Source organism: Protomyctophum bolini (assembly GCF_963924005.1).
Source record: "Protomyctophum bolini genome assembly, chromosome: 1".
NCBI lineage: Eukaryota > Metazoa > Chordata > Actinopteri > Myctophiformes > Myctophidae > Protomyctophum > Protomyctophum bolini.
This window is the reverse complement of record NC_137862.1, coordinates 38,903,338-38,975,426: the sequence shown is the minus strand read 5'-3', so window position 1 is coordinate 38,975,426 and position 72,089 is coordinate 38,903,338. Positions and strand designations below refer to the sequence as shown.

At 42.3% G+C, this 72,089-nt stretch overlaps 3 protein-coding genes across 4 annotated transcripts in view; 1 reads left to right on the top strand and 2 right to left on the bottom strand.

Annotated features, from left to right (window-relative positions):
- The window catches only part of tacr2 (tachykinin receptor 2), a gene marked incomplete at its 3' end in the record, with an annotated part of 9,611 nt that extends 2,566 nt beyond the window's left edge, over positions 1–7,045 (top strand). The window contains exons 3-7 of the mRNA XM_080770631.1: positions 3,576–3,770; positions 4,575–4,725; positions 5,285–5,404; positions 6,512–6,588; positions 6,700–7,045. Coding sequence (XP_080626757.1) covers positions 3,576–3,770; positions 4,575–4,725; positions 5,285–5,404; positions 6,512–6,588; positions 6,700–7,045 — 889 coding nt within the window. The remainder of the gene's footprint in view (positions 1–3,575; positions 3,771–4,574; positions 4,726–5,284; positions 5,405–6,511; positions 6,589–6,699) is intronic.
- Positions 7,046–11,623: 4,578 nt separating this feature from the next.
- LOC308319078 (hexokinase-1-like) lies at positions 11,624–47,213 on the bottom strand. 2 transcript variants are annotated; one of them, XM_080768919.1, is made up of 21 exons: positions 46,863–47,213; positions 35,442–35,604; positions 30,127–30,275; positions 28,797–28,916; positions 28,291–28,386; positions 27,590–27,689; positions 27,016–27,199; positions 26,616–26,771; positions 25,995–26,082; positions 25,686–25,831; positions 24,207–24,399; positions 23,952–24,063; positions 21,796–21,944; positions 20,505–20,624; positions 19,461–19,556; positions 19,185–19,284; positions 18,026–18,209; positions 17,279–17,434; positions 17,009–17,096; positions 14,473–14,618; positions 11,624–13,926 (listed from the first exon to the last, which is right to left on the bottom strand). In XM_080768919.1, exons 1-21 carry the CDS (start codon positions 46,923–46,925, stop codon positions 13,764–13,766), a joined length of 2,772 nt encoding a protein of 923 aa, XP_080625045.1. In that variant the 5' UTR covers positions 46,926–47,213; the 3' UTR covers positions 11,624–13,763. The 2 variants fall into 2 exon arrangements, with proteins under 2 accessions (XP_080625045.1, XP_080625044.1); XM_080768918.1 differs by lacking the exon at positions 46,863–47,213 and adding an exon at positions 37,700–37,794.
- Positions 47,214–55,033: 7,820 nt separating this feature from the next.
- hkdc1 (hexokinase domain containing 1) overlaps positions 55,034–72,089 on the bottom strand; it is a gene marked incomplete at both ends in the record, with an annotated part of 20,046 nt that continues 2,990 nt past the window's right edge. Inside the window, 18 exons of the mRNA XM_080770621.1 lie at positions 55,034–55,172; positions 56,552–56,697; positions 57,424–57,511; positions 57,953–58,108; positions 59,109–59,260; positions 59,660–59,760; positions 60,489–60,588; positions 60,884–60,979; positions 61,690–61,809; positions 62,253–62,392; positions 63,612–63,774; positions 65,405–65,546; positions 65,851–66,084; positions 66,895–67,050; positions 68,368–68,551; positions 68,922–69,021; positions 69,444–69,539; positions 69,814–69,936. Coding sequence (XP_080626747.1) covers positions 55,034–55,172; positions 56,552–56,697; positions 57,424–57,511; positions 57,953–58,108; positions 59,109–59,260; positions 59,660–59,760; positions 60,489–60,588; positions 60,884–60,979; positions 61,690–61,809; positions 62,253–62,392; positions 63,612–63,774; positions 65,405–65,546; positions 65,851–66,084; positions 66,895–67,050; positions 68,368–68,551; positions 68,922–69,021; positions 69,444–69,539; positions 69,814–69,936 — 2,436 coding nt within the window. The remainder of the gene's footprint in view (positions 55,173–56,551; positions 56,698–57,423; positions 57,512–57,952; positions 58,109–59,108; positions 59,261–59,659; positions 59,761–60,488; positions 60,589–60,883; positions 60,980–61,689; positions 61,810–62,252; positions 62,393–63,611; positions 63,775–65,404; positions 65,547–65,850; positions 66,085–66,894; positions 67,051–68,367; positions 68,552–68,921; positions 69,022–69,443; positions 69,540–69,813; positions 69,937–72,089) is intronic.

The window sequence follows — 72,089 nt, the reverse complement described above, 5'->3', positions numbered from 1 at the left end:
AAGTAAATGTACTTAGTTACTTTCCACCACTGCATCCTGATGTACACATTGTACGCAATCTATTTGTTCTGTAAAACCTACATTGTGCTCATAGTTCTGAATGCTCATCAGTTCATCATGCAACATTGATTTTCTATCCCATATTTATATATAATTGTAGTAAAAAGAAAATCACACCCGTGTGAAGTGAGGGGCGCAAATAACTAAAGAACATCGCATGGATGCACCTGGGACACATATCCTCAGTGATGTATCCTGAGGTCAACGGGGTTTCGGGTCTCTCAACATCATACCCCTCACTCAGGCGACCCAGCCGGGAGTGATCAAGTCCCGACTTGACCTCAATCAGTCCCACTAGGGAAAAACCAGGGGCACACAATCCGTTGGAACTACTCCAGAACTACTCTGCCAGGGCTGGGAGGTACACTTCTGGCACATGGAGGGACTAAGCTCTGTGGGTTGTCCGGGCCCCTCCTACGTCTCACCAGGTCCACTCTTGCTCTCACCAGGAGTAGAGCGAGGACCTGTGCGCTAATATATTAAAGTCTAAAACTCATGTTGATTAGGTGATGTAATGGTTATGTAAAACAAACGGTGCCAACACAAACATTAAATACTCTTGTTAATGGCATTTAATGTTTGTGTTAGGGACAAGATGACGTAAGTATTCCCTTCATTGTCAATGGCGTTTTTAAAACAAACATTTAACTAAAAACAAACATTAAACCTGTATATAGGAGGGCCTCAAAAAAGAAAAAGAAATCCCACTCAGCAGTAAACCGAAATGAATCAATAATGATAGGCTAAGGCGTGAACTGCCCACTGAGGAGCCATGTATAACATGCAGAGCCATCTGTCTTGAAGCAGCCTGCTCAGCAGTTAAAATCCAAGAATTAATCTATCGATTTTGTCATTAGAATTGTACCCGGAGCTGTGGGTGGTGTGTGGCACTGTGTTACCTGGATACCATAATGATAGGGAACACATTTTATTCATGTTCCTTGCAGGCTGCGTTGTTGTGAGTGACAGACGACATGTGAGCTTGTAGATCTGCTATTTTTTTGCTGAATGTTCGGCAGCAAAATAGGGACACTAGGGTTCAAGTGGACATTTGAACGGATGAATGTCAGAGGTGTGTCATTTCTTGTGGGTTTATTATTTAAGGTGCACAGACAGCACCCTCTTGTGAACAGATGACATGAGTAATGACCTCAACAGAAGCACCACCTGGTCAACAAACCCCTGATGGGAGAAGGTCAGAATCAAAGTGGTAGTCAACAGATTGTCAGGGGTGTGTTTGGACCCATACTTCAAAGTACACTCAGGAAACCAAGGTGGACAATTAACAAAGACTTTACTTACACTTAAATGCGGTTATAAAACAGGTCTTTTCGAGGAAGAAATCTGATTGGTTGATACAGCCTTCTAGCCGTGCTTCAAACCAGCATCATGGAACACCTAATTAAAACAAAGAATTCAGCCTTGTTCTCCCAGAGTGCAGCAGACTCGGTGGCTAGGCTAGCTACTTTCTTGGGATTTGTGGTCGTAGTGGCTTCATCATTTAACCCCCTAGTTTGACACGTCACATGCTACTTAAAGTACCAGTAAGATGTTTTCTAAATTTTCTAAACCAGAAAATCCTTTCCCTCAAAGGAAGATTAATAACTTCCCAATAAAAGCCTTGATGCGGCGTAGTGCGAGTCACACTGTTATTGGGAAGGTATTATTCTTCCAGTTTGAGGGAAAGGAAGTTCTGGTTTAACGTAACGATATCATCCGCTCCTGACCGACCCGAAAAGGAATGTTGCCCAGGCTAGGAAACCTCCCTGATGTTTTCCCCCCCGAAACATCTGGGAGGTGACCCAGGTGTGGCACACTCCTGTCACATGTTCACATATGGCATCATAATATGATAATATTAATATCAAACCAGCAGCAATATATTATATTGCTGCTGGTTGGGTCTTTCAAAGCTCTGATTAGTCCAATGCTCATACCAGTATGATGAATGGCTCAGTCTGACAGCATGTTGTTATATTGGGTGGAGGATAGTAATTGTCACAGGAGGGACCATCTTCCCCTGCACTGTTACATCTGTGCAGACTCTGTGTGGATGCTAATGAATCATGAACGTTTGCTTAGTCTTACTCTTCAAGTCAAGTGTGAAACCTGCCTGCATTGCAGCAATTCCTCCTCATTAATTTTCAATTTGTGGCATCACTGGGTTATATGACTTGGGATTTCTAATGTCCATACTTTCCAAACATAAATAAATAAATAAAAGAACATCATATCAGAGGAAGGTTTTTGGATTTGCACGGTCTACTCTAGTGTGCTGCTGCATAGGCCTGTCACAACAGAAATGTAATGTTCCAATGTTCAAAAAATACAATTAAATCCTTAATCGCAATTAATCGGCACGTAAATTCTCATGATTGTGACATCCCTACGTCAGCATGACGACACATGGCCATTTAGTATTTTAAAGATTTGTGATTTTGCTTTCACGTCTAGTTGCAACCACGTGAAGCCTAACATCACTATTCTGGGGAAAACATTGGTCGAAAATAGCAGATCTTCAAGTTCACAGTCACAATACACCGCAATTGAGAGCTTGTAGATCTATTTTCTCTGAAGATGTATGGTGTGAAGATGTATGGTGTAGAAATAAATGTTGCTGGAGTGAAAAATAGAGGGGATGTATAGACCAATGGTGTCAACAAAGTATATCGAGTTTAAGTTGTTGAACATCAGAACATTGCATGAGGTGCATACCGTACATACTGTAATAGATTGACATTGTGAATGTGTTCCAACTATCTGAGTCTCATGCATTGTCCAAATAACGGATCATTTCCACAATATGTAAGTTCTTTGGAAGGCATCTTTAGCAGTAGGTTAATCATTAAGTAAGCCATAGGGCAGGAGCCTACCGGTATCTCCCGTTTCTGTAGCGTGACGTCTTGCATAAAATTTGCATTTGCATAAAAACAAATAATCACAATCGTAAATTTAATTCAGTTGGTGTACGTGACACATTTGCTGACCCTCTCACTCTCACCTACACACAATATGTAGGGAGGGACAAAAGTAAGGTCATAGAATGATGTTCTCAGATAGGCTGGACTAATCTAGACAGACGGAGGGAAGGAGAGTGGGGTCGTCGGGGAAGGAGACTGAAGACTGATTTATACTTTTTCAAACAATCCCTTTTATTGGCCCACACAGTCGTTGGCCCGAAGCATAAATTATCCTTGAGAAAGAAAGTGGCGAGAGAAAGAAGAAGGGTGCTGTGCTCTTAACCACTTGAACCCCAGCTAGTGTCCCTATTCTGGACATGAAAATAGCAGATCTAAAAGCTCAAGCACAAGGTGTTGCTTAGTGCCGGCCCTGAGCAATTTGGTGCCCTAGGCAGGATTTTTTGTGATGCCCCCTTGAAAAATGACCATGGCCATACATGAAAAAGCCATACATGAAAAATCTGCTTTCTTACGAAGTTTACAAGAACAGATCTGTGTTGAAAAATTGCATCTTGTCTGTGACCGTTATAAACTGATTTTATTTTCTTCTTACAGGTACATGGCAATTATTCACCCTCTGAAACCTCGCCTCTCTTCCACCTCTACCAAGGTTGTTATTGGTCTAATTTGGGCTATAGCATTCGCGCTGGCTTTCCCTCAGTGCTACTACAGCGTAACCAGATTCTACTACCCCAGGACTGTGTGCATGGTCGACTGGCCTGATGATTATGGAGGAAAACATCAATTAACGTAAGTGAGATAGTATAATATATATATATATATATATATATATATATATACACACACACAGACAGACACACAGACAGACAGACAGACAGACAGACAGACAGACAGACAGACAGATTTTTATGATTATAATTATGATTAGGACTGGCATGTACTTGCTTGACCAGTAGGTCTATACATATATTTGTTGATTCACTCTCATCTGCATATCTTTTCTGTCTGGAAGAAACCGGCTAAGATAGAAATGGAAATGGAAAAAACTCAAGTGGAGTTAGGAGGTTTTTGTTGAAGCGCTTTTTAATACTTTTCATTGGTTGGTTTGACACTAATAGCCGAATATAGGAGGGGCTAGCCCTCCTATATTCAGCTATTAGTGTAGAGAATTTACGTCACATGTGGATGAGCAAATCGTCTATTTTGGTCATACACAAAGAAAATCGACATGTTACGTCATGATGATATACGATGATAAGAGTGCCCCTCACTTCACACAGGTGTGATTTTATTTAACCAACACAGTGTTCAATAGCACTGATTTATATAAAAAGGATGGCTAACGGGTGGAGTTAGCTGGTTTGGCAGATAGTTTGGTTTGGCAGATAGTTTGAGGATCCAATGGAGTTAGGCACTTTTAAATACTTTCCATTAGTTACATTAAACAAATCACATCTGTTGTTTTACTACTCATCCTGCTTCTGTTTTCCATTTCTCATATCTTGTGGTCCTTTTTCCTGTTTTAACTCTGAGAGTGTCAATTTAAATCAATGAAGGGCTGTGATCTATAGCAACTTTTCTGTTTCTTTATAGTTACCAGTTGGCAGTGATATTGTTGATCTACCTGCTCCCTCTACTGGTGATGATGGTGACCTACAGTTTGGTTGGACAAACACTGTGGGGGGCCCACATTCCTGGGGAGGCAACAGAACATTATCACAACCAGATTACTTCTAAGAGAAAGGTTACACTCTGCACTGTTTTTCGAGAGTTTTAAGATGTTTTCTGTTCTTCAATTTAAATAGAACTGAATTACACTCAAATAAGCTGAAACTTGCTCGATTCAACTTCCTATAATTTATATCATGTTCATGATAAAATGGCAAAGTCTGTGGACACTGGACACTTCAGAAATCCACTACCAGTGACATCATCGGTTTTTTTTACCTTTTTTTAAAAACAAGATTTCAGATTCTTTACTTTTTATTAACGCGGCTGCGAGAACAATGGATTCCATACCATGTTCCACTTAGGAATAGAAAGCCTGCTGTTTCTATTAGCTTGAAATTGGTAGGCGGGTTTCTGAACTGTCCACAGCCCACCTCTGACCTCTGACTGAGACACAGACCAAGTAGACAAAAATGGTACCATATTGTCATGAGAGCATTTCTAAGGACAGATTATATGAAGATAGATTGAAATTGGCTGGAGTCTTCCTTAAGCTGATCACTATGCTCTGAATGAAATGGAGCTGATCTGAATTTAAAAAAAATAAGTACAAATCTCAGACAACCTCTCTACAGGTGGTCAAGATGATGGTTGTCGTGGTGACGACCTTTGCCCTGTGCTGGTTGCCCTATCACATCTACTTCATACTTGGATCGTTCAAAAAAGACATTTATAAGCAACACTACATTCAACAGGTCAGTGTCGCAATGTTTTTCTGTCTGTAGTTCTGTCGTTAGTTGTGTAAACTGTAAAGTAACTAAGTACATTTACTTAAGTACCGTATTAAGTACAATTTTGAGGTATTTGTACTTTACTTGTACTTTACTTGAGTATTTCCAATATCCAATACTTTTACTTCTACTCCACTACTCCTACTCCACTACATCAAGATCCAAATATTGTAGTTACTAGTTACTTTGTAGATTTGTATTATTATTATTAAAAACTCACACTCGTGTGAGGGGCGCTAATATCGTCATACATCATCACATTCCGTGCTCAGCCAATTAAATCATTTCCACGATACACACAGACACACAAAGCTGGGCATAGGAGGGGATAGCGCCCCTCAAAAAAATATAATGCTCATGTCCCACATTGTTCAGTTTCTGCCTACAAACATGTGCGCCAATGGTTCCACAGTCTAGATGAGAACTGGTCCATTATGTCTTGATGTAATTTACTGACCCAGATGCCTTACACATGAACCTGTACATGAGGTTACATACAGTAGCACAGCAGAGCAGGTGGGTACCTCGTCACCAACAACTCTTTGTATTCTTTGAGTTCGGACATGGCTGCCAATTCCTACCTGATGATGATGACACTGCCAGTAGTGCCATGCCATTGCAAACAATGCCCCTCCTGTTGTGAAATACCAGTTGTACACACTACACTGTATGATTTCATTGGGGTATTTAAACAGCTGCATTTGTCGTTTCTGGATTTGGTTGATAGACAGTCTCGGAACTAATCATTTTAGTAATGGCCGAAATTACTATCAATGCCACAAAGCTGGGAATAGGAATATTTTAGTATTTAGTATTTAGAATTTAGTATTTCTAAAACAATGAAAACATACATTAATCACTTCAGCCGTACATTTCGGACAATGTGTTGCGATGTGATGCATTGTGAGCTTGTAGATCGGCTATTTTCAAAGATTTGTGACATGACAATGGGACATTCTGTATAATAAGTACTTTTACTTTAGGTACTTTAAGTACATTTTGATGCTATTTGAATACGTTTGCTCTTTTACTAAAGTACATTTTGAATTAACTATTATGTTTCCTCCTCAGGTCTACCTGGCTATATTCTGGCTTGCTATGAGTTCTACCATGTACAACCCTATCATATACTGTTGTCTAAATCAAAGGTATAAAATGGATCTTATTGTGAAATATTTTATTTTTTTGCCATGGACACAAAACGCTTGAGAACCGCTGACTGACCTAGTCTAAATATTCCTCTCTCTATCCTGCTTCAGGTTCCGCGCCGGGTTCCGTCGTGCATTCAGGTTTTGTCCCTTCATCAGAGTGTCAGAAGAGGACAAGATGGAACTGCAACACACACACACCTTCAGAGTCACCATGACACGCAGCACCCGGTCCCGAACTGACAGTACGAAAACACCCACCAACACGCATAACACAACCCTCGACACGCACACAAAGCTCACCGCTCAGCTGAGCACACAGAGTGACACATACGCACCGCTCAATATGTACACATCCTTAAACGCACAAAATGCACACAACAAGATACATGCTGTGGAGAAGCACGTGGACATCAAATCCCAGACGGCCAAACTTATTATTGAACACGACCGTTGACATCTAAAATGGATCACTATCGGTCCATATACCAAGCAGTATTTGCTCAATTGCTTGTACGCAGGTTGTGTGATTTCACTACAACCAAATCAAATGTCATCATGGTTTTGGTGTAGCCGATAAGACGATATATTATAGGTACATAACACTGGATCAGTACTGATAAAAGTACCAACCATGTATAAGACATCCAGAGTTCACCCAAACCAAACTGTCTGCTTCTATCCAGGACCTACAGTACAGTCAATGAAACAACACACGGTGTCCTACAGAGACATGACATTAATTGTTCATAGAAGCTGTGGAACTTTATACATTATTCACAGGTCAGTGTGGGGGAATTCAACTCTCAACCCAATTACCCTCGATCAAATCTGTGTCATTACTTACTAGACATTGTTGGTGTTTCACACCACTGTCCATTCGCTCTACTTCCTTCATTCCACTCCTCTCTTCCTCTGCCAATTTTTAGGAGGGCAGCTATGCATTGTGGGTATTGTAGTTAAGTAGAAGAATCATGAACTGTGGTACTGGGTACTGTTTTGACTGGAGGACAGTTCCATGGCATCAGCACCAAGCCTTATTACTGTACCATCTTTTTCTGTGTCTTCTTTCAGCAGTTAATTCATTCTATTTGGAGTTGCATTTAAAGGAGCCAAATGACACGCTCAATTTCATTGTAATGTTTTCTTTTGTTGGAATGTTAATTTCATTGGTTTCTCAGTTTACGTAACAATTGCTTGTACGCAGGAAAAAAACAACACATTTCTTTGTGAGAATAGTGGTCAAATATGAATTGCAACTTATCTTCGTTAAGTACTATCTAGGGTTCGCCAGCCCGAAGCCCCTTTCTCCTTTTTAGCGCCTTTATTGGAAGCAATTTTATGTATACAGTAGCTGACAACACAAACAGGTTATTTTGTCAGTATCCTTCAGATTATGGTTCCCTGTAAACAGAATGAGTGAATTTATTTATCTGTCATTTACCTGTACAGTTCAAGCTTTTGTGCAGAATAATTATTAGATCAAATACTTTTTTGCTCGGCTATAATTATGCTTCCATAGAAAGGAAATCATTCTGGAGTTGTGAAAGTCCTAGTTTTCCACCAAGTCTGTTTCATTGCTCTGCTGCTGTGAATGATGAGGAAGATGTCTCAGTAAAGTCTTGCTTTATAGAAACTCATACAACTGGTTCCATAGATTACACATAATCATAATCAGACATATACAATTGAACTTAATGTCACTCAGAGATTTCACTGGGTTCCATACTATTTTAATGAAATATCAATGTTAATCTTATCTGTTATTATCGACACAATGGTTGTTTGAATTGTAATATATACAGAAACATTTGTTCCATGGATATATATTACTCATATTGTGCTTTCATTTTTTCATACTGTATATTGTGTGACTTCACATCTTCCTATACAATGTTATTTTTTTATACTCAGTGTTGTACAGTAGATTAATGTTCAAGAAACACAGTTTAGTGGTATATTGTTGTAGACAAAGTTGTGACTTGTACGATGGTTAATGTGTAAAGTAGGATCACACAGCTGTAAATACATGTGACTACCACGTCACAACTATGCTTAATTTCTAGTCCATCATACAATGGTGTCGAAGGAGCATAGTATTAATGTTCAGAACAATGTGCCGCTGTCAGAAAATCTCACCTTGATCGGATAATTCAGATAAAAAATAATTCTAGTTGCGACCAAAGGTCACAACTAACAACTAACTGACCTGTCAGTCAGTCAGTCCGTCCATCACGCCTCCATTATGGTTGTCAGTCCGACACGCCTCATGATGTGTCACGCCACCATATACTGTATGGCCGTCAGTCCATCAAGTCTTGTGACACGCTCTATATATGGCCGTCTCCATAGGAAGCCTTCACTATGTTTCACCAGTTTCAATTGAAACGGGCCTCCACCCTCAGGGGGTCCTCCAAGCTCCGACTGACCATCAGACAGACGTTAGTCACCCATGGCCCTCTCCCTCGCTCGCTGCCTTACTCTCTTACACAATGTTACTGTAAGTTACACCTATTTGATGACCTGGGTAAAATGTGAGGCATTGGGAGGTAAAGGGGAGACACTATTGTGAAGGGACGACAGGATGAGGAGAGGTGTGGTTGCTGCATATTTGTCGAGAGTAATGGCTGTGTGCAATATTGAACAGTCAAAACTATTTGGATCAACATGCAAGTATCAACAGAATAATTATGTCATAGGTATGGGGGCCTCATATTTGATCTTAACACGAGCCTCCAGATTGCTAAGGCCACCATATATGAAGATCACGACACTGACCTCATCCAACCCTGGATAGCCATACATGGAGAAGACTGGATCATCACCTAGATCTGCATACAGTATATGGAGCCGGCCAGCAACTCTATATCTGACGTCAAACCCTTAGATCTCCATATATGGAGCTGACCAGTTCTGACATTGCAGATGTTGATCCTCCCCCACCTGTCCTTCCTCTTCGATGTCTCCCTTTTGACTGATACCTAGGGGTTCAAACTGATTCAAACTCTAGACGGGCCCGCCCCAAAGGTATTAGTGCATCCGTGCCCGGCAGCTGAGTTCTCAACAGGCCCGGAAATTAAGGCCTGGCCCTAACTGGGCTGGCCTTACTTATTGGCACACATTTTTCACCCTACCTGGCCCGAAAACGTCAATAAAAAAAGGGTCTATATGAGCATTCCCAGACCTGAACGAAAGAACATCACATTGATGCACCTGGACGTATCCTCAGTGATGTATCCCAATGTCATCAGGGTTTCGGGTCTCGCAACATCATACCCCTCACTCAGGTGACCCAGCCGGGGTGATCAAGTCCCGACTTACGTCCCAGTAGCTACCCACGATCAGTCCCACTAGGGAAAGACCAGGGCCACTCAGCGCTGCGCCCAAACTAATCTGCCAGGACTGGGAGGTAGACCAATTTGTCGCGTGGAAGGACTAGGCTCTGTGGATTGACTCCTGTCCGGGCCCCTCCTACGTCTCACTTGTAGTTTCAGCACAACCTTGCGCTTCTCTCAAGGCGTCTAAATGGCCTTTCAGGGGGTCACGGCGTCATCAGTGCCATACCCGAGGCCGGGTTGGCGAAAGGGCCTTTCTGTGTGGAGTTTGCATGTTCTCCCCGTGTCCCCTAGGGTAGGTACCTTCACAAAAAACATGCAGTAATCCTGGTCTCTAAACTACCTCCCACTGGCCAGCCGCGGCGCCTGATGCAGTGATAATTGACACTGGGTCGCCCGCGACTCACCAGACCTGTATTCAGTTTGGATTTTTTTTTCCGCTTGCGTTGTTGCACTCCTCTTGATTAGACCTGTAGCAGACCTGTCCTTGATCCATGCGACAACATGTGCGTTCATTGCTGCCCGTTTGAAAGGACCTTTACTGGTGTTTACTCCCTGAAACAAACACTTATTTCACCTTCCTCATTGCACTGCATTTACTGTATTATGTCGCTTGCTCTAAAAAAGTACATATACATTGGATTGGAATGGTGACATCTGTGAATGTTTTGATCATTTGTAACCTGAACTTCTTGAGTTGCAAATAAAACAAATCATATAACACCTCATTGTCACGGTTGGTGGCTCTGCCTGGCCCTATACCCAGTATACCACAAACAAACGAGCCGTACCTTTGCCAAACTCATCCTAGATCCAATCTTCAAGGTATGTTGACCAACCAAGGTTCATGTGTTAGGTTGTTATTAGAGAAAGTAAGTGTACTTTTTTTGCTGCTTTTGTTGAGTGGCTAAATATGCATTTTTTGACCAAATTTTACAGCGATTTCTTTATTATTATTTACTATAGTCCTACTAGACCACAGGAAATTACATCTGGCCAAAAAGATCACATGGTGAGGTGAGGTGACAAACTGACATTGAGCCTATGGCACACAGTATGGCAGCCCATAGTAGTCAGCTGTTCTTTCAGACACATGGAAAACAACTACTGTGGCCAGATGTAATTTCCTGGGGTCTAGTAGGACTATAGTAAATAATAAAAAATAAATGATTTATTATTACATATTTAGCCACTTTTTCTAATGCCCCCGTCCCTCTGTCAAAAATAGCTAAATATATATAAAATAGTACAAAAATCCAAAATCAAAGATATTATCCAGTCTAATATCATGATATGGATATAATATTGATATGGATGATTGGATCGGGACAACCCTAATTATTATTATCGAGTCATTATTGTGAGAGTCATTATTGTGTGGATAGTGAAGCTTTTAAATATTCTTTACCTTTTTTAATGTTTTTTTTTGTGGCTTTCGCCTTTATTTTATATATTTTATGGAGGCAAAGACAGTAGGCTGACAGGAAATGGGGAGAGAGATGGGGGGAAGACATGCAGTAATGGCCGTCGGGATCGGGAGTCAAACCCGCGGCACACTACCAGACTGGATTACCAGGCAAGGTGCCTGGACCACTGAGCCATGGCCCAATTCTTTACCTTTTTACTCCCAATGATTTTAGACAATGAATAATTGTACACTCTGATGTGGTCCAAACAAAATCCAAATAAGAATGTCAGAATTGAAACACAGCTGTTTTTATTAAGTGATTGATTGACAAGTTGTGAACAGAAACACAAGTTGGGGAAACTGACTACTGTGACTAGGATGGAAAAGAGACCATCGTTAGTAGCCTATAGAAGAAGTTTTAATCTTTGCTGTGCTAAAAGGTTTTATTCATAGCCAGAATTTGACCCAGTACAGTCAAACACCATCACCAAGGTAACAACAACTAAAATAATCTCTACACTGCATCAGTGGTTACCATAAACCATAAATAACCTCACAAAATGATAACGCTTCTCTTCTAATTGTATGCAGTACCTTCAAGTTTGACCAAATAGTGTCTGCTTCTAGAATAGATTCCAATAAACACAGGGTACAACATGATAAAATACATTTTATCTGAGGTACTGTTGCTACTTGATTACCATATTTTCATGAATTTGACCCCTGGTCGTTTCCGTTTTACGGGCATATATAAGCTTACTGTATGTATGAGGTTGCATGTTTTACAGTGTTTGTTATTATGACATTAAAACACAACATCTGAATGTGTTAAATGTCAGGTACAGCAAAAGGAGTGCATCTCACTGGGTAAGTATAGGAGGAGCTTTACATTTTTTGTCAAATTGTTATTATTCCCTTTAAGCTTTCCACTACTGAAGCTATACAGTATGTTTCGTCTCACTGGCATGTTATAGCTTCAATTTGTGAATTATTATCGCCAATAAATAACTGAATATATGCCGAATGATGTTAAGAATGCTACCACATAGTAATGCTATGGAAGGCATTGTTACATATTATGTGGCTATATGGTTCAACCAAACACTGTATACAAATGGCTCTGATTGCTAAGAATGATCAATTCTACAGAGTAAAATATAGGTGGTATTTGGATTTTGGACATATACTATAGTATTTTACAGTACACCAAAGTAGTGCAGTAAAAATGATTTAATGTAACACTGAATCTTAACATTCAGCAAGCAGGTCACTATGCATGGCTTTTCACATGCACAGATCTCGCTATCGAAGAAGTCCCTCTCGTCAACCTGCTGATAAATGATTGTTCGATATCCGAGAGGAATAGCTTTGTATATCCTCCAGTGCAGGACAGATACAGGGCGAGAGACATATGGCTACAACTGCATACTGTACATCAGTATTGCAGTAACAGTAACATTCACCCAGTACAAAAATAAAAATAAATAGCACAATTGTATAAATCATAATGTATTATGCCTGGGTGAGATATTATAAACTTTTCAGGAAAAGCATTCCCTTTTATTCTCATTGGTTATTTGCTTTCAAATGATCTGACACAGCAGAGCAGACTTTGTCAATGACTCTCGTCTAAAGCAGCTGATAAATACCCCTCCAGCAATTACACATTTTGCTAGGAACTAATTACTAATTTGATTGTTCCATGCCTTGTTGAGCAGAACTGCACAGCCAAATATGTTTCCACCTTTCATTTGCAATTAATATTATGATGACATTGGAGATACAGTGCATCTGTACAGATTAATAGTCTGATAAATACCACCAAGTTTGGTATGCAAGTGTTTTCAGTAACACTGAGGATTTTAATGTGTAGTGCTATAATGCTCCCCAGAAGTTGGATCAACATTTTGATCCTTGGGCTAGTGAAGATAAACTACGGTGGGGAGCATTATTACAGGAGTGTGTAAGCTCTTCATGATTATTACTTTTTTTTGGTTTGTTCTCTACCTGCTCAATGTGCAAGTTATATCTCTGTGTGCTTAAACTTAGTGAATGCAGACAAACCGTGCAAAAACTGCAAAATCTTAAAAGTTATAGCTGGTTTGTGTTAAAATGGCAAAATTACATCTAAAACATAGTGCTTGACTGCATTATGTCACACGGACAAGGACAAAGCAGTCTCTCTCCATCTCTGCCATGTGTACACAGACTGAAGCAGCTATTGGAGTGTGATCAGTTTCAAGCTGTGCTCGATTTCATTGTGGAAGAGGAGAGGAGGAGAGAGAAGAGAGAAGAGAGAAGAGAGGAGAAGAGAAGAGAAGAGAAGAGAAGAGAAGAGAAGAGAATGGTGGACCCAATGGAGGATAGCAGATTACAAAGAACAGGGAGGTGTATGCGGCCACAGCAGAGAAAGACAACAGAGACTGTGTAGTTTAACTACTGTTGAGCTGAGCAGCAGCAAGCTCCTCTCTCATCCGACAGCCAACAGCTGTAATGAGAGCAGCCCCTTTCCCACTCCCGTCCTCTGACAGCAGGAAGGTGACATTACAATGAGGGGCGAGCACCTTCACGGTCTCATTCATGACCTTGGAGAAACTATAGGGGAGAGAGAATAAAAGACAGGGTGAGAAAAGTGATGAGACTGTCTGGAACATCATCTTGAAACAACAACAGACAGAGACATTATAAACCAGTGGTTTTCAACTCATTTCATATCAAGGTCCATTATTTATTCAGCATTTAAGCCACGGACCACCACTTGATGACATTAAGCCTTGCAGACACAAGACTTTGAATATTTTGCAGCCGTGCTCGGGAATACATTTTAGTTGATCTAACCCTTTATGCTGAGTGCCAAGCAGGAAGGCATTGGGTTTAATTTTTACAGTCTTTGGTATGACCCGGCCGGGGATCGAAACCTGAAACCCTCCACTTTCAGGGTGGACACTCTAACCACAAAGCCACTGAGATGGTTATGTATGCACTGTTAATGTGGAATTTTACAACTGAGACTAGGCAAATAGGCTCAAATGGACCACTATAGATTTGTACACTCTCAGCGTTAAATTACCACTCCCTCCCACAGTGCAGTGCGAGGGATGGCACTGTGGGTGCAACTAATGGCTAATGAATGCTACTCACTGTGGGTGCAGCTTGTACAGTGTTCCATCAACGCCCACAGTGACGTCCAGATGGTCCAGCCCTCTGTTCTCTCTGATCTTATCGACCACAGCCGCCATTCCAGCCCCACATATCTGTGCTGCACGACGTGACACAGCTCCACATACCTGTAGTAAAAAAATTAATAATAACCTTAAAAATACCATATGATCCAAAGCTTTAATCTGTAACCTTAATGTCCTAAGTTTCTTCTCTGAGGTTTGGGTGGAGGACATATTGCATTTTGAGCTTCATGCAGTACCACTTGTCAACCAGTACAGCCTGATCATGGGATATAAACATCTCAATAGGGCATAGAGATTCCCCATAGAGATTTACAAAAATATACGGTAATAATATAAGCCATCCAGGATCCCGAAGAGCTGGTAGACAAACAGTGTACTACAATAACTGCAGTTGTGTTAGTTATATTGTATTAACGTACATTTCTCTAACACACACTTGTCACACTGGTCAAAAAAAAACTGTTACTTTTTATGGATTACAGATTTAGCAGTTAACTTCCACCACACAGTTTAATAATAGGACATGATTCTGCATTTACACAGTTTATCACATCGCTGTTATGTTATCTCACAAATAGCTCCACTCACACAAGCTCTCGTCACAAGACGAAGCTCACAAAAAGGCGTTGTATTTCTCAGTCACAATAGACTGAAAACCACAAAACTGCTGGTCTGTACGTGCCCTACTTAAGTAAAACATTTGAGTACTTTTTTCCACCCCTGAGCGGGTGTTTAGCTGTACCGGGGGAACACCCAGAGGTGCATTGTTTTTGCGAGGTGGAATTGGGTTCAGCAGATATAGTGCACGCTCCGCTCCCCAGGGGGAGTGCACGCTCCGCTCCCCAGGGGGAGTGCACGCTCCGCTCCCCAGGGGGAGTGCACGCTCCGCTCCCCAGGGGGAGTGCACGCTCCGCTCCCCAGGGGGAGTGCACGCTCCGCTCCCCAGGGGGAGTGCACGCTCCGCTCCCCAGGGGGAGTGCACGCTCCGCTCCCCAGGGGGAGTGCACGCTCCGTTCCCCAGGGGGAGTGCACGCTCCGCTCCCCAGGGGGAGTGCACGCTCCGCTCCCCAGGGGGAGTGCACGCTCCGCTCCCCAGGGGGAGTGCACGCTCCGCTCCCCAGGGGGAGTGCACGCTCCGCTCCCCAGGGGGAGTGCACGCTCCGCTCCCCAGGGGGAGTGCACGCTCCGCTCCCCAGGGGGAGTGCACGCTCCGCTCCCCAGGGGGTGTGCACACACGCTCCCCAGGGGGAGTGCACGCTCCGCTCCCCAGGGGGAGTGCACGCTCCGCTCCCCAGGGGGTGTGCACACACGCTCCCCAGGGGGAGTGCACGCTCCGCTCCCCAGGGGGAGTGCACGCTCCGCTCCCCAGGGGGAGTGCACGCTCCGCTCCCCAGGGGGAGTGCACGCTCCGCTCCCCAGGGGGAGTGCACGCTCCGCTCCCCAGGGGGAGTGCACGCTCCGCTCCCCAGGGGGTGTGCACACACGCTCCCCAGGGGGAGTGCACGCTCCGCTCCCCAGGGGGAGTGCACGCTCCGTTCCCCAGGGGGAGTGCACGCTCCGTTCCCCAGGGGGAGTGCACGCTCCGCTCCCCAGGGGGAGTGCACGCTCCGCTCACCAGGGGGAGTGCACGCTCCGCTCCCCAGGGGGAGTGCACGCTCCGTTCCCCAGGGGGAGTGCACGCTCCGCTCCCCAGGGGGAGTGCACGCTCCGCTCACCAGGGGGAGTGCACGCTCCGCTCCCCAGGGGGAGTGCACGCTCCCCAGAAAATTCCTGGGGGTCATTGACGTGAAAACGTTTGAGAACCACCGATCCACTCAGGATTTAGAAGGTCTTAAGTTAATACCAAGTACGTGTGGTTGGTTGGAGGTGGTCTCCCTACACTTACATTGAGATAACTATGTGTGGTGCTACTACATATATTTGTTCACAAATATTGGTTTTGTTGCTTAACAACTCCAAAATAAGGGTCAGCCAGATATGCTTATTGTCTGAGTCACTTGACATGTGTAGTTTAACTTGCCACTGATTAAATATGGAAAAGAAACCTCCATTTTAGGGATAGAAATAGCACACATTTAGCAGATTTAAACACTGTTCACTTTTAAACTGGTTTGCAATCATTTATGTCTACAGAGACAGATACACAGCAGCAGCAGCAGCATTGGTTTTGTCATGACAAGAAGGATAATTGATGGAAAGGATGGAGTTAATTTCCCCTGTGGCCCATATTAAAAAAAAGTATTCTGAAAAACCTATGTTTCTATATCAGTGGTGCTGCTCAAACCTTTTCACCCCCAAAAATATACAGCATGTATTTGGCCGCCAACCCGCATCTCAAAATATGTTATTCCAGGGACCCCCAGAACCAAAGATTTGAGTTTAAAAAAAAAGTTTGCTTTAAAAATATATATATATTCAAAGATTTGAACACATTTTCCAAAAATATTTGAGTCAAGGAAGCTGTCATCACAGGTATTTGTATTTTCTCTCACCTGTTTGACTATGATACTGTCATCAGCGGTGGTGTCCAATCCCAGGTGCTGCAGAATGGATCTGACCTGCAGTAGAGCCAGGCGGTCACTAGAGGGAGACAAACACATGCAGATAGTTAGTTACAGTAAGCCACACACCCAGGGCCCACTTTCTGTACTTGAGACCTATCTTTCTCATTGGCTGCCTCGTCTCTAGTCGACCTCTAAGCCAATGGGACAGCAGCACACACACACGTAAACAGGCACGCACGCACAATGACCTGGTCCTACCTCTCTATCTGCGAGAGGTACTTTGTCTCAAAGATGCCTCTGGTCTTCAGCGTTTCGGAGATCTGACCTCGGAACAGGAAACCTCTCTTGGTCAGATCAATCAGGATGTTCCTCACAATTTCACCAAGATACATCCCACTGCACATCTTCTCAAATCTGTCGCACACACGCACACACACACACACACACACACACACACACACACACACACACACACACACACACACACACACACACACACACACACACACACACACACACACACACACACACACACACACACACACAAACAGAAACAGAAACAGAAACATCAATCACATGTGGTCTAATCGATTCAATAACGATGACACGTTCAGTGAATGGACTTGCAGTACAACTTGATTGTTTTCCATTAAATGTTGTATATTGTTACTGTCTGTCTAGGGCAGGGGTTTTCAACTGATTGTGAACGAGGGACCACCACTCTGACTTAGAATCAACCTGGGGACCACTGAAAAATGTAAATATCTACAAATCTTCATTACTAAATGCATGGTCAGGGACCACATGCAATACCTTCACGGACCACCAGTGGTCCACGGACCACCTGTTGAAAATCCCTGGTCTAGGGCAAGCCTTGTGATGTAGGCCCGCCACCCTACTGCCATTTTACAAGATCAATGGAGACAAATTACAAAGCTTTTGCCCTACAATGCACTCACATATGTTCTATATTGTATCCAGTATGTGCGTGCGTGCGTGTCTAACCTCTGTTTGCCTGGGTTCAGGGAGAAGTCGTCGACAGCGTGGTCGTACTCTGTCCTGATGTCATCCAGACAGCCGTTGTCTCCGAACGCCCCCCACTCCATGTTGATGCACATCCTGCCCTCGTCTCCCTCCACCAGATCAATGTTCCTCATCTCCTCCATGTAGCATGCGTTGCTGCCAGTGCCTGCACCACACCACGGCACGGATACATAATATACTCAGTGGTGGAAACTCTGACAGCAATTTTCTATGAGGGCAATTCTGCAAATGTCTTTGCAGTTTTCAGAAAAATGTTTCTATGTCAGTCGTTCTCACGGACCTCCAGAAATATATGTATTTGGCCACCGACCACGATCTGAAAATATGTTGTTCCAGGGACATCACCCAGAAGCAAAGATTTGAGTTAAAAAATAATATATATTCCAAGATTTGTGCCACATTTTCATGATTTTTCTAAAATAGCAGATCTACAAGCTCGTAGTGCGGCACTCGGTGCCGCTCTATGAGCTTGTAGATCTGGTATTTTTCAATAGCTGAAGTATAACATAATGCTTAAAACACCAAAAGGGGTTCCCAACCTGAATCCCAAACATTGCATAAAACTGAATAAATAAAAGTACACAAATATAAATTTAACACATCGCCTGTCAAAGACGTATATTTATGTCCTATCAAATCCAATGCTTCCCCACCGAAGACGTATATTTACGTCTTTAATGGTTTATGATAGATCACGGTCGTAATGTGGCATACATTAGCATTGGGTTGCTATAGCTAGCGGTAAACAGGCCCATTTGTTTCCATTTTTACACTCTCAGAGTTACACACCCGTACGGGGCCATCTGGAATTGGAACCCAACCAAGGACACTTTGAGACCCACTGGTGTAGCAGAATGTTTCCAGGGAGCCAACATGCACAATAGCATAAACCTAAATTAATATCATTGGTAACACCAGGAAGTCGGAAGATTTATATCCAAAATGGCGTACAGTATGTGTGCATAGAGCCTATTGACAATACAATGATTTAAGTGAAAATAGAACAAAAACAGACAGATATCAATGACAACACAGGCATTATGTTGTCCAGTTGTGACTGAGATGCCTTTTCATGAACCAACATCAAACTGAGACAGTTTAAGAGGAAAGTAAAGCACACCTGCAATGAGTCCGACCTCACAGGTGGGCTCTTCGTAGGCACAGGTCATTAAGGTTCCCACGGTGTCATTTACGACAGCAACCACATCCAGATCAAACTCCTAAAGAGACAAAGTCATACTGCAGTCAGCATTACAGTACCCTTGAGTATCACACAGTATCAACCGTTTGACCGCCAGGATTAATTCATCTATTTATCACGCAATGCCAAGGTTTTATCGAACATAAGAATGTGAGAAAACGAGGGAACAAACTCCTGTCCTCTGGTGTATCGTACCTCTCTCCTCTTGATGGCCTCTCTCAGGAGTCCTACCACGTCTTCTCCCTCACAGTCTGTCGCCTTGAAGCCCTTAGTCCATGTCACCAGGATACCCTAAACACACGCGCGCACACACACACACACACACACACACACACACACACACACACACACACACACACACACACACACACACACGAAACCGGTTAACGTTGGCAAGGATGAGTTTTTTTTTTCATGAATGGAGCAGGAATTGTGGGGACAGATATGTAGAGTGGATATGTTGAAAAAACAACACGAGTGATTGACACTTCATTGCGTCATTGGAGCATAGAAAAAGGTTGAGGTTCATGAGCTCAACACACGGTGTCAGGGGTCAGTGTGTATAACCTCATGCTGGCTTCCATTGAAAATGACTTTCAGCCTGCTGTATGAATGCAGCATAAAGGTCCTTTCAAACGGGCAGCGATGAACGCAGCAACGCAAGCGAAAAAACTAAGAATCCAGGTCTGGTGAGTGCACGAAACAAGCAAGTGCGTGACAATGTCACAGGACCTCGCCCAGCTAAATACGCTTGCCCCTCGACTGCCGAAAAAAACCTGCAGTTCTCATTGAAAATGAACTATAGGCACGTTAAATCACTGCCCGTTTGAAAGGCCGAACTGTAATGCTGCGTTCACACGGGCAGATATACAACGATACAGACTACCATTTATTTTTAACGGAAGCCCGCGACGTGAAGCTACAAAGCAAATCCGACGTTAAAATATAAAGATACAAAGCTACACATACTGTTGAACTGGCTTCAACTTCAGATACAAAGCGACAAATATGCTGTGAATCTTTGCATCTTGGCATCTGCCCGGGTGAACGCAGCATAAGTCTTATTATGTTGTATTACTTAGGCACACTATATCCTGACACAGTTGTGTCAGGGCTTCACACACAGTATTGGATATTTTATCGGACAAGAAGCAGTGAGAATATATCACATAGGAAGTGAGCACTTGCTGTCAGATATACTGATAGGACACAGAGGCGTTGTGTACACAGTATACTCACAGCATCCAGGCTGGTCTGTCGGCAGGGGAAGGAGAAAGTAAAACCAAGAGGAAGACGAGCACTCTTCATCCCCATGTAGTCCAGGAAGTCACTGATGCACTGGACTATGTGGTCAAACAACTAAGAGCAAAAACAAACAAAACAAACAAAAAAAGGTTGTAAGACTGCAAAATTGCAGCGTGACACAGCTCTGTTTATTTAAATTGTATATGAATTTCTTATTCTTGATTGTTTTGTTTCTCAGATTAACACTTTGGCCATGTAAACCTATGACAATAAAGCCCCTTTAGAGTGGAGAGAGAGAGAGAGAAAGAGAGAGAGAGAGAGAGAGCAGAAAGAGTGAGAGTGAGAGAGAAATGTGATAATTCTGTACAAGGAAATATTTCTACCAGCAAGATTTCCCAGCTGATGAAGGGACTTGAATTACCAAGCTTTTTAGTAACAAATGTGGAACTAGTGTTCATGTGATAATGGAGTGAAAATCTGTTGGGGCTGCAACTTGCAAGGCAAACCTAAGATAAACCTTAGCAGGAATGTCTTGCTACATTATCCCATACTGTACTGTATGTCACAAGAGACAGAAACGGACGGGAGGTCACAGAGGGGACGAGAGGACTAAAGGTGATCAGACGGATCAGCCTCAGCCAGGCCAGGGGTTAAGTTCAAATCTATCTTTTAACTACTTAAACACATGCTAATACACACCATCAGCAAGTTTACAAATGTCAAATATCTCTGCTGTCGGGAAGAAACAACCTAACTCCAAAATGTTCATTTTTCAGGAAATTAAAAATTAAAATAAATTAGGAAATGAAAAATATTAGTTTTTCTGGAAATGACGAAAACCTTGTATTTAAAAAAAAAAGCAATACTGCCACCTCAAAGTTGGTGTTGTGACTTGACTGTACATACAGTGATAGTCAATGACTTGCATGAGAGGGGGAGAGGTGATAGTTAGGAGTTTTAGCAGACAGTTTGAGGGTCCAATGGAGTTCAGAGGTTTTGTCCGAAGAGCTTTTTACTACTTTTCATTGGTTCAATATAAGTTTTTGTATTTCTTTCTTTCTTTCTTTCAAATCTCACTTTTTTTTAACAGTAAATGGTGTTCAATAGCACTGATTTATGCAAATAAATATATAAATAATAATAATAATATTAATAATAAAATGGAGTTAGCTGATTTCCTCCCGACAGCAACAATATACAGCATCAGCAAGTTTACAAACGTCAAATAAAAAATATACTTTCTGTTCACTCAATTTCCGTCTCAAAATGTGGTCTCATATCTCACCTCCTCTCCTGTTCCTTGCATCACTTCCATAGGAATGGCGTAGATCTTGTTGTGCATCTCCACTGTTCTTTTCTTCCCAGAGCGGATCTTCACCAACAGAACTCTGAAGTTGGTCCCGCCAAGATCCAGCGCCAGGAAGTCACCGTTCTCTGGAAACGCACACACACACAACACAAGCGAGGACTATAAGAACAGAGCACACATCAACACATCGGTCCTAAGATCCCGGCACTTACCTGTTGTCACTTCTAGAATAGATTTTAAGATCATTTTAAATTTGTATGAATCACTTAATGCTATATGCACCAAAATACATATCAGTCACGATCAAAGGGCATGAACCTATAGTAGGCCACTGAGTTCCTCTGGCACTGAATGTTTGATGGCATTTCGCCATTTTGAAAGAACCTACTGCTCAAGTCCTACTGTTTCCACCCTCGCCTTTGGCTGAGTTTTTATTAGGGATGCACGATTAATCGGTAGCATAATTGGAATCGGCCATAAAAATATAATCGGTAATCGTGCAACTCTAGTTTTTATCTCTCTGTTGCTATCCATGTACTCACTGTGTTTCTGATTTCACTGCTATTTTACGCTATTATTGATTTTTGCTTGTATTTTAATGTTGTTTCAAGTTTTTGCTTGTCTTTATTTGTTCTGTAAAGCACTTCGCGCTGCATTTTTATGTCATGAAAGGTGCTCTATAAGAAAGTTTATTTGTATTATTATTACTATTATTATTACAATGATTATTATTACCATTATTATTGTTATAATGTATTGTTATTATTATTGTTATTGTTATTGTTATTATTATTATTAATGGTAAGAGACATGCAACTTTTAGTTTGTTTGGCCCACACTCTGGAAGTCCCTGCCAGTCAATCTGAGAATGGCTCCATCAGTAGATGTTTTAAACATTTATTTTTGCCTTGCTTAAAGTTATCGTTATCACAATGATTAATCTGACATTGGGGTTTCTTTTCTGTTCTCTGCACATTTGATTGCATCTTTATGTTCTTGTTTTTGGACAAAAGATTGTACATGTACTGTCACATGTCCCTAGATTTAACCCCAGGGGTTGGGGTGGCTGACAATTGTTCATCACAGGGAGATGAAACAATGAATCTGTAACCTGATTGGCTTATGCCCATAATCACCTGATGAGAGCTGCTAATCTGATGGGGAGTGGTCTGAGCCTCTCTCTCTCTCTCTCGCTCACTCGCACGCACGCACGCACACATGTCGCATGCATATACAGACAAGTATACACGCTCATGTGCAAACTATAAGCAGCATGATTAGGGTGAGTCACTACTTTCACTATTACTACAACGGAATTTGATAACCGGCATGTCAAACAGCCACAGCAGATGAATAACAAATATATCAAAAAAATACTATACAATACAATACTACCGGTACTTACATTTCATGTGAATGTGTGTAAAATAAAAAATATAAAAAGAATAGTAAAGTTTTGGAGAAACATCTAAATGTTCCAGTTACCAACCAAAACAGGCTGAGGCTACGCTCACTGTTAAACACCTTCAAAACATCATGCAGAAACATTTAGAAAAAGACATTGGAGTTTATCTGGATGTAATAAATAAATAAATTAATTAATTAATAAATCACACCCACTTTACTTGTATTGTGTGATAGTTACTGTACTGTAGTCTGTACTGTACCGTACGGTGTTCAGTACTACAGTAGTATTGTACTCCTGTACTGTACTATATTGTAATAGTTATAGTGCAGTGTGAAGCTCAACAGCGCCACTTGAAGGTAGGTCACCCAGCGGTCTTGCAGCTGATCCTACTCCAAACGGACATACATTAGGGACACACGGCCAAGTCGTTGGAGTGGTGTGCACCATTGAGTGGTATGCACCATTTACCAGACAGGGGTTCTGTTTTCACTTTGTGGAATACACTGCACACATGATAAAATCCTCAAAGTTAGCTTATCCATTTTGTACACTCTCCGAGTTGAATTAACACATGATTTTACTGCATGCCTCTGACACCACCCCTAGCTATATTCCTAGCTATTGTTTCCTTATGGTCTTCCAGTGTGTGTGTGTGTGTGTGTGTGTGTGTGTGTGTGTGTGTGTGTGTGTGTGTGTGTGTTATGTATAGTAAGTAGCATGTCACCTGAGCCATCTGGCGTCATTCGTACGTAGGTTGGCAACATCTTTACAGTCGCAATGTCCTGAGTGCTCTTAGACAGGCCATTCTGGATCTCTGTTCTCATACGCTTCTTTACCTAAAGAAGAAATATAGCATCTCTTCTGGTTATTACAAAACTCACACAGCATACAGACACAAAAGCACACACTCCATCTGTCTCTCTGTATTGCTGTGTGTGTGTGTGCACGCACGCATGTGCGTGTGTCTTTGAGCCCTCACCTCCAGCAGCTGATCGACGGTCAGTCGGAACTCCGACAGCGTCTCAGTGATTTGCCGTGATTGGTCAGCGAGTCGGTAGGCCACGGCCGTCACCATGGCGGCGCCTTTCCCACTGCCACTCTCCGACAGGAGGAATCTGACGTCCGAGTCCGGGACCAGACGACGCACCACTTTATGGAGACGACGAGCATATCTAAAAAGAGAAAAGAGAGAGATTTAAAGACTACTAGTCCACTTTCCTAGTTACTTTCTAACAACTTTTAATAGCTGAGCGGTTAGCGAGCCCGCCTAGGACTCCGGGCGTTCGTACGATTCCAGCTCTCAGCAATGTGTCGAGGTGTCCATGACTTGAGCAAGACACATAATAACCACCCTTTGGCTGCCAGAAATATGTTTCTGTCATTATTTTGTTTTATTTCACATTATATTGGGAAAGGTAATTTGGAATTGCGTCACGTCCGGTGCCATGTCCTTATTTGGTGTTGAGCGATGGCTCGCAACATTGTTTGTCAAGCCTCCGTGTAGACGGAAGGACATGAATTGTTTGAGAGAAGCGTGTCATTAACCAAGGTTTGTTTGTTTGTTTCTGAACCAATGTTTTACGTTCTTTGTCAACATTTAAGGTGTCTGTTTGATTTGTATATGAGTTTAATTGATGCGATTTGTTTTTGTTACAGTTTGACGTTTGTTGTTGTTCATATGGGTTTCCTGTCATTCCATTCCCTTCATTCCCCTTATGCAGCCAGTGAGGTAAATCCATGTTTTCATGTATGCATTATATTGTCATGTTCGTTATGTTTATGTGCTTAAGTTTGTTCATGTACTGATCGTTGTTTATTCATTGTGTACTGTGTTCATCAGTTTTGACGTTGGTCTATTGAGAGAGTGAGAGCTCAATAAAATCATCAGTAAACAGAAACGACTGACTCGTTCATGGAGGGAGTGACACACCCTAACTGCTCCCCATCTCCACGCTCCTCTGTAGGCAGGACTCAGCTGGGTAAAGCTGAAAACTCAAGTACCCGCCGTGGGATTGTAATACATTATATAAAAGAAATGTATTTTCCATTTAAAGTTTTTAGTTTACTATCCCATTTATTCAATGCTAGGGTTAGGGTCCTAAGTAAGCCTTGCCGAGCCATGAGGTCCATATAGGGCAGGAAGGAGCCCATCTCCTGTTTCTGTAGCGTGAGGCAGCTTTATGTACAAGTACACCCCCTAGACATGACACTAGTACAGTATGTCACAGGGCCTTACCCCAATGCTGAGTGCCAAGCAGGGAGGCACTGGGTCCCATTTTTCAAAGTCTTTGGTATGACCCGGCTGGGGATCTAACCCCGACCTCCCAGTCCTAGGGCAGACATTCTAACCACAAGGCCACTGAGCTAGGTTTAGGGGTCCTGGGAGGGTGTAAGACTACAGCCAGGAGAGTGTAACACTCACTGAGTTTTGTGTCTTATATTTGGAATTGCAACTCACTGTGGGTGCATCTTGTAGAGTGATCCATCGATGCCCACAGTAGTTCGGAGCCTCCCTGGTCCTTTATTGTCCTTCAGCCTCATCAGGATGGCACCCAGGGTGGCACCTATCAGGTTGGCAGAGCGGCAAGACACAACAGCACACACCTGGAACAGGAGGAGAGGAGAGACAAGTCTAAAACGTAATAATGACATGACTTAACACTCAACATCTACTTGTGTTTCTCTCTCACCAAATGTGTAAAGTGTGGCAACTTGTGATTTGCCACAAAATGAACATTGAATTAATTTGAAATGAATCGATGCATACATGTTGCACGGCTACGCAGTCGTCAGCCGAGGGCTCTACGCCAAGGTTCATCAGAATCTCTTTGGTCCTAGCCAAGCCCTCTTTACTCCTAAAGGACAGAGGGAGAGAGAAAGAGACAGAGATGGAGTGACGGAGGCAAAATGCTAGTACAGATACTGTAGATACATATTGAGACGGGTACATATGCAGACACGGTTGAGGAGGATAGATATGTAGTTTGTGTGACCTAAAGGAAATGTTGTTATTATTGACCATTCTACAACTCTATCAGGCAGAGACTTTTTAATAAGGCGGATCCAAATGATGAATTTGTGTGGTTGGATGACTCTGAGAAACTCTTTCAAAATGATTTTTTTTATTTTTTTTATTTGCCTCATTTCTTGAAAAGGCCTGGTCAATGACGACGAGGGCCATTTACAGACAGACAGACAGACAGACAGACAGACAGACAGACAGACAGACAGACAGACAGACAGACAGACAGACAGACAGACAGATCTCCATATACAGTATGGGTGTAAGAGACAGTTACAACAGTTACTCTATTAATAGTCTCCAGGGTCTTACTATTGTACATTAATGTGCAAATGAGCTCAACTTGAATGAAGAGGATGAACTTACTTCTCTATGGCTGAGACATGCTTGGTCTCAATTTTCCCTTTGGTGAGCAGCTCCGGCGTGATCCTTCCCTCGAACAACATGCCTTCTTTAGCCATTTTGACCAGGATGAGGCGAACCAGCTCTCCCATGTACATGCCACTGACCATCTTCTCAAAACTACAACAGACAAAGTGAGAGAGAGAGAGAGAGAGAGAGCCTCAGAAACCTTTGAGTTTATCATCCATGGTGAGCTTTTCATTAGTAGATATAGTTAATTTAGGCTTTGTCCTTTGGTTGTTCCTACACATGTGAGGAAGGATTTGAGAAAACCATGTCTATCTCTGCTTAGGATATATACCATTTTCCTTTTCCTTGCACTGAGAAGAAAGACAGACAGACAGACGTATATTACTGTACATACAGTTGTTTTCCTGGGTTGAGCGATCCCCGGTCTATCTCTCTGTCGTACTCTGTCCTGAGGTCTTCCAGCCTGCCGTCGTCTCCGAACGCCCCCCACTCTGTGTTCACACACATCCTGCCCTCGTCCCCCTCCACTGTGTGGATGTGACGGAGCTCCTCCATGTAGCACGCATTGGTACCCGTACCTGTAGAAAGAAAGAAAGAAAGAAAGAATGATGGGCTGACAAACAGTTGAGATTATTGAATGCGTACCTGTTAGCCATGTAACGGTATATGGTATATCGATTAAAATCTATTCAAACTGGTGACAATTTAAATCACGTGAAGTACTTTTTCCACCACTGATAGTATGTATGCTGGGTAAGAACAGCCACTGAAAGTGGATGTACAGGAAGTAGCACCCACGGAAAGGTGCATTCCCAGGGCAGGAGACTTGGTGATTGGTCAAAAAAAGTAATTGTCCTATAGACAATTTCAGCTATAACGTTCTTTAAGGTCTTATAATCACTTAAATACTTGTGGAATGAGATGTCTTGGTTGCTCAGAGAGTAAGTATGACTGGTATATTCAAGTACCGATGATGATGCCGACTTCACAGCGCTGGTCATCGAAGCCACAGGTCATCATGGTTCCCACTGTGTCGTTCACTACTGCCATGATATCAGCCTCGTAGTCCTGCAGGACACACGTGTACATGTAAACACACAAGCCCCACATACACCACAAAGTAAAACACAAATATGACATTTCTAATTCTGTTCACAAAATAGCCTCTGAACCCAGACTTTTATTTTCGTTCATATATTCGGCTCAAAAACGAAAAGCCTGAGGAAACCCATTGGAAAATCTGGCACAGAAAGTGGGAGTCAACTTGTATTTCGCTAACCAATAGCGCGTCACACCAAATTTGGTGAGGTCAGTGTTCTCAGCTGTTTTCTACAGGGACGGGAAGAGGGGGGCGGACACTCAGATCTCTGAACCAATAGGATCCACCGCTTTTTTGGTGCCGGCACCTCTAGACTATAAATCACACAGGATAGGCTACATCCAAAATAACTGTCACAGATACCTCTTTTCTCATTTTATTTTAGTTTTAATGAATTCAAAAGTCCTTTTATTGTAGTGTTTCCTTTGCGTAATTCTTTTGAACTACATTGAATTGCCTTGATATTGCCACTCCATAAGGTTATTCATTTAGATCTTTGAGGACCTGTCTGTGGGCAACAGAAAATGACAGGTGACCAAATGGTGTCATGTATGAAGATTGAAGACTCACTCCGCGTTTCTTAATGGCCTTGTTGAGCAGCGTCACCACGTCCAGTCCCTCCACTCCACTGGCCTTAAAACGCTTGGTCCATGTTAGCAGGGTTCCCTAAGGACAGAGGGGGGAGACAGAAGGGGTGTTGTTTGTTACAGTCTTACAGTCCAAAAAGCATAACCCATACATCAGAAAGCAGTATATTAAAGAACTGCACATAAGAAACTAATTTACTCCATGGCAAACAAAGTGCAAGCCAAGTTTACATTTTAGCTCGTCTGTCTTAGTGTCTTGTCTTGTTTGACCCAGAGTAATATAGTAAGAGAGTGGCGACACTGCTGCGTTGACTCCCATTGTAACAATGGAATGTTACAATGGAATAGTTCCAATGTTTGGAACTATAGCCCATAGCACCCCGCTTTGCGGTGAGATCAAAGCGTGTCTCCACTCTCTTACTAGATTACTCTGGTTTGACCCTACGTACATAGTCTAGTTTGGTCTGCCGGTAGGGGAAGGATTCTTACCTCGTCTAGTTTGGTCTGCCGAACGGGGAAGGAGAAGGTGAATCCGACGGGGAGTTTCTTGTCTTTGATGTTCTGTTTGTCCATGAAGTCTCCAAGACACTCTGCCACATGGTCGAACAGCTGGGACATATGGAAGAGGAGGAGGGTTGCAGTAGTTATTAACTCATCTTATTCTGAAAGCCGCTTCACTCGGAAACCTAGAATCAGGAAGTGAAGATCCACTATGTCCCGTGATTGTCATTTAATCAACCCAAAACATGCATTTTGTAACTGAAGATGATCTTTCAAACAAAGTGATAATTTGACCCCCCAGTATCAGGATGTATTAGGATGTTGATATTCATCAGCCAACACTCCCCACTCACAGGAATTGCCTGTCATAATTTGGCTCAATGAGACAAATACCAATGTGCATGTGTAATTGTGTATAGGGAATAGGGATGGGAGGATATAAGAGTCTCAAGATCACTTTAATGTGGCGAATTTCCATTATCAGGATAATCGTGAGTATCAGATTCACGGGGGAATTGAAAAAGCCGTCACTCACATTTTGTTTTCTTTCTACAATGTGTTCAAAAGTAGCACAGTAGTAGTAGACAGCCTTTATGGATCAGTTCAGTTTCAGCTTCACCCAGCTGATGGCTACTCAGATGGTCATGATGAGAGCTTGGGACGGAGCCGTTAGTGGGTTTTGGGTCTTGTTTTAAGGACACTTTGACAGGCGAACCGGTGACCTTCGCAGACGTCCTTTCTTCCCACCCAGCTATGGCCACAAAACGCATTTGCTTTATTTATCCTTTATTTGTACAAGGGGACCTTATAATCAGGGGCGTTCTTTACTCTTACATGTTGTGTACCGGCGGTACATAACAGTAAAACTCACATTTGCTCAGCTTCCTTCTGACAATTTATTTTGTATTACCTTATTGTTTGATTTTATTTTAGCATTAATTCTGCTGTACTTCTGTATGTGTGATCTGAAAACAAAACATGTTATTGTACTGTGCGTCTGTTGTTTTTATTCTCTCATTGGGATTACCTGCTGGGTGAGCCTGAATCTGTACAAAAAAGTAGTTTCTTTACTAAATGTATTATAGCCAATTATTTTGACCAGCATAATCGTTATATTAAATGTTCATATCGTCCCATGCCTAGTGTGTGTTTGTGTGCACATGCATGCACGTTTCTGTGTCATTGTACCTACTCTTGCACCTGTGTGTGTGTGTGTGTGTGTGTGTGTGTGTGTGTGTGTGTGTGTGTGTGTGTGTGTGTGTGTGTGTGTGTGTGCTTGTGTGTGCGCGCACGCACATTACTGTGTCATTCTACCTACTCTTGAACCAGTGCCACACATGATATCTTCAGGCGTCTCGTAGACCTGACTGTCCATCTGCACGGTTTGTTTCTTCTCGTGGCTCACTCGGACGCGAAGAATCCTGAAGGCACTGCCGCCCAAATCCAACGCTATGAAGTCTCCCTTCTCTGTGGAGAGAGAGAGAGAGGGGGGGGGTTAGGGTTAGAATCCTATAATAATATTAAAAAAAATAAAAAAAAAGGGTTAGAATCCTGAAGGCACTGCTGGCCTTTTCTATTATTTTGATTAGTTGATTTGACCCCCCCAATCCAACCCTTGATGCTGAGTGCCAAGCAGGGAGGCATTAGGTCCCATTTTTACAGTCTTTGGTATGACTCGGCCGACTCGATTGAACCCCGACCTCCCATTTTCGGGGTGGACTCTGTGGTGGAGAGAGAGGGGTGGGGGTATTTATGGGGACAAAAAAGTGGTGATTTCATGATCAAAATCCTTAAGTTACTGGCATAATTATATATCACAGTCTCTTTTCCCCACAAACTGGTAAAAAGACACAGATATTACAGCTTGCAGTCATTTTGTGTTTGGGGGGGTTTAACACCTCTCGACCGGCACTCCTGGCATGTCGTTATAGGTGAAAAATATCTTATATATAAATCAGCTATTTTCATTGAGTAAAGCTGTCGTACGACAAAGTATAATATGGGGCTTATGTGGCTAACCAGGGAGAGAGGAGAATATCTGCTATAATCCAGCCAAAACCACACAGCTCTCAAAACATTCTGTTGAACATAAATGTTGTCACAACAAGGTGCGGTCTATGAACCAAAGTATAGGGAGTGTTGAGTGAAAGCTCGCATTTGTCTTTCTTGCCTCAGGGTCAGGGACATCTCAGTTCTGAAACAGAAGTGCTATAAGTGTGTGCGTGTGTGTGTGTGTGTGTGTGTGTGTGTGTGTGTGTGTGTGTGTGTGTGTGTGTGCACGCGTGTGTGCGTGTGTGTGTGTGTGTGTGTGTGTGTGTGTGTGTGTGTGACCCTGTCATGTTGCTGAATGAGATTAACTTCCTGCTTATTTGTTAAAGATGGAGTGCCGTGATACCCCCCCCCCCCCATAAACATGTTTAGGGTTATGATGTCACAAAAACGGGGTGAACTTCGTGGTAACAAGAACACTCGGCGGATTTACCCTTTTTGCCGACTTCTCAAGACAAGTCGGCAAACCGTGGAGAATATTATATTTATATTTATTATATTTATACCAATTTCGTTTGGGCCTTTTGACTCGAAGGCTTTCAGGAAGAAACCAACAATACACAGGGAAGGCATAATAGTGAATATTCTAACCACACCTGGAAGTCTATTACAGTACAACAATCACGGTACTCGCATCTTTCAAGTGTGAGTGCAAGAATAAGTGTAAATGCTGTACAGTATATCGCCTGGAGAGACCAACACTGATGCAAAGGAAGCACTTTACTGCTTCTTATCGGTCCAATCACTGCATGCATTCCTTATCACAACTCACTGGCAAGAACTCAATAATACCATATCAACTCTTGATAAGAGCATGGTGACAGATATGATAGTTAAAATGTCACTATAGTGGCTTCTGGTCATTTATCCTCATCACATCACATACTGTATCAATGCCAAGCCTATAGCCAATGATGTCACTACAAGTTTATAAAAAACAACACCTTGTTTAACAACTTAAACCCTACATCCCCAGCCCCCCAGCCTACATCCCCTGTCCCGCACCCCCCCCCCCCCCTCTCAGACCCAAAACTAAAGAATATTTTGTAGTCATTTTATACTCACAAGAGTACATCCATTTATCTACTTTCCATCATTTAGCTGGGGACCACCTGGAACGCCCTCAAGGACCACTTGTGGTCCCCGGACCACTGGTGGAGAACCACTGGTCTACTGTCTATGACAGTAGGCCAAAATATTGTTGAGACTGAGTATACTGTACGCTTAAAAAAAACCAACTAAACTAAACAAGACTCAGACACCATTTGACACTTTATCATTGCAATACCCAAATGACAAACGATGCAATGTAGAGCGCAGGAATAACCATGCTATAATGTTGATGCCTTGATTGATGATGTTATGCATTTTCTATCTTTTTAGATATGCTTTGCGTCAGCAGGAGGGAACACATCAAGGCCAGGCATATTTTGTCAAGTTAGAGCACGCTAACTTTAACATTACTTATCAAGGAGGAATGTAAACAATCCACTAAAACAGTGGTTCTCAACCAGTGGTCCTTGGGTTCCAGATGGTCCGAGGTCCAACCAGCCAAATGATGGAAAGTTGGTAACAAAATGGACCCTTATAGATCTTTAACTCTTGAGAGTGTAAAATGAAAAGTCTTCCAAAGTTTGCGGGCCCTGGGTAGGCAACACTTTTCACACTTTTCTAGCCTCTATAACTGGCAACAGGCCTTTGGCATCCAGGGAGTGTATATGCAAAGTTTCAGGTTGATCAGGCAAACGGTGCCGGGCCCCTACCCACTTACCATCGACATCAGATCAAACGAGAGGACCCACTGAATTTAAGCATAATACTAAGTGGAGGAAAATAAACTAACAGGGACTGTCCACAGAAGGACGGACGGACAGGATCTAAAACATAGTCTTGGCTACGCCTTTAGCCTGACGGAAACAATGGGTGAGTTTGGATATGGCGCACTGAGCGCGCTGGTGCGATACAAACCAATTAGGCATGTAACGATATATCATATATCGATATATATCGATATTAATCCCGACGATATGAATCGATTTAATAATTATTTTTTGGGTGCGAGTGAAATATGGTGTGTGTGATGAAATGTGAGCTTTAATCATATTCCATCATATTCAAGTGCTTTTGGAGAGAAATGAGACAGACTCCATGCAGTCATTCAGAAGCCTGCAGAGGGGAGCTGTGTGTGTCTGTGACTGTGCCCAGGTGATGGTCGTTGATGCTCATTAATGCATCAAGGAAGGGAATTATGTTTCTGCACTGTCAAATAGATCTATCCTAAGATGCCATCAAAGAAAGCTTTTTTTACATGTTAACTCAAGCTAGGTTCTAAACAAGAAAGCTAGGTTTACAGTTGTTGCACAGAAATTAAGTAATTTTACAGAAATGAGACATACTCCATGCAGTCACTTTCAGTAGTAGAAGCCTGCAAAGGGGAGCTGTGTGTGTGTGTGTGTGTGTGTGTGTGTGTGTGTGTGTGTGTGTGTGTGTGTGTGTGTGTGTGTGTGTGTGTGTGTGTGTGTCTGTGCCCAGATGATGGTTGTTGATGCTCATTAATACATCAAGGAAGGCAATTATGTTTCTGCACTGTCAAAACTAATGCTACTTTTGCAATGTAGTTAAATAAAAAATGTGAAAAAAGCTCGGGGAAGTAGGTATGGTAGGCTTCAGGTCTACCATTCTGAAATTTAATTTAATAATATTTGGACTACCGGTATACAGTATATATATATCCTTCCTTTTCTTTTCTTTCTTTAAAAAAAAGTAAAGACAGCCTACTGTCAGCTGTCCACATATTAGGCCTGAGGCCTACCATTGCGTGGCACATCTATGCACGGCATGTCTATGTCTATGTTCACAGGCTTCTGTGTGTGTGGCCCAGAGGGTATCTCAGCATGTTCAACACTATACCTGTTGCACCATGTGTCCTTTGGGAAACCGGGCCATTGCTTTTAAAGAAAAATGTTTAACTAAAAAAAACATCATATTCATAAAATATGAGATGTCACATTTGAGGAACAATGAGAACAAGACACTATAGTTTACAAAACACAAGTCATAAATTACATGGTTTTGTAATTATGCAGGAAGTCAGCCACACTTTGTAGAAGTTGCAGCTTTTTGCATAATATCCTGTTCCTTGATGGTTTGAGAAATTCCTTCTGTGACACTGTGGCCTTGTCCTTTGAATCATGAGCACTCCTACCTCCAGATGAAAGAGCTGATTTTAGACATTAGACATATTACTTGACATATTACAGAGTATTTCTGTATTGATACTTTTACCCAAAAAGAAAATGGTATAAATAGATTACTTTTTCCACCACTGTCACACAGGATGCTCTACCTACTATATAGGATCACAGGAGAGGAGATTGAAGTAGTGGAGTATAAATATCTTGGTCTTATTATAGATCACAAACTATCCGATGTGCTGATGTTATTTTTAAGCAGGACCAACAGGACCAATGTACTTTCATAAAAGAAAATTAACTTTGAAATAAACATGCTCATTTTGATCAATGAGCACGTTGCATGAGCAACATAGAAATGCACAAGACAGACACACACATTAAATCCTGCATGGGAGCTCAGCTGACCAGTACAACCAGTCTGATACTGTTGTACTGGGAGCTGACCAGTACAACCACAGTCTGATACTGTTGTACTGGGAGCTGACCAGTACAACCAGTCTGATACTGTTGTACTGGGAGCTGACCAGTACAACCACAGTCTGATACTGTTGTACTGGGAGCTGACCAGTACAACCACAGTCTGATACTGTTGTACTGGGAGCTGACCAGTACAACCACAGTCTGATACTATACTGGGAGCTGACCAGTACAACCAGTCTGATATACTGTTGTACTGACCAGTACAACAGTATATCAGACTGGTTGTAACAGTTTGATACCGTTGGCCACTATAAGCATCTCCACTGGAGCAGTTGGGGGTTTGGTGCCTTGCTCAAGGGCACTTCACCGTGCAACGTTGATAAACTAAATCTCACTGTCCCCGTTATTATTGTTCGCTTCCCGCGTCCGCGCATCTTACTTGTTTTACTGTATGCTTGTTTGAACATTCCAAAATCACTCACAACAACAAATTGTGAAAATTGAGAAGGCCTGTCCATGACCAGGCTGACTGAGAACACAGGAACACTAAAGTCTGCTTGGTAAACATCTAATCCACTTGCAGTGGAGTTCCAGCCACTACCTTTTGGTCAGAGGTAGATAGATACCCCAAATCAGAACCAACCGAGCAAAGTAATAAATATTCATGGCAGTAACTAAATTAAGATGCTGTAGCCATGAGGATTGTGAACTCTAGGGGATGGGAAATACATGGAATTAGAGAAAGGGGGGCGTCAACAATGACACATTCTATTGAGTTCATCTTAATGCGTTGAGACTTGAGATTAAAGTCGCTATGTGTTGTTGAGAGCCAAAACTCAATTTTCTGAAGTAAAACCTATGCTAATATGATGGATTCGTTATCGAGATGTGCGCCACATTTTGAGGGTGGTAATGAACAGAGATAGTCCTGACTTGGGACAGGTTTAGGGTCAACATCGGGGATGCTTACCTGAACCGTCAGGGATTGAACAAACAAACGTCGGCAGCATCTTCAGCGTGGCAGTGTGGTTGGTGTCACGACCCAATCCACTGGTCAGCTCCCTGCGAAAGCGCTGCGTGATGTCCTGTAGCGTCTCATCAGAGAAACGCATGGAGTACAGGTACTTGTCGATCTGAAGGAGAGAAAGAACAATGTGCAGAATTATTATTACTACAAAAGCTATACTCCCACTGCTGATTCTGCTTCTACTCACTCACACACGCAAAAATGAAGTAGGCTAAATACAACTGACAAAGAGTATTGTTCCACTTATCACAACTTCAGCAACAATATAATCCATTTCTGATAAAGCACACAGCTAGATAGTTTTATAGGAACTATTATAGGAATCACAAGTTCACGACCGGACTGTCTCATTGACCAATCAGGCTGAACGTGTCCGCACACACACACACACACACACACACACACACACACACACACACACACACACACACACACACACACACACACACACACACACACACACACACACACACACACACACACACACACACACACACACACACACACACACACACACACACAGGATTACATGGTGAAACCCATTGTTGCATCATAGCACATTATCATACAGCAAATAATGGATTGACACACATTGACGTCACGGTGGAATTTGTGCTTCTTCCGTTTGTAAGGGTCACGCGCTGACTGTGTTTTCCTGTTAGTACCGTCAGTACAATGGCCTTGTTTAATCAGGACCATGTATGTGAATTGCAAGTTGTACTTGCTGTGTAGAGTAGACTCAAGACAGACCGATGATGGAGTTTAATTGAGCAGCCAGGCCTTAATTAGCATAGCCGTCTAGGCGCCTAAATGTTGTCAACAACGTCGAAGGACATTGCCAGAGGTTGTTTGGGCACTTATTTAGCATGTTTAACTAGTTTGATTTTTTTTTCAAATAGTTCAACTAGCCGATCTACATCGACACGCTTTGAGCTTGTAGATCGGCTATTTGAACAAGTTTAAAAGGTTTAAAAAAATAATGTGTGTGCGTGCGTGTGTGCGCACGAGCGTGCGTGTGTGTGCTGTATCTGTCATGGTGCTGAGAAACAGTCCCCTTATTAACAGTTATGAGTGTTACATTCCCTATATAGTGTTAATAATATCCCTCTCAGTCCTGAGTGCCATGCAGTGCCGACTCACAGGCTGATTAACACGTTAGTTTTACTGTGAAGTTCATGGTCTTTCACCTTGGGGACCCCACTACGTTAATTAACTGACCCCCATGGTCTTTCACCTTGGGGACCCCACTACATTAATTAACTGACCCCCTTGGCCTGATATGAACCCACTGAACCCAGGTGCTAACATGTTCCCAAACATGTCGATGCCCCAAAATAGCCATGCATACCCTTCTTGTGATATAACTTGGGGAAAAAAGTACATGAATAAAATAGCCAATCTGTGAGCTTATTGTTATGAAAAACATTGACAATAGTGACATGATTTCTTTTTTGTTTTTGTTTAATCACATGAACCCTAGAGTTCCTATTCCTGGGTGAACGTTCCGGGAAAAATGGCTACAAGAACATGTCACAATGAATGTGTCGACATGTGGCACGCTGTGAGCTTGACAGCTTGTAGATTGGCTATATGTTTTGTGAATACATTTGGTGTAGAGGTAAAAAAGGAGGGGGCCTCTAGTGTAGACCTCTAGAGGACTGCAGTCAATGGAGGACGACGTGAGAGAAGAAACATACACATGGGATTATGCAGTCACACCGCGTACAGTCACACATGGTGTAGTGTAGTGCAACTTCCTGCTGTACAACATCAATGAGCCAGTAGTCTCGCGTAGCCAGACAACTATAGAGAGCCTGGAACTATACAATCCGAGCAAGGAAGCTGACATTTCCGAAGGTGTGGTCTCTTACTAGTGAATAACCACTTAAAACAAAATCACATGATGCAACAATACTGAAAGCATTTTTAAAACCCTTCAAATATTCGTTTATGTCATTAAAATGTACATAAATACTTCTACTATTAAAATTAATAATTTCATAATGTTATATTTGCATTGAACTGACTATCTGTGTAATATAGATAATAATAATTATCACTGATGTTTTCAAGGAGATTGTGGTCTTCACTTTATGTTTCCTTTTTGCAAATCTAATGATTGTATGGTTTTGCTGGCCTGTGGTTCTGACTCCTGGTTGGCAATGTGTGTCAATGTTTTTACCACAGAGGAATGATTTTACCTGTTCCTCGGTTCTCCTTTCGTATACCTCCGATACAGATCGGAGGAGAAGGCTTCGTTTGACCTTCACACCTGAGATGATCCCATCATTCATCCTGGAGTATTGCTCTAAACTGTCCAATCGATTTTCCAGGAGAACAATTTTCTTCTCTTGTTCCATGTTTTGTCTTTTGAGCTGCTTTGCCTCACCCATCAGCTCTGTTATGATGGCCTGTTGTTTCATCATGGTCTCCATATTTGCAGACATCATTTCCACTATGGATTTCAGCTCCTCCATGTCGTTTTGAAGAATTTCCATGGCCATCCCAAATCTGCTGATCTGGACTATGGAGTGGGCTGCCTGGTGGTGGCTAATACTCCCGGGGCTGGCCTGGTGGCGGCGAATACTCCTGGGGCTGGCCTGGTGGCTACTGCCTGGTGGTGGCTAATACTCCTGGGGCTGGCCTGGTGGCTACTGCCTGGTGGTGGCTAATACTCCTGGGGCTGGCCTGGTGGCTACTGCCTGGTGGTGGCTAATACTCCTGGGGCTGGCCTGGTGGCTACTGCCTGGTGGTGGCTAATACTCCTGGGGCTGGCCTGGTGGCTACTGCCTGGTGGTGGCTAATACTCCTGGGGCTGGCCTGGTGGCTAGCTGCTGCCTGGTGGTAGCTGATGTTCCTGGGGCTGGCCTGGTGGCTAGCTGCTGCCTGGTGGTGGTGGTGGCTCCTGGGGCTGGCCTGGTGGCTAGCTGCTGCCTGGTGGTGGCTCCCGGGCTGGCCTGGTGGCTAGCTGCTGCCTGGTGGTGACTCCTGGGCTGGCCTGGTGGCTAGCTGCTGCCTGGAGCTGATGCTCCTGGGGCTGGCCTGGTGGATAGGGCTGGGGCGGTATGGGAATTTTGTTATTGCAGCAATCGTCCTCCCCCTTACTGACGGTATGGCGGTAACTACCGCACCCCCCCATACACCCTTGCACGGAGATGTATAGAGTAGCTGCGTGTCTCTCAATGCAGTCACATTCCTCCTCCCCGCACCTCACTGATTCCGTGTTTATTATAAACATTTAATTTCATATCACAACCATATGCACTCGTAGGCCTAGGCGCCAGAACAGCACACTAAATAGGCAAAAAAAGGCAAATATATATTAATATTTTATTTAATTAACCTTGGTAATGAACCCAACACCGCGGTATGCGACGGTTACATAACCGCGGTATGACGATATTGCAGTTATTGCACACAGCCCTATAATGGTGGATGCTGCTCCTGGGGTAATTCAAGTTAGGTCTGTTCAGGGATGAACAGTTTGCCTGCGGAACACGCTAAACCCGTCTTTTCCCCCATTTTCTTTCCCTCCTAAATGTGCTGAACCAGCCCTTTGTTTTATACATTTCATTCTACGTTTTTTGATCACTGACATAAGAGTTTTCCCACGGACATTGTGACGAGGATGAAACTTTAAGATGACGTAACCGGAAATCGACCTATTACTGGCTTGCAAGGACTTCTAGGAAACTGATGCCCAATGCATTTTTTTGTTTCCTATTGTCGCGGTGGTGGAATCCCCGATTCAAACACAAAGATTGGACTATTTTCAGGTGTATTTTCATGAAATGTAGTTACACGCCGTGATTCTTCAAATGTTAGTGTAAACACCGGCAGGGAACGGAAATAAGATATTGATTTCTAACACAGTAAATGTGTTAACTCATACAACTGTAGCCTGTCCCTGGCTGGCCTGGATCAGGTGGTTAAACTCAGAGGACGTGAGAGAATAAACATACACACGGATTATGCAGTGACACATGGCGTAGTGCAACTTCCTGGTTTACAACATCAATGAGCCAGTGAGTGACTCAACTCCTTCCTGTAAATTAAATACCTCCCCTAAGCATCTGTCATTTTAATTATGTCCTACAGCACACACACACACACACACACACACACACACACACACACACACACACACACACACACACACACACACACACACACACACACACACACACACACACACACACACACACACACACACACACACACACACACACACACACACACACACACACACACACACACACACTCCTTATCTCCGTCCACAAAATGCTCTTATACTGAGTAAATGTATATTGAGAACTGATAAGAGCTAATGTAATGCAGCTGCCCAGCTGCATTACATTAGCTCTCTCTCTGACCTTGGCCAAATCGTGTTTGGAAATATATTTTTCACAATGTAATTTTATTTGTGTGCTGCTGCTGGCCACCCAAGATAAGGTAAAGGCTGGGTTCAAGTCGCTTAAAACAAATATGAGACGTTATTAGCCATTTGGAAACTGCACCCGGGTAGACTCCACAGGAAATGAGCACAGGGTCATTGAGTAAGAGCTACATCACCACATATTTTCTTCAGTTATACAATAAAATAAAATAAAGCACTTTCATTATGTGAGTGTACAGATGAACCCATATTATGAGTTAAATGCTCAAACTATGTCTCACATAGAAGAAATATTAAATTATATAAATTATTATATGAGTACTGTTGGGCTGGTTGGGTAGCCTACCTATATCTCCCGATGTGGTATACAGATCGGCACAGTTGACCTTCAAGGCTATGAGCGATCGTTGCACAGTGACATAACTCTACACAAACCTACTGTACTGTTACTGTAGGCTACAGTACGGCAAGAGAGACTTCACTCTACACCGCAGGAAATTAATCTGCACTGCTCCCAATTAATTCCTCGCATGTGACTGTGCGCTCATCATGGCTCATGCAAAGCACCATTTAAATGGCTTAAGCAAGTTAAGCATCTAATTAACTTGTAACATTGTTTTTATTGCTTATATCCTACCAATTTCATATGACATGCCTTTACAAAATACAACTATATATCTAAAATATATCTATTTCACAGTTTATTTGTTTTATTATAGCTAAACATTTTACAACATACATATGTTTAGATGCCTGTGACAGCCTGTCAGCTGGTCAGTCAATGCTGCTCCGCTTGTCTACGACAGAAAAACAGTTGTAGGACAAAGCCTACGACAGATATTTGGCGTGGCTTACACTAAAGTTCAAAGTCACGCTGGAATGATAAATGCCGAAAGTTGGTGTGAGGTGTACGCCGCGTTGATAAATGAGGGCCAAGGCTAATTTAAATTAAACATTATTGTATCTATACCCCAAAAAAAAAATATTTGCTCACCAGCTTGCCAAAATAAGTAATTATTTCTAGCCAGAAAGCTGATATTTTAAATAATACAAAAAAAAACCTAATGCTGTTGCCCCTATAGGCCCCTGCATGAGAAAGAAAAAGCAGTTAGAAGTTGTATGACTCAGCACTTCACAGCTAGAAATGGTGACTAAGCACTCCCTAGAAGGACAGCAACTGATCTCGTCATCTCACACAGCATACTGCATCTCCGGCACAGGCTATTAATGTAAGCACACAGCCATATAGCACAATTCATTGTACTATTTACAACAAATTATACATACATCTTTGTATATAAAAGCTATTAAACACAGAATACAATTAATTCATAATTGAATCAATTAAAGAGTCAATTCAATGATGGTATGATGGTAGGTGTCATCCCCTCTGTGTCTCTTTTCCGTTTTGTGTTTCTTTGTGAGGACTGCGGATGAAAATTAGCAACTGTGCTATATCCAGTGTATTTACGTCCATGTGACGTCCATTAATATGCATTGTCCTGTCCAAATAAACAAATAAAGTAAAGTAAAGTAAATTTGTCTCCTTCATTTGACCGATCCTAAACACTTAGTAGCAGTAAGCAGTTACTGTATACAGTGCAGCGCTGCTCGGGACCAACCCCATTTGTAATGGTCAGTACCTCGGTCAAGGTGGGTGCCTTTGGTCCGACATACTGACAGTCCGACAGGCATTAGTCCGACACCCTACCCAAAACCCTAACCCTAAACCTAACCTCACAGGAAACCACGGGTTAGTTTTAACCTGCCACAGATTAGTTGTAACCGGCCGCGCATTTCGGGAGCGACAGTGCTGTCGGACCATGTCTAACCAACGTATGCACCCCGGTCAAGGACCAGAAGGCATACCAGAAGGACTACTAGGATAGCCAAGCACTAGAGCGAGTTAAAATGGAACTAAGCATGGCTGAAATATATGGTGGTAATTTTCCAATCAGGGCTTCATATATGAAAAGGTGCCAATGATGATTCAGTCAGAGAAGACCAGCCCACGTTATTATACAATGTACAGTGATGAGTATTGTAGCGGTCACCAGTAATACACCTGGCAGCCTGGCAGGAGTATGTACTTTACCTAGCACACCTAGGCGCTTGGTTAACCAACTACTGTATTACAGTATGTATGTAGGCCATGTTGTCCTCTCAATACACCTTAGACCTGACAAGGCCCGGGGCCTCGTTTGGGTTGGAAACAAGAGCTGTGGGTAGCTGGGATTTCTCTCTCTACCTCTCTGCATCACTTTCAACCTCTCTCTTTCTTAAGGTCTTCAATCATACCTCTCCGGCCTGAGCCGTGGCTCGATTGTCCAGGCACCTTGGCTGGCAATCCAGCCTGGCAGTGTGCCACAGGTTCGACTCCCGATCCTGACGGCATTTACTGCATGTCACCCCCCCCCCCATCTCTCTCCCCATTTCCTGTCAGCCTACTGTCTGTCCATCCATAAAAAAATTAGATACAATCATACCTCTCCATAGCCTGGCTAATAAGCCAGACTAATATCACACAACACGGCTGATTCGGTCTGGCTTATTAGCCAGGCTAACCTCTCCATCCCTCTCCGTTTGTTGTTCACTCTTTCACTCTTTCACACACTATTATTTGCATTGCCGCTTGCCACAACAATATTGTGTTCACAGGTGTCACAGAGAGGCGGATCCCGGAAGAAATGAAACCTGACTCCACTCTGTGTGTGTGTGTGTGTGTGTGTGTGTGTGTGGGTGGGTGTGTGGGTGGGTGGGGGGGGTGGGGGGGGTGGGGGGGGGGGGGGGGTGGGAGAAGTTAGGAGAGAAGTTAGGAGCCTATGGGTGACAGTATTTTTCCGTCAGTCAGTCAGTGGTACACACACACACGCACACACACCCCATGGGCACATTTAAGCCGACAGCCGCGGACAGAAGAAGCTGTGTTTTACGTAATTTCCGAGTTTTTAGACAGCTGGTGGATGGAAATTAAGCTCCACCCCCGCGGCTGACTGCCGCGGAGGAGAGCGTTTCTGGGAATCTGTCCGTCGCGGCAGTCAGCTGCGGAGGTGGAGCTTCTTTTCCATCCACCAGCTGTCTAAAAACTCGGAAATTACGTAAAACACAGCTTCTTCTGTCCGCGGCTGTCGGCTCAAGTCTGCCCATGCTGACACACACACACGCACACGCACACACACACACACACACACACACACACACACACACACACACACACACACACCTGTGATCAGTAAACACTTGAGGGGCAACTAAGGAGTAGTTTTGACACATTGTGAGTCCTTTGAAGATTGACAAATCTTATTTTGTGGGGGATCCGGGTCCCATATGGCAGGCACAAAATCTTTTCAAATGGTATTGTTAAGAACATTAAGTAAAATGGAGAAAATAGATCTACAACATCGTGTCTCTATGCGACACGTTGTGAACTTGTAGATCTGCTGATGTTGTTCACTACTTTGTGTGACACTCCTGTGTGAAGTTGGGCATCAATGTATGAATAAATATGGAGATAGAAGGTTTCTGCGCGACAGCAAAGATGTATACAGTCAAGGACACTGCAGTGGGTTGAGTGAAGGACAGACAGACTGATGTACAGTACATCAAATACACAACAAAGGCCATCTGACCTCAAATGCTAATTTACCATAAGATCTTGATCAGCTAGCGTAAAAACACCAAAAGTGGTCTGTGCTTACATTACATGAAGTTCACATTCTGAAATGGAGATTTGAACTATGTTTTTATTTATTTACAGTATAAAATTGTACTGTATGGATGTGCGCATGCTTGTGTGTGTGTGTGTGTGTGTGTGTGTGTGTGTATGTACATTGTCTGTGAATTGATTGCATATAGGGCCGCAATGTCATGGCGGTACAACCAGTGTGTGTCCAGTCAGTGTGTACAGTATGAAACCCTGCTCTCAGAAGAATAATTACACACGTGGAAGGTACAGTAGCCTACAGTATGGCAAACAATGCATTCTGGGATTGTGTGTGTGCGTGTGTGTGCTCACTCACACCCCGCGCAGTCACTAAGCACCTGTCACCTGTATGATCACATGGTTCAAAGCTGGCCTATTTTAAGGGAGTGTGTGTGTGTGTGTGTGTGTGTGTGTGTGTGTGTGTGTGTGTGTGTGTGTGTGTGTGTGTGTGTGTGTGTGTGTGTGTGTGTGTGTGTGTGTGTGTGTGTGTGTGAGAGCAGAGCAATAGAGGGAGATGAGAGGAGATGAGGAAGTGACTTATTTTCTTGTTTCAGCCTTGAAGGACGTTTGATACCACTCACACATGGCATAAACCGGGGGACAGGTTGTCAACTTTGTCACACTGTGACTTTGTATACATATGAGTGGAATTAACTAGACTGTAGGGCTCAAAACAGGAAGGGAGGAAAGAGAGGGAGAAAGAGAGTAAAATATATAGGGTAAAACAGTGTTAAGTAGAACAGATCGAGGCAATGGAAGTGTTAGTTGTATCAGATTCTATGAGTGAGAAAGACAGTGGTGGAAAGTAACTGTGCATTTACTTCACCCTTTTTGCAAAAAGTACTTTTACTCAAGTAAACAACTAAACATTACTGAGTACTTTTTCCACCACTGGAGAAAGAGCACTGACTGTAGCTGCAGGTGCTGACTTATGACATCATCAGTAAGCTACTTTAAATAGAGCCTGCTCCAATGTATGATGACATGGCATGGCCGTGCACTGGAAACATCCTCAGGCATGTATAAACGTTATATGTGTCCATTTGGTTATGTCTGTACACTCTCAGACTTAAATTAATTTCACAGTGTATAGCAACAGTTGGGATACTCTGTCAGACAGAAGTATTCTGGGGCCACTGGGCACCGTTGCAAATATAATATGATGATGCAACTCTGTCTGCCTGTGGGTTGGCTAACTGGTCCAGGCAGTTTTTAGTGGAATAGCAGTGGAGAGGGGCCACAAGGGTGTCCGAAAAAGTATGAAAGACAGATATTCATGTTGCTCAAGGGGCCCTACCCTCTACCTTCATTCCACCACCCTCCCTCTGTGGGCTCTTTCTCTCTCCCTCTCATCTCTATTATAGGCCTGAATCTTACATGGCCTATTCTATAATGCCTTGATAACTGTCTTAAAGTATATACTGAATCCCTTACCCTTGTATCGAATATATAGCCGCACACAGCAACTGGAACTTTATGAACAAGGGATCATAATTCTAAACATAGTCAATGAATGGGCTTTCTTTCTTTCTTTCTTTCATTCTTCCTTCCTTCCTTTCTTCAGGGAAGCCCATTGAGAGCAAAGCTCTCTTTTTCAAGGATGCCTAGCTCATATAATACAATAATACACATTCATGTTCAAGGCCTCGTTATCGTCCATGTTTTTGCTTCTTTCAACTCGTACCCTACTATCTTTCCCTATCTTACACCTTCCGCTCATGTGATATTTCCTCCCTACACTAGTATCATCTCCTACTTCCTGTTTCTCCTCCTGTTGCTCCTAGCACTGACGCTGACGTGTGTGAACAGCAGTGGGTGGGAAAAGTACTCACTTTTCTTTTTTTTTTACTTAACTAAAAAGTATCAATGCTGCCATATAGAAATACTTTGTTACAAGTAAAAGTCTGGCATTCAAAATGTACTTGAGTAAAAGGTACAAAAGCATTGGTATAAAAAATTACTTAAAGTACCAACTATGTAGAATGTACCATTTCAAATTTTTTTATGTATTGTATATAAAAAAATAGCAGATCTACAAGCTCCCGAAATGTATATAGGGCTGAAGTGGTTAATGTATGTTTTGTAATAATAATCCAAAAATCTACAAAGTAACGGGTAACGAAAGATGTCAAATAAATGTAGTGGAGTATATTTGACTCTGACATGTAGTGGAGTAGAAGTAAAAGTTTTTTTTCGTGTTTCAGTAACAAGGTTACAGGAAGAGGGGCAGACCACTAAACACCTGGCGTCGTGACCTGGATGCAGATGTGAAGACATCTGGCCACACCTGGGGACAGCTGGAGAAAATGGCCCAGGACCGGGATGTCTGGACAGCTCTTGTTCGTGGCCTATGCCCAAAGTTGGGCTATAGGCCTTCTTACAGGTAAGTAAGAAGTAAAAGTAATGGGAATTGGAATTACTCAAGTGAGGAACAAATAACTTAAAATTGTACTTAAGTACAGTACTTATTTTACCTTTAAGGCCGGCTGCGCCCTCTGCGTCACATACACCTCTGCTCTGTCATATAGCAACATATATATTTATTTTAGTACGAAGTTGAAGGTTTTAAGAAAACCTTAGGTTAGGTTTTAGGAGGCGTTTATTTATTTTTTGGCCTAAACTCAATTTTATAGGTCTAAACTAAATGGGTTAAGTAAATGTACATAGTAACTTTACTTTCCACCACCAGTGAACAGACACAGTACTCAGAGGTAACTTTAGCCCCTAAGGTAACTTTTAGTGCATCACCTCAGTATCACTGATCTTAGCATGTACTGTAACATCTGTCATGCTACAACACGACTCCTCTCACACCATGATGTGTCACGTGTGTAGGATTATAACACGCGCGAAAACTACACTTCTGTTCCACACTATGCTTCCAGCTCAATGAAGCTGCATGAAGCCTTTTGTTATGGTGATGATTGACGACACCACAAACTCATTTGACCTCCAAATCACTTTCCTCCTCCTCCACCTCCACCACCACCGGCCGGCCTCCCACGCTGCACCACTTCTCTGATATCATGATGACATGACATCCACCACTGAAGCCCTGTCACAGTGACGTTAGTGTGGAGTCCAACTAAACCATGGCCACAAGCTGAAGACGAGCTAGGCACCCAGTGACCTCTACAAATATCCTCTCCTCTCTCCTGCCCCCCCCCCCCTTCTCCCTCTATTGCTCTGCTCACACACACACACACACACACACACACACACACACACAGTCAGAGAAAGGCGGGTTAGACAAAGTCAAACTCACCTTTTTAACCTGATCATCCTTGAGTTCAGTAAAGTAGTAGGCGAGCAACTGGGCTGCAATCATCTTGGGCCTCTTTCCCTCTCACTCACTCACACACACGCACACACACACATGCACTCTTTCTCTCTCTCACACACACACACACACATACACACAAACAGTCTCAGACACACACGCACACTCAATATGTCTCACACACACACACACTCTCCAGCACTCCAAAGGAGAAAAACTGGAAAGGTAAAAAGCTCACGTCTCTCAGCCCGTAGCAGATGTAAACATATCCTTTACAGTACAATCCAAACTAAGACTGTACAGCACACTGCTACCACATTGACTCTCCTCTCTCTCTCTTTCTGTAAGCCAGGAAGTGTAACTGTGAGACTGCAAGCTTAGCTGCATGGGGGGCGGGGGGAGGAGGAGGAGGAGGATGAAAACCTGAGCCCTGCCTTCTACTCGTCCGCTGATTGGATAGAGCTGCTGCTAGCTGGGGGTATGTACCACACCCTCTCATCTGTGATTGGCTAATGTGCTCAAAGGCAAACCTACAAGGAGGGCGGGAGACACCAGCAAAGAGAGAGAGAACAGACAGAAGAGAGAGAGAGAGAGAGAGAGAGAGAGAGAGAGAGAGAGAGAGAGAGAGAGAGAGAGAGAGAGAGAGAGAGAGAGAGAGAGAGAGAGAGAGAGAGAGAGAGAGAGAGAGAGAGAGAGAGAGAGAGAGAGAGAGAGAGAGAGAGAGAGAGAGAGAGAGAGAGAGAGAGAGAGAGAGAGAGAGAAAAATAATGAGAATCTTGGAAGAAAGGTAGAGGGACAACTAGGACTTAAAGGAGGTATATGAGGTGGTAGAGGGACAACTAGGACTTAAAGGAGGTATATGAGGTGGTATCCGTAGAGGGACAACTAGGACTTAAAGGAGGTATAATATATTATGAGGTGGTATCCGGTATGGACATGCCAGCTGTTGTTTTACAGTCTGAAGTCGAGTTGAAGTTGTTGAGTCACGAGTCAGTCCATTCAGATCATAGCAGCAAATAAACTTAAAGAATGGCTCACGCACACTGCACAGGGGGTGGGGGGTGTCCTTACTTAGCCTGGCGCGGCCAGACTCATAGCGAGGGTTCATATGCGGGTTCACCCGCATATAAGAATCTTCAGTGAATCCCCGCTATGAGGCTTTCACCTTGGAAACCACTCTCTGACTCTCTTTTTGTGTTGCTGGTTTCCAAGGTGGGGTCCGTGTTCTCCAGGGGGGACCGCAGCCAGAGTGTATGGTTATTTGGGATTGCTTGGCATGGAAAGAACATACATTTGTACATATGTTGCAATTTGCTCTCTGCATTTAACCCACATCCAATTCCTAAGTATTAGGAGCAGTGGGCGCTATTAATATAGCCTGGGGAGCAGTTAGGGGCCTCTACTTGCCAGCACTAATAAATCAAAATAGGTACAGTACCAATAGAGTAACACTATTCTACAGAATTGCTCAACAGATCAACCCACTCTAGGTTATTACTCAATAGACACTCCTGCTACTCTAATCTATAGCATTAGGTTCACAAAGTAGGGTCCAAGGACCCTGAAAGAGTTCCAGGGGGTCTCAAGCAAATTAAGTTTAATTTAACTATAATTTCAACAACTAGCCTAATGGGAGAATGTATCTGTGCACAATCTAGCTCCCACATATCTCGCCAACGACCAAAGGGAGTGCCTTTCCGGTCATTGACTCGGTCGAATAAAGTGGTTGTGCTCATTTTCATCAACGCCTTGCCCATGTCTTATATAGGCATATAATAATAAATGGCATTTTATAGCGCTTTTCCAAGTACTCAAAGCACTTTACAATCGTTCAATCATTCATACATTGGGAGGCGAAGTGGTGAACAGTGAACACCATAGCGTCCTCACTTCCCACACCAATGGTGGAAGCAAACTCACACCGACCGACTCATTGGAGGCGATGTAGGGTTCAGTGTCTTGCAGACATCTCCATATATGGGTTTAAAAGATCACAGACAGACAGACACATGACATGGGGTGCTGTCTGATGACGGCCTCAGGACTGAAACACACTCTCCTTCTTTTACTGTCACTTTTATATCTATGTAACTAAATCTATTTTTACATCTTAAGAGCATCATTTTCTGTCAGTGTACGATTGTGCGGGCCTTTTCTGTTTGTTCTGGCTAACATAAGACACTATGACAGGTGTCATAAGAATGACACTGAAGGGTTTTTTCTGTTCAACTTTACTCTATTGTGCGTGCGTGCGTGCGTGTGTGCGTGCATAGGTATACGTGCGTACTGTACGTGCGTGCCCACATGCGCGTCCATGCATGTGCTATGCATGGAACTTCTTAGCATAACATATTAATCAAATGTAAATATTTAAATATGTGTGTGAGATAAAGACATGCTCACATGGCCCACGTGATGCACAAAAGGATGAGAACCAAACTATTTGCATGCTGCTGTGTTGTAAAACATAGTCATTCAAATGTAGTATCTACATGTGTTGTAACAGATTAGTTAGATTGTTGCGAATGCAATGAGCACTTACTATGAGACCTAGCAGATCATGTCTGTCTGTGTGTGTGTGTGTGTGTGTGTGTCTGTCCCGCTATACGTCCAAATATGGAGTGTGTTGCATCAGCAATAACTCAGCTCCATATATGGGCACAAAAGGGGCCAGGTCCACATATACAGTAACAGCGGGACAGACACACAGACAGACAGACAGACAGACATGATCTGCAGGGTCTCAGCTGCGTTCGCTTCCCGCGTTTGCGCGTCTTACTGGTACTGTATCTATAATGTCACACATACTGTAGCAAACATACAGACGCACCAATGTCAACTTTGTCAAGGCACAGCCTCACTTATCATTTGCTCAGACATGTCACAATGTTATAGAATTGTATTTATCTTTAGTTTAAAATTGTATCTCATAAAAACACATTAGTTCCCTGTCGCCATTCAGCAGCTTCAAATGTGTCCCAGTTTGAATTAGCAGACATACAAGCTCACTATACGAGCTTGTTTGAATCTTCTTTAAACTGCTGATTAGAGGGCATTTGTAGAATGGGCCTCAGGTCTTGATGCTAATCCCAGTGCCAGTTCCTCACTGGATTGTTGTGCTGATAATGTGTTTGTGTCAAATTGACCAGTTACAGTAGACTGCTTATTATTACCTCTGCTGATGAAGACTTCCTTGTCCAACAGGTGAGACGCTGACGGAGTCCATGTCGCCAGTGCTTTGGGGCATCGAGGTGTGTTGGTTTACTGGTGGTAACACCACAGTGCACTGATGGCGGCCGAATGGGTTCCAATCGCAGCCTCCATCCTCTGTGCAGAGCCATGAGCAGAGTGGCGTGCTGCCCCCCCTGCTTTACAACAAAACAGTGATGATGGCGTCTCTTCTTGGGAAAGAAATTAAAAAATAAAAGACAAATAAGTGCTTATAATACAGCCAAAAAGACAACTGGTCCGATCCAAACAGAACGCAATGAAACAGACCAGAACATGATTCACATATTAATGTGGACCTTGTAGAACCAATATTTCAGCTGTCCTGAACCAACAGTTATGGAGAACTCACAGGTTGTGTGTGTGTGTGTGTGTGTGTGTGTGTGTGTGCGTGCGTGTGTGTGTGTGTGTGTGTGTGTGTGTGTGTGTGAAAGCTCTCATTGTTAACTTACAGGAGAGGCAAAGACTGACACCCACTGCACAGACAAATGCACACAATCATAATCACGCATGCACGCACGCACGCACACACACACGCATGCACACACACACACACACACACACACACACACACACACACACACACACACACACACACCTTGCACCCTGAGGAATGCCCAGGAACCCAAAAGAAAGTCCATTTGAACAGAAATGTTAATGAGATGCCGAGCAGAGACTGAGATGTAGGATGATAAAGAGAAAGAGGGGGAAGAGAAGAAGACAAAGAGACAGAGAATTAAAGAAAGGCATGCTGCGTGACCTGCGATGCCAGCAGCCCAGCGATGTGTGTGCGTGTGCACATGTCCAGTTTTACTGTTACTTGAATGGTGCACACACTCGCACGCATGCACACACACACACACACACACACACAAATACACGTATACGTACACGTACACACAAAGTATTGGCATCAAAATTAACTTACAGTATCAAAAGTAAAAGTAATGAATGCTTCATGTTTTCAAAGGAATACAAATCTTTTGAAAATAGAATATCTACAAGCTTACAATCACAATATTCTCAAATGGCCAAAATGTATATAGGGCTGAAGTGGTTAATGTATGTTTTGTAATAATAATCAAAATCTAGAAAGTAACTACATACCGGTTTTAATTTAATTTTAATATTAAGAGACTAAAGAATAAAAAAATATATTAAAAATAAATGAAAACAGAAAAATGAAATTGCACGTTTTCGATGAATCTGTCATGGTTAAAATAGTTTGAAGTTACAATGGGTTTATATAGGAAGGGGGCGGGCAGCTAAAACGAATATCTAAATACTGAATCAAGCAACTTAAAAACTGTGTGGTACGTGTTCACATACATAAGCCTGAGTAGACGATAAAATGACCAAAACCTTTTTTGTAAGTGAAATATCCCTTTAATTCAACAGTAAAAATAAGTTTGTGTTGAATTGGCTACTTAAAGTGCTTCTCATAATTCATATTATATCTTTCATAAAATTATGTACTGTCTGAAGTGAATTCATAGTCTCAGGAGGTAAAGTCATTATTAGCAGTCATTTATATTGAAATAAATTAATTAACATTGTAAAACTGTACTTTAATAAATATATTTGGTTTATTTCCATACCATTTTGTTTTCGCCTAACAATTAGGTGGATTATTTATCGTAAACTCTTCCTATTGATATACCAAATGCAGGCCTAGGCTAAGTGGAACTTTAGAGTACAATTTCATTAAATTGCGTTTACAACCTTTTCAGGAATTAAATAAATAAATAAAATAAAACTAATAATAATAAAATCGTCTCTATTTTACCTCAAAATCGTTTTGGTGGAATAACTTGACCGTGATGAGACGAGATGGTGAAATGTTGCCTTGAAGCAAGGAGTAGTGGCAGCCATGAAAATAATTGAATTAGCATTTGGCGACATCTGGTGTTTTCTCTGAAGACATACAGCCAGGGTTAACCCTCAGTCTACTACGCTAAAGCAAGGAGCAAACCAGAAGATAAAAAAACTAAAAACTAAAACGTGAATGTAGCCTATAATTGGACGTACAGTAGCCTACATGTCACTCACAAATAAATAAAATGTATACCAATTGGCTACACAGAGATGGACAATCAGCTATCCAGTCCTTGCTTCCAGTCTACAGACAGTTAATTGGACAGAGTAAGATCACAATGTCAGACAGGCAGAGAATCCAGAACGAGTGGTGGGAAATAACTAAAGTACATTTACTTAAGTAGTCTACTGTACAATTTTGAGGTATTTGTACTTTACTTGAGTATTCCAGTACTTTTACTACATCTCAGAGGCAAATGTTGTACTTTTACTCCACTACAATTATTTGAAAACTTTGGTTACTAATAGTTACTTTGTAGATTTTGATTATTAAAAAACATACATTAAACACTTCAGCCCTACATACATTTTGGCCATAAAGAATAGCCGATGCGACGCATGTGAGATCTGCTATTTTCAAAGGATTTGCATACATTTGAAAACGTGTGAAGTGGGACATTCTGCAGAATGAGTAGGCTACTTTTACTTTTGGTACATTAAGTACATTTTGATGCCAATACTTTTGTACTTTTACTCAAGTACATTTCAAATTCCTGTTACTTTTACTTAACATACATTGTATTTCTATATTGCAGTATTGATACTTATAATTTTAGGCTACTTGAATTAACATTGTGAATACTTTTTCCGACCACTGTCCAGATTAGAACAACACAGAACAATCACTGGTTGTGTTCCTTATGGGGTATTCAGTCAGCAGGATTCCTAAACTCCTCCATCTTTTTATCAGTGCTCAGATAGGCTACTGCTCAGTGAAACACACACACACACACACACACACACACACACACACACGATGAGTGATGACACAAAGAGAAGCACAATACTGTCCAGTCTATGCTGTATACACAAAATGACACACACGCACAAACAAAAATAAATACTTTAAAATTATAGCACACCCACACAGCAACACAGACTTTCTCTCACTCTCCCCATTTATCCAATACAGTGAATACACAACATGCACATACCGGTGATATGCATTCAGGAATATTCTGCAGAAACACTCCAAGTCATTACAGTTTTTCCACGATTGTTAACACACGTTTCTCAAAACAATAACGGCTTTCTCAAAACCGCACATACAAAACTGAAAACGTGTTTTCATTTGGTACACATGCACAGCCATATTTTCAAATGACACACACATACACATTCATTGAGTATACACACAAATAAGCATTTGCTGCACTGCACACTAACAAGCATTAATTTACAGACATTTTATGGATGAGTTCCACAGGCCTAAACAGAATAAACAAATTTAATTAAACGGCATTAATAAGTCACTTTTTTCAATTTCGAGTGACTTGACTTACTTGACTCATATTTTTTAGTACAGTCAGAATGGAATGCATAGAAAATATTAAAATGGAAGAGCCTATTTCGGATTCCTATCTGTATTGGTGTATAAAGAGAATCAGTACTGACTGGAGCTGATAATACATAATGCATACAGAAGGTTAAGTTGTGGGATGCTGGCTCAATAGAGGGTACATTGGGTGCAATAGGTGACATTGTCATCATACCCTGAAGTTATGCGGGAACTTTGTTGCACACACAAAGAAATATATATATAGGCCTGGTCACATGGTGAGTGGCGACGCCTTAAGCTTAAAGGTAGTGTAAGTGATTTTCATTGGTTCAAATAAGTGTTAAAACCACTGTGATATTAGTACTCATGGAGTGTTCAGTAACAGGAGCCTCCATGTATCTCCAGTTATTTATTGAACAGAAAATGCATTTTCAGGTCTGGATACCAATTCTATCCAATCATCTGTCAGGATACAGATTGAGCATGTGGAATTGTAAGTGATGACACACAGAAATGAGAACACACAATTGGAACTGGAACACTATACAAATTAAGCTGATAAATGGCTACTTTCTCCTGATTGGCTGAAATTGTATCACTTACCTGAAAATGTATTTTGTGATTATTAAAGAGCTGGAGAGAAAGGGAGACCCCTGTTACTGAACAAACACTCTGATTAGCATCAGAATATAGTGATTCATAGTGTTTTAGAAATCATTTAAGCTTTTAACAAAACACTTTAACCAAACAATATCACTTATCACACCTTTAATTTTCCACCATGTCGTTGATGTTTGCTAACACGCTGTTATAACTTGAAAATTGTACTATGGAAAATAATATAAATTAGGGTTTAACATATCACTACTACTCTTCAATTACTGCTACTATGTAAGACGCACCCTGGCTCGTATTAACCACGTTATGCAAAAATATCAGAACAATTTAAATACATAATAAAAATAGCAAATGTGGACTTCAGGTTGGGCGTGGTTAAGAAATGGCCTCTTCTATAGGAGTGCAGCAGTCCAGATCTCTTCTTGAAGTCAACCATTCATCACTTGGCAAGTTGGCAGTAAAGCTTTTAGCAGCAGTTTTTACGTCTATTGTCAGTATACTGTTTCATTTCAACACGCTCCTATTACCAGTGGATTTCAGCCAGTGGTCCGGGACCACCAGTCCTTGAGGGGGTTTCAGGTGGTCCCCAGCTAAATGATGGAGAGTTGGTAACCAAATGGACCCGTAAAATGAAACCACGTTTTTTAAACATCTGCATTACTCAATTTGTGTACACACAATTTGAGAATGTAGAAGAATTGTAATTTATCCAACGACAACAAAATATTCTAAGTTTTGGGTCTGAGAGGCAAAATCTCATCAAATGGTGGTCCGTGGCTCAAATGCCGAATAAATAATGGGCCTTGATATGAAAAGAGTTGAAAGCCAATGTCCTATTGCATTGAAAACGTGTGCAGTCTGTGCACCTTATGCAGGGATGATAATAAACAACAACCATATAACTAATACTGTAATACATCCTTTTAGTTCCACATAGTTACATGTCCAGCTGCTCCTGTGTGGCCACAGCAGTGATGAGGGCCGCACCTTTCCCACTGCCCTCCTCTGATAGGACGAAAGTCACATGACACTGAGGAGCCAATGTCCTGACTGTTTCCTGGAGGACTCTGGAGAAACTGGAGGAGCAAAAAGTGTTTTTTGTTAATAGGTTAAAGCTCTATATTCCTATAGTGATCGTTGATATCAGCATCAGTTCAGTAACATTTCTCTACACATCTTTACAGTTCTTTTGTAAAACAGAAAATAAATGTCCACGTGCATAAAGTGAGTGGCAAATCGAGTGGCAAAGTGAGTTCAACATCGTTTAATGCAATCAGATAGGACTTTTCTGTTTGGATGTACAGTATATGGGCTGTCAAAGACAGAAAGCTGTTTGCCATTCAGTAGGCTTTTGCGCATAACGCACATAGCCTCTATTCAAATACTCCCCCTTTGAGTTATACATAATAATTTTTTATCACATACCCAGTTTTGAATTTTCCCTGGAAAAGGGAATCCTAGAAGGACAGAGCGGGTGATAAGCTGATAATGTTTCTCTACTATAAGGAACACCTTATTGTTTGTTGTAGAGTAGGTGCAGATCAAGTAAAACTGAACCTATAGTCCAGGCTGTCATCAACTGCAGAGAGACCCAACGTACCATTGTGCCAATTTGTCAAATATAACATTTTGGCCAAAGGCTTTCGTCAGAGTGACGATAAAACAAAATACCACAGCAGCTGATCACTCAATTAAATGCAAGCTAAAGTGCCAGTGCATTCTGAACTACCACGTGACATACACGCTGATCTAACCATGCCAACATAGACAGAACTCGGCTGCCAAACACAGTTGCTGTGGATGGTTTAGAAAGATTCATGAGGAGATAATGGAGTTTATCCAGGCACAAAGGAACTAAAACACAGAGCATTGTTTACAGAATGATGATGAGGCTGGCCATGTTCTCACTCAGCCAACTCCGTCCCCAGACTCCCCACACTGTTGGGGAACCTCAGTGGGACTAGCATTTAATTTGGCTTTTCCTGATTCAGACGTCTCAGAGTAATGTAAAACAATTTATTAAAATAAAGTGTTGATCAAATTCAAATCAAAGCAATTTTCTCAGCTGAATAACTTCATCAAGTCTCATTCAAGTCTCTAGATGGGTGCTACACCAGAATGTTGCGTGCGGTATTTAACATCAGCAGAGTACAAATGTTACCAATAAGAATCTGTATGATGGAATGCCAAGGGTGAGCCAGAAAATAGCAGCCAGGAGAATGGGACTATAGCAGGACACTGCCAAAGACACGAGGACGTCCCACATTAACATATGTGGATGTACTCAAGAAAGACGCAGGAGCGCAAAGCACCAACGATGGGCCATGTATGGAGAACCGGGATAACTGGAAGCGACGACGAAGGGCTCGTCTGAGGACGACCTAGAGAGATAACTTCATGTAACGACGAATACCCTTGGTGCTAATCTATTGTTTCTTGTTGTTGTTAGACTCACTGTGGGTGCAGCTTGTACAGTGTTCCATCAACGCCCACAGTGACGTCCAGATGGTCCATCGATCGGTTCTCTCTGATCTTATCGACCACAGCCGCCATTCCTGCCCCACACAGCTGGGCTGCACGACGAGACACAGCCCCACACACCTGTATGGCAAAATAAAAACAAATGTAATTATACTATAACATTGATTAGAAGGTAGTTAACATAAGTGTTAAAAAGCTCTATATTGTGATAGTACTCATTGCAATAGTAACAGTTCAGTAACAGGACTCAGGAGGAGACTCCATGTCTCTCCAGCCTTTTATTAAACAGAAAATGCATTTTCAGGTCGGAATACCAATTTGATCCAATCAGGATAGAGAACGCAGTCAGGATACAGAATAAACAAGTGGAATTGTAAGTGATGACAAAGACATGAGCAGACAAAATTGGAACTGGTCTGGAACACTATAAAAAATTAAGCTAATAAATGGCTAGTCTCTCCTGATTGGCTGACATTAGGTCACCTACCTGAAAATGTATCTTCTGTGTATTAAAGAGCTGGAGAGACAGGGAGACCCCTGTTATATAAATTATTACTATCAGAATATCGTTATTTAACATTTTAACAAAAAATTGTTTTAATTACCAAAACATATCGCCCTACATTTAAGATGATTACAGTGATGATTATATGACAGTTTTTGATTGATTGATTGATATGTTTATTTTGAATATAAAGCATTTTTTTAATAAATATAAGAATATATAAATAATTCATAACAACAGTAGCAAAACAATAAAAAAAGTTCAGATTTTATAGTAACATTTTGATTAAAACGATCATGGAAATATTGTCACACTGGTTAGGATAAATTAATGAATCCTACTTCTTTGACTATGATACTGTCATCACAAGTGCTGTCCAGTCCCAGTTTTTGCAGGATGGATCTGACCTGCAGTAGAGCCAGGTGGTCACTAGAGGGAGACAGAAATATAATTACTTTATAAACAGACACACAGATACAGTACTGCTGGTAGCGGGACAGGCTTAGAGAGCAGCTGAAATAGCTTTTTGTTATGAAACAAATGTTTAAAAATGTTTGTTTAGCCACATAAAGCTGCTTCTGCGATTGTTGAATCTGAATTCTACAGAGTAGCACTGCCCTCTGGTGTCTAGCATAGGTGAGAAATCATAGTTCTAATTGAAAAGGACCTGTCAATCACACATTAATACGTTTATGTTTGACAGGAAGTAATTAAGATCAGACTCTTTGGCAGAAAAATACACAATACACAAAAAATAAGCGACAACTCAATTTCCATTTCACCGGTTTTAACATAACCACAGAACAACTCAGAATGTCCAATTCTCCATGGTCACTGCTGTCAAAAAAACACTAAAAGCTCGTCTCTTACCTCTCGATTTGCGACAGGTACTTTGTGTGGAATATCCCAGGTGTTTTCAAAGGCTCAGTGACGTGTCCTCTGAACAGCAAGCCCCTCCTGGTCAGATCTAAAAGGACCTGCCGGACCACCTCTCCTAGATACAGACCACTGGTCAGCTTCTCAAACCTGCACACACACACACACACACACACACACACACACACACACACACACACACACACACACACACACACACACACACACACAATTAATTATTATACAACTAATTGTGATTAACGTTTTAATTGTGTTTTTTGTTGAACATTGGAAAATGTGAATACAAATTAAAATTCTGTTTGCTTTCTAGGCTTCATATTAAAAAATTGCACAGGGCAGATAATGACAACATAACTTAAACATATACCGACGTATTTAATCATTTTATACTAGCTGATCTACAATTCACGTTTTGTTTTTCTTAGAGCATGGTAAATACCTAGCCTTGGATCTGGGAGGAACCAATTTCAGAGATTCTGTACAACTCTACAACAAGATCTACCCCATACCACTGGAGATAATTTTTTGTCCCTCCCTAACATTTCAGTCTAGTTTTTATTTGTTGACAAAATTGTCAGTGTATTACTATTTAGTCATAGTTTTGGTCATCATGGCTTAGTTTTTCATTTAGTTTTGATTTAGTTGACAGAATCAACACTGTTTCACAGTATACTATACAGCTCCAGCGAGACTCTCTATCTCTGTGGGTCCCAAACCTTTTAGCCCGTGACCCAAAAGAGACATTTCAAGCTCACAACACATCGCTTTGCACCGCGTTGTGAGCTTGTACATCGGCTGTATGTGTTTTCCAATTTATGAAAGTTTCTCTGTTATTTCTTCATGAAATTACTGAAATAAATCATTTAATTTGTTTTCAATTCATGGACAATTTAGCTTTTCTTGGGAATGTTTTTTTTTAAATGTTTAATGTTTTAATTAAAACTTTAAGAATCTTTTTTAAATGTATAGGAAACCAAAAATAAAGGGACCCATAAAGATTAGTCCGCAACCCACAAATGGGTCCCGACCCACTGTTTGGGAACCAGTGCTCAAACTAAACTCTGTTTGTACTGGGTGATGATGTCATACTGGGTGATGATGTCACTAACTGGGTGATGATGTCACTAACCTCTGTTTGCCGTGGTTGAACGACTGCTGGTCCACCTGGCTGTCGTACTGGGTGATGATGTCACCAAGGCAGCCGTCCTCTCCCAGACTCCCCCACTCTGTGTTGACGCACATCCTCTGTTTCTCCTTCTCTCCCTCTGTACGGCCTTCCTTCTGAGAGCACAATGCAATATCCCTTTTTAATGTGATCTGGTGGGGGCTTTAGTTGACATTATTTGACAGGTATACAGTGGAGAGAGAGACAGAACAGAGAGAGAAAAGAGAGAGAAAAGAGAGAGAGAGAGAGAGAGAGAGAGAGAGAGAGGGTAGACAAATTGTAGTAGGGGAGTGACAAGCAGCGAATGTCTCGGCCGGCCCGTAATCAAACCAGAATAGAATAGTCTGTCAGGCAGAGATGATTAGAGCTTGTGAGGTGAATGTGTGTGAAACTGTGAATGTACGCAATTGATATGGTTAAAACAAATCTCAGTTTGACCTTTAAACGCATAATAGAGAGTGTGTGTGTGTGTGTGTGTGTGTGTGTGTGGATAACAACTTTGTCTAGTAAAATACCTTCTCCTCTCCTCCTTCCATCCTCTCCTCTCCCTCCGGCTTTCTGCCAAGCTTCTCAATGTTCCTCAGCTCCTCCATGTAACAAACATTACTGCCCGTGCCTGTGGAACACAACACTGCAGTCACATTCTGGAGAAGAGCCACGGTTGTTGCTAGTTTACTATGCAGATATTTAGATACATTTTTCCTTGACCACATATATTTTTTGTTTTGTTTTTGAGGGGCGCTACACAGGTTTAATGATTGTCTTTAGTTCAATGTTTGTTTTGTAAATGCATTGACAATGAAGGGAAAATTTACGTCATAATGTGTAATTTACGTCATATTGTCCCTTTATTGTTAATGGCGTTTAATGTTTGTGTTTGCACCGTTTGTTTTACATCACCATTACATCACCTAATCAACACGATTTAGACTTTAATAAATTAGCGCCCCTCACTTCACACGGGTGTGATTTCTGTAACCTTTATTTAATGAGTAAAAACATATTGAGACGGAAGCGTCTTTGCGAACCTGAACTGGCCAAGAGAGGAGGCAAATAAGAGGTCAATTACTTAACAAATACAGGGAAATAACAATGACAGACATGTACTGTAACATCCATGAAAGCAATTAAATACCCAATCCCTAGGAACAGTTTAAGATTGTCATTTAGAACGCACATTGTTTAGAAAGGAGGTTTGATTGTTTACCTGGTATCCTAGTTTTGTTGAAGCACTACATTGTTTTCTTCGCACACTTTGTGACTATAGTTACCAACCTTGCTGTTTGTTGACTCGGGTGCATGCAATGTCTGATTCGCACTTGTTAAGTTGCTTTTTGTGCTTACCAGCTATAAGTCCAATCTCACACTGTGGGTCTTCATAGGCACAACTCATCATGGTTCCAACTGTGTCATTTACAACCGCAACTATGTCCAAGTCAAACTCCTGTTGGAGAAAAGCGCGTGCGCACACACACACACACACACACACACACACACACACACACACACACACACACACACACACACACACACACACACACACACACACACACACACACACACACACACACACACACACACACACACACACACACACACACACACACACACACACACACACAATCAAGTCCAATTCCTAGATGCCAAATGTTTCTACAGTATGGTGAGGCAGCATCTGAATAAATAAGCCTTGTACTTGGCTGTACTCCATGGTGTTGGGAGTGTTGTGTGTGACTTACATTGCGTCTCTTGATGGCGTCTCTCAGCATGTCCACCACATCATGACCTTCACAGTCTGTGGCCTTGAAGCCTTTCGTCCAGCTCACTAATGTCCCCTGCAGAGCAAACAATGAACATTCATTTAACCATTAAGCATTTTAGAAGAACATTAGACAATGTTCACAATTTCCTTCAAATAAGTTACAGTACAGCTACAGAGTATGTTCTCTGTGTTCTGCCAGTGCTATGTGTGTTCAATCAAGAACAGATTTATTTAATAACAGATTATTGCTGTTATGCTAGCCTAGAACTAACATTTGGTGCAATCTTTATTAATGACCATTAAGACATGTCTGCATGTCCCACCAACCAAAGACAATTGGATGGACATTACTGGGGAAATATACGTGATGGAAAAACTAACATTCATACTCAGACTACTTAAGAGGATAAGTTTCACAAAAAGTGGGAAAAGTGGGATCTCTTCCTCCAGCCCATGGTCAATGTATGAGGAATTCAAATATGAATCTGTAATATCTGAAAAATGTCTTCTTTTATCCTTTCTTGTAATGTTTTTGTTTTTTGTGTGTTTTGTACAGTTTTTCTTTCTGTCTTCTTGTGTCTGTCCTTTCTTTTCAATAAAAAAAATAAGTAGAAAAAAAAGAAAGCCATGCATGCAAATTAATATTGCTGCATACCTTTACCATTTGCCTCTGCCAATATAAATTGTAAGGAAACTGAAGATACAACAAGCTAAACCTAAAACTAATTGCACTCAAACTCCACACACTTTACTCTAACATATCAGGAGCTTGTGACTCTGTACCGAGTCAATGGCTTGCTGCTGACAGGGGAAGGAGAAGGTGAAACCCAGAGGAAGACGAGCATTCTTCATCCCCATGTAGTCCAGGAAGTCACTGATGCACTGGACTATGTGGTCAAACAACTAGAGAGGGACAAAACAATTGTCAATTAACCAATTCCATTTAATTTTATCATTAAGGTTAAACCTCCTAATACCTAAAATAAAATAAAAAATACTCAAATGTTATCAGTTCACAAATAATACTTAATGTTAATTCAATTGTGTGCAGTGCACTTGCCGTAGAACTTGTACTAGCCTCGTACACCTTACAGGTGTATGCAAAGGGTAAACTTATGTCATTTAGATAGCATTTTATTTAGACACATGGTGTATACATGGTGTAGATTCTTAGCTTGCTTATGATCTTTGATGACTATTACTATGTATTTGATGTATTACCATGTCTTGTTCTTGCTTACTGTAAATCGCTCTGGATTAAAAGCGTCTGTTAAATATCTAAATTGTAAATTGCATAATTGTCCATAAAATCTATTCTAATTCTAATTAAGTCTATTTAATTCCACCTCCTCTCCTGTGCCTTGCATGATCTCCAGTGGTATGGGGTAGATCTTGTTGTAGAGTTGTACAGAACCACTTCGAATCTTCACCAACAGAACTCTGAAATTGGTTCCTCCCAGATCCAAGGCTAGGTATTTACCATGCTCTAGGAAAAACAAAACATGAACACAAAGGTTAAACCAATTAACCTCCTCAGAGCACAGCTGATTTTATCCAACCCATAATGTTACGGACAGAGTGAAAATATCATCTCATAGTTTTTCCCTCATAGTTTTTCCCTCACAACAAGAAGTGACATTAGCAGCTGTATTTAGTTTGTTCCTAAATAAACCTAGTTAATTTCATTGTCAGGCAGAAGCCCTGCACCTCCAAATTTCAACTTTGTATCATTTAATGCTCTACTTCGTCATACAAGAGTGTCGAGCAAAAGTACAATGCCCGAAGACAGGCAGTGTAGCAAAAATAAAGCATAGGCCAATATAGAATGCTATAATTCTATTCCAAATGTTTTGCTACACATTCCTATCCTAGGGCATAGGATCACACTGCAGCACGTTGTGAGCTTGTAGATTGTTATTTCTGTCACGTACCGGTACTCATTAGGCTGGTGAATAATGACTTATGTTATGTTACATATTTCATGTAATGTTATACATGTTTGGGAAAATATCATCATCTCAAAATATGAGTGACTGACACAGATAGAGATACAGAGACACCTCCCTGTCAATATTGCCAAGACAGTTTGTTTATTTTTGGACCACAATTCTCATATGAGACGATTTTAAGATGACAAATGCTGTTCTCCATAGAGAAAAACTTACGGAACCCCTTGGAACTAGGGGATGAGATTAAAAATTAAAGAAATTCCATAAATTACAAACAACAAATGTTTAAGAGATCTACAAGCTCATAACACGTTGCGAAGCGGCACGTTGTGAGTGTGTTGAACCACAGCTCTAACCTGTGCCATCGTTGTGAGTGTGTTGAACCACAGCTCTAACCTGTGCCATCGTTGTGAGTGTGTTGAACCACGGCTCTAACCTGTGACATCGTTGTGAGTGTGTTGAACCACAGCTCTAATCTGTGCCACCGTTATGAGTGTGTTGAACCACGGCTCTAACCTGTGACATCGTTGTGAGTGTGTTGAACCACAGCTCTAACCTGTGCCATCGTTGTGAGTGTGTTGAACCACAGCTCTAACCTGTGCCATCGTTGTGAGTGTGTTGAACCACAGCTCTAACCTGTGCCATCGTTGTGATTGTGTTGAACCACAGCTCTAACCTGTGCCATCGTTGTGATTGTGTTGAACCACAGCTCTAACCTGTGCCATCGTTGTGATTGTGTTGAACCACAGCTCTAACCTGTGCCATCTGGGGTCCGGAACACAAACGACGGCAGCATCTTTAAGGCAGAGGGGGAGGGGCCGTTACTCTTTAAGCCCTCCTCTAACCCCACCCTCATTCTGGCCTTGACCAATCCGAGCTGCTCTGGGGACAGTTTGAAGGAGGACAGCGTCTTGTCCACCTGCAAGTTACAAAATGGTATAAAAACACAGCAAGCCAATGGTATTAGTGCAGAGTGGCTCACAACCTCAGCCAGGTAGCTTCCCCTGGTCCATAGGGATATATTTGGTCTAGTGGTTAAGTTATCGGGCTTTCATGCAAGAGACCCGAGTTCGAATCCCGGGCGTTACATTAACATACACCTTAAACATCATCAGTACTATTAGCATAGACTTAAGAATAATAGACTTTAGATGAACGTCTGACCGATCGTCCCATAATTTATCTCCATATGTCTGTCCCTTCTATGCCCATATATGGAGATCCCTGCAGGACTGTCCCGTGAGATGTGGGACGGGTGGTCAGCCTACCCAACACAATAGTGGTGGTCCCCAGGTTGCTTTTAGTCAGGATGGTGGTCCCTGGGTCAAAATCAGTTGAACCCCCCCCGCTCTATAGTGCATGAAATCCACAGCCAGCTAACCATGCTGTCTCTGTGACGCCAGTCTCTAACCTGCTGTCTCTGTGACGCCAGTCTCTAACCTGCTGTCTCTGTGACGCCAGTCTCTAACCTGCTGTCTCTGTGTTGCCAGTCTCTAACCTGCTGTCTCTGTGATGCCAGTCTCTAACCATGCTGTCTCTGTGACGCCAGTCTCTAACCTGCTGTCTCTGTGTTGCCAGTCTCTAACCTGCGGTCTCTGTGACGCCAGTCTAGTCTCTAACCTGCTGTCTCTGTGACGCCAGTCTAGTCTCTAACCTGCTGTCTCTGTGACGCCAGTCTCTAACCTGCTGTCTCTGTGATGCCAGTCTCTAACCTGCTGTCTCTGTGGTGCCAGTCTCTAACCTGCTGTCTCTGTGACGCCAGTCTCTAACCTGCTGTCTCTGTGACGCCAGTCTCTAACCTGCTGTCTCTGTGACGCCAGTCTCTAACCTGCTGTATCTGTGACGCCAGTCTCTAACCTGCTGTCTCTGTGGTGCCAGTCTCTAACCTGCTGTCTCTGTGGTGCCAGTCTCTAACCTGCTGTCTCTGTGACGCCAGTCTCTAACCTGCTGTCTCTGTGACGCCAGTCTCTAACCTGCTGTCTCTGTGGTGGCAGTCTCTAACCTGCTGTCTCTGTGGTGGCAGTCTCTAACCTGCTGTCTCTGTGGTGCCAGTCTCTAACCTGCTGTCTCTGTGACGCCAGTCTCTAACCTGCTGTCTCTGTGACGCCAGTCTCTAACCTGCTGTCTCTGTGACGCCAGTCTCTAACCTGCTGTCTCTGTGACGCCAGTCTCTAACCTGCTGTCTCTGTGTTGCCAGTCTCTAACCTGCTGTCTCTGTGGTGCCAGTCTCTAACCTGCTGTCTCTGTAGTGTGGTGCCAGTCTCTAACCTGCTGTCTCTGTGGTGCCAGTCCAGTCTCTAACCTGCTGTCTCTGTGGTGCCAGTCCAGTCTCTAACCTGCTGTCTCTGTGGTGCCAGTCTCTAACCTGCTGTCTCTGTGACACCAGTCTCTAACCTGCTGTCTCTGTGTTGCCAGTCCAGTCTCTAACCTGCTGTCTCTGTGGTGCCAGTCTCTAACCTGCTGTCTCTGTGTTGCCAGTCCAGTCTCTAACCTGCTGTCTCTGTGATGCCAGTCTCTAACCTGCTGTCTCTGTGAAGCCAGTCTCTAACCTGCTGTCTCTGTGAAGCCAGTCTCTGGGCCACAGCCGTGACCACAGCAGCTCCCTTGCTGCTGCCGCTCTCTGACAGAACGAACCGGACGTGACAGTCAGGAACCAGCCGGCGCACCACCTTGTGGAGACGTTTAGCATACCTGAAATTATTTATTATTACACATTAGTAAACATTTTATCACCATATTATACAGTATAACTTCCAGTATTACTAACTTAATGCTGTTCTCTCTATAATATTGTAATATTTCATTGAAGTGGTAGCTACGATAGGGGAAATGTATGATTCGATTTGTCGCCATTTCCATTCTGGTACTTATTGTTAAACATCAGTTTAAAATCAAGGTCCTGCTTTCATTCTCTTTACTCTGATCCATACGACATATGTTGACCTCTTTGTGAGAGTTCTGATGCATGTGAGGTGTTTCTGTGAAGACGACTTACTGCGGAAGTGTCCTGTAGACGGTTCCGTCCACCCCCACTGTGATCCTCAAGGTCTTCAGCTTTCTGTTCTGTCTGACCCGAGTCAAAATGGCCGCCAGACCAGCGGCGACAAGATTTGAAGACCTGAAGGAGACTACCGTGCAGACGTGCTGCACCGCGACGCAGTCGTCGGACGATGGCGTCAAATCGAGGTCCAGAAGAATGTCTCTGGTGTTTCTGAGCCCATCTTTATACCTGAGAAAGACAAGCGCATAATGGCCTACAGTACAATTCATGATTGATACATTGATATAGTACTTTATTGTCAGTTCACACTGAAGCAGCCATGTATGCAGAACACATACACACATTTGACAGTGCAAAGAACAAAAACAAGATTACATGCAGACAAGAGAAATGTCCACCACCCAGCCAAACCCCTGATAAGCCACAAAGTCGATTGGTGGACAAAGGACCTCTTTAGTCTAACCTTATTGTATGCTGGGACACCCGGCCATGGGCCCCATCTTCGCCAGTGCCTTACCTCTTGGCCTTAACCCTAAACTTTTCTTTAGGGACAAACTTTGCCATTTTCTACTATTTTGAAAATGTGTCGATCTACATCGACACGTTGTGAGCTTGTAGATCGGCTATTTGAACTATTCAAAAATGTTTTTCAAAGTAGTCAAAAAAGGCAAATAATTTAGGCATAAGGCATTGGCAAAGATAGGCCGTCCCATATCTCCTTCCTGAAGGTAGGTAGGTAGGAACTTATATTCTCCTATATTCTCCATACAACACATGGCTAGTGTTTGAGATGATATTCTTTGCCAACCGTAGGATGCTGCCTATTATCATACGTGGATGTATATAGTCTCTGAAGTGGTTGTCCAACAATCTTTGAACAAATGTTCAGTTGTGGCTTCAGGGCTGCAGACAAACATCCATACCAGGTGGTACTACAGTACTGAAGAACACTGGACAGGAGGGAGGGAGGGAGGGAGGGAGGGACAGACAGACAGACAGACAGACAGACAGACAGACAGACAGACAGACAAATCTTACTGTTCCACAGCTGCTATGTGTGTGTTGGTTATTTTCCCCTTTGTTCTCAGAGCGTCAGAAACATATCCATCAAACAGCAGTCCTAGTTTGGCCATCTTCAGCACAACCAGCCTGACCAGCTCCCCCATATACAGGCCACTGACAAGCTTCTCAAAGCTACAGAAACCAGAGAAACGGACAGGAATACATAACGACAGTTACTTTATATATTGTGTTGCAAAATAATGAATTTGTGATATTATTTGGCAATGAAATGCTATACTAGTATGCAAGTCATAGAGCATAGGGGTGTAACGATAAGTAACAATCGAAAAATCGATTTTTATTTCAAGAATCGAAGTACAGTATATGGAAATGTAAACAGCAACATTGACTTTGTATCGTATCATATCGTTTTGCAATGCAAATAATTGATTGTATCAATACTAAGTACCTGTTCAATATCGCTACACTTGGTCTATCGATAAATGTGTGGTTCTCTGTGTTCATATAATGTATATGTATTTGCCAGAGAATCAACGTTTACTTATTTATATCCATATTCAAACTTTTTACCTTAAAAAAACTGCACTATCCAAATGTTTCACACATTTTCTTTGCTAAACATTTAGTTACTGTGTTGATTTTAAATCATTGAATCGTGTCATATCGCCATAATGAACCAACATCGTCCATGTATCGTAAACGTCAACCATGTATCGTGATAGGTGTCGTGTCACGCTGTTAAATTGAGTGATAAATGAAACATTACAGTTGTTTCCCAGGGTTCTGTTAAATGGAGTGATAAATGAAACATTACAGTTGTTTCCCAGGGTTCTGTTAAATTGAGTGATAAATGAAACATTACAGTTGTTTCCCAGGGTTCTGTTAAATGGAGTGATAAATGAAACATTACAGTTGTTTCCCCAGGGTTCTGTTAAATTGAGTGATAAATGAAACATTACAGTTGTTTCCCAGGGTTCTGTTAAATGGAGTGATAAATGAAACATTACAGTTGTTTCCCAGGGTTCTGTTAAATGGAGTGATAAATGAAACATTACAGTTGTTTCCCAGGGTTCTGTTAAATTGAGTGATAAATGAAACATTACAGTTGTTTCCCAGGGTTCTGTTAAATTGAGTGATAAATGAAACATTACAGTTGTTTCCCAGGGTTCTGTTAAATTGAGTGATAAATGAAACATTACAGTTGTTTCCCAGGGTTCTGTTAAATTGAGTGATAAATGAAACATTACAGTTGTTTCCCAGGGTTCTGTTAAATGGAGTGATAAATGAAACATTACAGTTGTTTCCCAGGGTTCTGTTAAATGGAGTGATAAATGAAACATTACAGTTGTTTCCCAGGGTTCTGTTAAATGGAGTGATAAATGAAACATTACAGTTGTTTCCCCAGGGTTCTGTTAAATGGAGTGATAAATGAAACATTACAGTTGTTTCCCAGGGTTCTGTTAAATGGAGTGATAAATGAAACATTACAGTTGTTTCCCAGGGTTCCTGGAGGCTGCGTCGATCTCCCTGTCGAACTCTGTGATGTAATCGTTCAGCGCCCCGTCGTCTCCGAACGCCCCCCACTCTGTGTTCACACACATCCTGCCCTCGTCCCCCTCCAGCAGCTCAATGTGACGGAGCTCCTCCATGTAGCACGCATTGGTACCCGTACCTAAAAACAAACAAACGCACGCACGGCACGCGCACAAATGGTAAATGGTGCATTTATATATAGCGCAAAAACGAAAGAAAGCAGCAAATGGAAAATAAAATAACACTCATCTTTTACTTTTTCTAATAACAACCTAAAACATGAACCTTGGTTGAAAAAAACTAAAGTTGTCCCTTAAATATTTTCAATTTACAATAGTTTTAGTTCTACTCCACTACATCTCAGATGAGAATATTGTACGTTTACTCCACTACATTTATTTGAAAACTTTAGTTACTACTGCAGTTACTTTGATTATTACAAAACATACATTAGCCACTTCAGCCCTACTGTATACATTTTAGCCATTCCAAAGAGTGACACTACTAACCAACGATGAGACCCACTTCACAATGCTTATCGTCAAACCCACAGGTCATCATAGTCCCCACTGTGTCATTCACTAGGGCTAACACTTCTATGTCCATATCCTGGGGAGAGAGAGATAGAGAGAGAGAGAGAGAGAGAGAGAGAGAGATTGCATTGTTCCTATATTGTAGTGCATGTATACATACAGTATTATGTACAAATTAATGTATGCAAGTACAATTCAACAGTGATGCTGTTGCATCTCTGTATCCATCTCTGTATCCTTGGTTTTTCATCTCTGTATCCTTGGTTTTTCATCTCTGTAGTTTTTCATAGGTTCTATATAGGTGTAGTTGTAAAGGTGGTTGCACACTGGACGAGTTTTTCGGAAAAAAACGATGGAGAAACACAGCTAAAAATCCGAAAAACGTGTCCAGTGTGCAGGGACCTAAAATGTAAATAATTATGTTGTAGTTTTGCTGGGTGTTGTGGTGAGTTATGGGTAATGTCGTGATAGGTCTTGTACAGCAGTGACACCCCATACCCCGGTCCTGCTGATTGCTTCTGTGAGGGCCTGCACCACATCTTTTCCCTGGAGACCCCGGGCACGATAATCTTTACTCCAGTTTAGCAAGACTCCCTATAAAGAAGGGAAGAGTGGAAATATTTATTCGGCATACGGCATGGATTTCTCCACAGAGGACAAATTCTTTCAATGTAAAATGCTGCGTTAAAGTTCAGGAGAGTTCAGGAAAAAGCTATTCTCCTGAATGCTGCGCTCGGGCATGTCATGGAAAGGGGGCATTTGCATTTCCTTCATCATAGTGAATGCTATGGCAGGGACTCAAGCCCCCTTTGATGTCTATGTGTGCACGGCACGCTCGCAAAGTGCCTGCCATGTAGTGTCACATTACCTGGTCCAGCGCTGACTGCTGACAGGGGAAGGAGAAGGTGAAGCCCAGAGCATGCTTGTCCTCCAGGCTGATGTTCTTCTGATGGAAGAAGTCCTTCAGACACTCGGACACATGGTCAAATAACTGACCCCAAAACACATGGAAGGACAGACAGACACATGGTCAAATAACTGACCCCAAAACACATGGAAGGACAGACAGACACATGGTCAAATAACTGACCCCAAAACACATGGAAGGACAGACAGACACATGGTCAAATAACTGACCCCAAAACACATGGAAGGACAGACAGACACATGGTCAAATAACTGACCCCAAAACACATGGAAGGACAGACAGACACATGGTCAAATAACTGACCCCAAAGACAGATGGAAGGACAGACAGACACATGGTCAAATAACTGACCCCAAAGACAGATGGAAGGACAGACAGACACATGGTCAAATAACTTACCCCAAAACACATGGAAGGACAGACAGACACATGGTCAAATAACTGACCCCAAAACACATGGAAGGACAGACAGACACATGGTCAAATAACTGACCCCAAAGACAGATGGAAGGACAGACAGACACATGGTCAAATAACTGACCCCAAAGACAGATGGAAGGACAGACAGACACATGGTCAAATAACTGACCCCAAAGACAGATGGAAGGACAGACAGACACATGGTCAAATAACTGACCCCAAAACACATGGAAGGACAAACAGACACATGGTCAAATAACTGACCCCAAAGACAGATGGAAGGACAGACAGACACATGGTCAAATAACTTACCCCAAAACACATGGAAGGACAGACAGACACATGGTCAAATAACTGACCCCAAAGACAGATGGAAGGACAGACAGACACATGGTCAAATAACTGACCCCAAAGACAGATGGAAGGACAGACAGACACATGGTCAAATAACTGACCCCAAAGACAGATGGAAGGACAGACAGACACATGGTCAAATAACTGACCCCAAAACACATGGAAGGACAAACAGACACATGGTCAAATAACTGACCCCAAAGACAGATGGAAGGACAGACAGACACATGGTCAAATAACTGACCACAAAGACAGATGGAAGGACAGACAGACACATGGTCAAATAACTGACCCCAAAGACAGATGGAAGGACAGACAGACACATGGTCAAATAACTGACCCCAAAGACAGATGGAAGGACAGACAGACAATAATAATTAAGACATGAGGCCCATTCTACAAATGTTCTCTAAATCAGTAGTTCTCACACTTGTTCATGCCAAGGAAGGATCGACCCCCAAACACTTTCAAGATTTTTTTAAAATGTTCAAAAATAGCAGATGTACAACACAGATGTACACGCGCACGCATGCACACGCGCACACATACCGAACTATTATTTAGGAGCAGTGGGTAGCCATTCTCAATCAAAGAGATCAAAGTCCACACAGAAAGGCCCCAGACCGGGTTTGGGTTTGATCCTTCTTGCTGTGAGGAAACGGTAACCACTTTTTCCATTCATCCTTCTATTTTCTCCCTCTCAGCTCCCTATACTCTCCTCCTCCATCCTTGTCCTCCTCACCAGAGGCTGACATTTTTTGGAGGATGGAATGGGATTCCATTTTGTTATTAATCCCAGGAGGGCCGGGATTGGGACGGGATGAGAATGAAAAGTCAACGGGAGCAGGCAGGAGCAGGAATGACATCAATTAGCCTCATTATATTACCAAAGATTAACTGTTCCTGGTCACCATATCTTTTGAATTAAAACTGCATGAAAGACTGCATGAAAGTAATCTAAAAAAGGACACAAAATCAATTGTATTTCCTAATGACAAATGTATTAATAAAAAAAAACAAAATAATAAAAAAGAAAACAGGAGCAGGATGGGAGTGATTTTGTGGGAGTGGGATGGGATCGGGAGTCATTCTACCAGGAGTGGGACGGAATGGGATTTTTGAGGGTGTAATGTCCAGCTTTGAGGGTTTGTGTAAACACAAACATTGTTTTGCTACCACCGCCTATGACTATTTTTGAGTGTTTGTGCACATTAGGCCAGTGTAAACACAAGCATTGGCGACAAAAGTGAGGACGCAAATAGTGATTGGCCAGAATGAGATGATGTATGATGATGAGAGCGCCCCTCACTTCACGCGGGTGCAAATTTTTATTTATTTATTTTTGCTCTGGCTCGGGATTGGTACGGGATGGGATTTCTTTCTGTGGGAGTGGGATGTGTAAATCCACTCCCAGGTCAGTCTAAATCCAGTCTCTACTCCTC

Bases quoted from the DNA above. Each gene is read 5' to 3' on its own strand.
- LOC308319078 (XM_080768918.1), bottom strand. From the start codon at position 37,792: ATGAATGATGGGATCATCTCAGGTGTGAAGGTCAAACGAAGCCTTCTC. The intron at 27,690-28,290 runs GTGAGTCTTCAA...TGTGTCCTGCAG, and splicing joins AGGCCATTAAGAAACGCGGA to GACTACGAGGCTGATATCAT. The intron at 13,927-14,472 runs GTGAGTAGCATT...TCTCCCCTATAG, and splicing joins CTGTACAAGCTGCACCCACA to TTTCTCCAAGGTCATGAATG.